This window comes from Leucoraja erinacea, chromosome 7 (assembly GCF_028641065.1).
Source record: "Leucoraja erinacea ecotype New England chromosome 7, Leri_hhj_1, whole genome shotgun sequence".
Lineage (NCBI taxonomy): Eukaryota > Metazoa > Chordata > Chondrichthyes > Rajiformes > Rajidae > Leucoraja > Leucoraja erinaceus.
The window spans coordinates 55,673,869-55,745,957 of NC_073383.1; the positions used below are offsets into that span (position 1 = coordinate 55,673,869).

A 72,089-nucleotide genomic window follows, 5' to 3' on the forward strand; every position below is an offset into this window, starting at 1 on the left:
ACTTACCTGGACTTGTACCTTGTCCTTTTACCATCTGGACGCCCGCAGCAATGGCTGCGGAGGGCTGAGGTCCCGACCACGGAGGAAAATGGAGGACTGACCAAATTGTGTGCCTTCCGCCACAGTGATGAATGCTGTGGTGGATGTTTATGTTAAATCTTTATTGTGTTTTTGTGTGTGTTCTTTATCATTGTACCGCTGCTGACATATTCATTTCACTTGCACTTTATGTGCAATGTGACAAATAAACCGTATTGTATTGTACGGTAATGTACATTGTTCCCGCCTTTCAATCTGAAATCTTACATTTAATCTTTTTTTAAAGTTCATACACAGAATGTTGGCATTATTGCAGGGCCAGCACTGATTCCCATTCTGATTATTGACATTGAGAAAAGGATTGTTGGCTGCCAAAATAAATTGTTGTAGCAATTTTTAATGAAAGTAGCACAACAGTATTATTATGTTGAAAGTTTCAGGATTTTATCCCAAACACTTTATAGAGATGGCAATATATTCCCAAATTGCAATGAAAATGGCACAATTGGAATTCCAATGTCATTTGTTTCATTCAAATTGTCATTCCAGTGTTTAATCTAAAATTTGAGAGGGAGAAGGGTATTACAGTTGAACAAAGAGGACTATGGAGCCATGAGGGAGGAGCTGGCCAAAGTTGACTGGAAAGATATCCTAGCAAGGATTACAGTGGAACAACAATGGCAGTATTTCTGGGAATAATACAGAAGGTGCAGGATCAGTTCATTCCAAAGAGGAAGAAAGATTCCAACGGGAGTAAGGACCGTGGCTGACAAGGGACGTCATGGACAGTAGAAAAATAAAAGAGAAGTACAGCAGAGCAAAGATGAGCAGGAAGCCAGAGGATTGGGTAATGTTTAAAGAGCAACAGAAGATACAAAAAAGTCAATATGGGGAGAAAAGATGAGGTACGAAGGTAAGCTAGCCAAGAATATAAAGGAGGATAGTAAAAGCTTCTTTCAGTATGCGAAGAGGAAAAAATTAGTTACAACCAAAGTTGGATCCTTAAAGACTGAAAAAGGTGAATTTATTATGGGGAACAAGGAAATGGCAGACAAGTTGAACAGGTACTTTGGATCCGTTTTCACTAAGGAGGGCACAAACAATCTTCCTGATGTACTAGTGGCCACAGGATCTGGGATGACGGAGGAACTGAAGGAAATCCACATTACGCAGAAAATGGTGTTGGGTAGGCTAACGGGAATGAATGCTGACAAATCCCCAGGGCCCGATGGTCTGCATCCCAGGCTACTTCAGGAAGTGGCTCTAGAAATCGTGGGTGCATTGGTGATAATTTTCGAATGGTTTATAGATTCAGGATCAGTTCCTGTGGACTGGAGGGTTGCTAATGTTATCCCACTTTTTAGAAAGGCAGGAGAGAGAAAACAGGGAATTATAGACCAGTTAGCCCGGCGTCGGTGGTGGGTGTCAATCATAAAAGTTGAAATTGCTGCATATTTAGATAGCAGTAACAGGATCGGTCTGAGTCAGCATGGATTTACGAAGGGGAAATCATGCTTGACTAATCTTCTGGAATTTTTGGAGGATGCAACTAGGAAAATGGACAAAGGAGAACTAGTGGATGTCGTGTACCTGGACTTTCAGAAAGCATTTGATAAGGTCCCACATAGGAGATTAGTGGGCAAAATTAGGGCACATGGTATTGGGGGTAGAGTGCTGACTTGGATAGAAAATTGGTTGGCAGACAGGAAACAGAGAGTGGGGATTAGCAGGTCCCTTTCAGAATGGCAGGCAGTGACTAGTGGGGTACCGCAAGGCTCGGTGCTGGGACCGTAACTATTTACAATATACATCAATCAATCAATCAACCTTTATTGTCACCTTGCAAGCAACAGTTGTACAGTGCAAAATGAAAAGACATTTCCCAGGGAATACTGGAGCATCGCACATGAAATTTAAAACATTTCACACATAATAACACTAAAATCAGTCCAGTCCCTGATGGAACAGTATAGTTAAATGCAGGTAAAAACAACAACGTTAAAATACAGTAAAACCGATCATAAAAATGTCCGGGGCAGCTGATTTGAGTGGCCAATGCCAGTTATTAAAGTGGCCAGTGCCAGTTATTAAAGTGTCCGTGCCAAGCCGCAGAATCAGGTGAGTACAGAGTGACTGTTCAGCAGCCTCACAGCCTGTGGCAGGAAGCTGTTTAGCAGTCTTGTAGTCCGGGCTTTGATGCTGCGATATCTCTTGCCTGATGGCAGGAGATCCAGGTGTATGTGAAAGGGGTGCAGTTTGTCCTTAGCAATTCTCTTAGAATCCCTTCAATGATTTAGATGAAGGGATTCAAAGTAACAATAGCAAATTTGCAGATGACACAAAGCTGGGTGGGAGTGTGAACTGTGAGGATGCTATGAGAATGCAGGATGACTTGGACAGGTTGCATGAGTGGGTGGATGCATGGGAGATGCAGTTTAATGTGGATAAATGTTATCCACTTTGATAGCAAAAACAGGAAGGCCAATTATTATCTAAATGGTGGTAAGTTGGGAGAAGGTGAAGTACAACGGCATCTGGGGCTCCTTGTTCATCAGTCAATGAAAGTAAGCATGCAGGTACAGCAGGCAGTGAAGAAGCGAATGGCATTTTGGCCTTCATATCAAGAGGAGTTAAGTATAGGAGCAAAGAGGCCCTTCTGCAGTTGTATAGGGCCCTAGTGAGACCACATCTGGAGTATTGTGTGTAGTTTTGGTCCCCAAATTTGAGGAAGGACATTCTTCCTAATGAGGGAGTGCAGCATAGGTTCACAATGTTAATTCCCGGGATGGCAGGTCTGCCATATGCTGAGAGAATGGAGCAGCTGGGCTTGTATACTCTGGAATTTAGAATAAGAGGGGGTCTTATTGAAACATATAAGATTATTAAGGGTTTGGACACGCTAGAGGCAGGAAATATGTCCCAGATGTTACTTATAGAAACTTACAAAATTCTTAAGGGGTTGGACAGGCTAGATGCAGGAAGATAGTTCCCGATGTTAGGGAAGTCCAGGACAAGGGGTCACAGCTTAAGGATAAGGGGGAAATCCTTTAAAACCGAGATGAGAAGAACTTTTTTTCACACAGAGAGTGGTGAATCTCTGGAACTCTCTGCCACAGAGGGTAGTTGAGGCCAGTTCATTGGCTATATTTAAGAGGGAGTTAGATGTGGCCCTTGTGGCTAAGGGGATTAGGGGGTATGGAGAGAAGGCAGGTACGGGATACTGAGTTGGATGATCAGCCATGATCATATTGAATGGCGGTGCAGGCTCGAAGGGCCGAATGGCCTACTCCTGCACCTAATTTCTATGTGTCTATGTTGGGGAAGTCCAGAACCATAGGCCATAGTTTACGAATAAGGGGTAAGCCATTTATAACAGAGATGAGGAAACACTTTTTCACACAGAGAGTTGTGAGTCTGTGGAATTCTTTGCCTCGGAGGGTGGTGGAAGCCGGTTCTCTGGATACTTTCAAGAGAGAACTAGATAGAGCTCTTAAATATAGCAGTCAGGGGATATGGGGAGAAGGCAGGAATGGGGTACTGATTGTGGATGATCATTTAATCTGAACAATGGGAACATGTTTCCTGCTTCCTGCGTGTCCAAACCTTTAATAATCTTATGTGTTTCAATAAGATCCCCTCTCATCCTTCTAAATTCCAGAGTATACAAGCCCAGCAGCTCCATTCTCTCAGCATATAGATAGAAACATAAAAAATAGGTGCAGGAGGAGGCCATTCGGCCCTTCGAGCATATGAATGTTCCACTTATGGTGAAAGTAAGTAATTTTTGGAATGGTGGCCATGCTGTCAAACAACCAAATTGGATTATACGTGATGCTGTTGAGCTTAATTGTTGTTGGAAAGGCACAGATTCAGGCAGGTGGAGAGCATTTTATCATGCTTTAAACTCAAAACAAAATGACTTAACACCTCAGGCAGTCCCTGTGGAGAGAGAGGGAAAAAAAACGATGTTTAAGATTTTCAACATTAAGAAATCAAAACTGTCTTAAAGTTATATATAAGGGAGAATTCAATTCAACTTTAATGTCATCGCACAAATACAAGTATCAGTACAACGAAATGCAGTTTTGCGTCAGACCGTAGTAGTTGTACATAAAGAGAAAAAACAAGAAAAAAAATAGAAAGAGAGAAGATACAGAATAATCAGGAAATACAGAATGATTAAACAAAGGGGGACGGAGGGACCAGAGAAATCTATCGTCGGGACTCCGAGTTTAGCAGTGTGATTGTGTTGTTATAGAAGCTTTTCCTCATCCTGCTGGTACGTGACCTGAGGCTCCTGTACCGCCTCCCTGATGGGAGGAGGGCAAACAGTCCATGGTTGGGGTGTGAGGGGTCTTTGATGATCTTCCCAGCCCGACTCAGACACCGTTTTCGGTGGAGGGCATCCATGGCAGGGAGCGGGGCACCGATGATGTGCTGCGCGGTTTTCACCACCCGTTGTAGTGCTTTCCTGTCCGCAGCAGTGCAGAGAAGAACAGAGAGTGCCTGTGATGTGGCAAAGAGCAGGAGATACTGAATGGTGTATGTGATGTCAGGGCTGGTTAAGAGTGATGTCAGGGCTGGTTAAGAGTGGGTGTTGTAGGCTTGGTAATTCCAGATGATGACAAATAAACATGAACCAGTAAGAAAACAAAATGTAAGAGAGGAGGAAATAGCACAAATTAGAGCAGGAAATCTTTCCTGTGAAAAGATTTGAGAATCGAAAGGCAAATTTTTTTTATTTTTCAAAAAATAATCTTTATTCTTAATAAAAAATATACAAAATAATAACAGTTCAAAGCTTAATACATTCCTTGTGCGCCAATACATTAAATTGTGTATGTTGTATCTAATAAAATTAACACCTTTCTTTATACATAGCACTAAAACCACTCTTGTCATCCCCGAGGCAAAATCCCTTCCCTTGTTTGAGGGATGTCAGCCTCTCCATATCCAACAATAAAAATACCTCAAACTGTGATCCTCCCCCACAGAGTCTTCATGTTGGCCGCTCAGAGATTTGGTGCATTCATCAGACAGTCCTCTTGCAGACTGGAATGCTTCCCCTGGTAACATCCTCTTATGGACATCTCGCACTCCTGGAAAACCAAAACATTTTGGACAGACCAATAAAGGTAACACTATTGGGGTAGAACACAAGCAATATTGAATGAAAAGCACAATATTGAATGAATAGACAATGAATATTGAATGAATAGACATACAGAATGTATCAAGTGCCTTGTAATGTTTTTGTTTTGTACATTTTACTGAATTGATTGCCTTCCATCAACACTTGATGACAGTCTCCACATGTATCCCATGGAATGGCCATAAATCAGAGTCCTCTGTTCTGGAGCTGATCAGGATGAACCATGGCATGGACTCTTGCACCTTTCTCCAGATCCTCTTTGCAAATCCCCACACCGTGAAGAGGTGGGTAACCAACTCCCCTCCATAGCAGTTGTCCAGAGGGTAGCGTGCATTGGGAATGAGACTACAATGCCGCAGGAAGAATCTGACTGGAAGGCGCCTTCTCACCAACAACCAAGTGAGGTCTTGGTGCTTTTTGATGAGTTCTAGTGATGCAATATTCTACAAAACAATCTGAGAAGTCTGCTCAGGGAACCACCCCACCAGAGCATTGTCCCAGGGTGCCTGCTTGACACTCTGTGATGACCACTGCCTAATGGGGTTGTGGTGAAAGGAGCTGGTCCGGAAGACCTTTTCTATGAACAATAGGTAATGCGGCAATGTCGGAGTGACACATTGCACAGGAATGGCACCAGGCCCATCCTCCGTAATACCAGAGGCAAATAGAACCTCAGCATATAGTGACATTTGGTGACCATATATTTTGGTTTTACAGACATAAAGGTGGCCATCAAGATTAGCGTGTTGTTGAATATGCTTTTGCCCTAGTTGCCTATGGATTTCCTCATCTCATTTCGCCTCCAGAAATCAACTACATTATCAATATAAGAAAATACCTGCACCTAGATACCCCATCCCATCCTTTAATAATGCAGTTCAATCATCGTTCTTTGTACTTGTATTTCTCTATTCCAGCAAGTATCCTAGTAAGGTTGCTTTTGATCTTCTCACAAACTCCTACCTTGAATGAGTCAGTTTCTTTTTTTTTTTTTTTAATATATTTTTATTAGAAGCAATGTCCAGTAGTATAGACATATGACAAAATACATTTAATGTACATCTTCTATTTTAAATTTAACAAGAGTAAAATAGAACAAGAGAGAAAGAACGAAAAAGAGAGAGAGTGAAAGAAATAGTGATGTGTAAACCCCTAGACTAGCATAGTGCAGTCCAGGAGTGAACGAGTGGAAGCCTATAGAAGAATAAGAAGACAAAAACCAAAAATAATAAATAAAAAGAGAAGAGAAAAAAAAAAAGACCCTTATATGTTGATATACCTGCTTCATTTCTCACCACACCCATCACCCTGTTTGTGAATCGGGTTAATTCCAGAGTTGTGTTGAACCATACTATACTTGTAATGAATCATTAAAAGGTGACCATATCTTTACAAATTGCTCTGACTTTCCTGCTAAGACGAGTCTGAGAGTCAGTTTCTTATGCTCTAGAAATGCTCTAGTCAGCAGCGGCATCCGACACATTAAGTTAAATTCTTTGTCACTAACCTCAGCAAATGATCCAGTAATTTCTCTATGAGACAAATCTAGACTCTCATGACTTTACAGCATTATCTGATTAACGATCAGCTATTCATTCTGGTTTTATGTTATCTCACTATCTTGTCCATTCATAGAAACATAGAAATTAGGTGCAGGAGTAGGCCATTCGGCCCTTCGAGCCTGCACCGCCATTCAATATGATCATGGCTGATCATCCAACTCAGTATCCCGTACCTGCCTTCTCTCCATACCCTCTGACCCCCTTAGCCACAAGGGCCACATCTAACTCCCTCTTAAATATAGCCAATGAACTGGCCTCAACTACCCTCTGTGGCAGAGAGTTCCAGAGATTCACCACTCTCTGTGTGAAAACAGTTTTTCTCATCTTGGTTTTAAAGGATTCCCCCCTTATCCTTAAGCTGTTACCCCTTGTCCTGGACTTCCCCAACATCGGGAACAATCTTCCTGCATCTAGCCCGTCCAACCCCTTGTTGTAATGTTGTAAGTTTCTATAAGATCCCCTCTCAATCTCCTAAATTCTAGAGAGTATAAACCAAGTCTATCCAGTCTTTCTTCATAAGACAGTCCTGACATCCCAGGAATCAGTCTGGTGAACCTTCTCTGCACTCCCTCTATGGCAATAATGTCCTTCCTCAGATTTGGAGACCAAAACTGTACGCAATACTCCAGGTGTGGTCTCACCAAGACCCTGTACATCTGCAGTAGAACCTCCCTGCTCCTATACTCAAATCCTTTTGCTATGAAAGCTAACATACCATTCACTTTCTTCACTGCCTGCTGCACCTGCATGCCTACTTTCAATGACTGGTGTACCATGACACCCAGGTCTCGCTGCATCTCCCCTTTTCCTAATCGGCCACCATTTAGATAATGGTTACACAGAAAAGCTGGAGAAACTCAGCGGGTGCAGCAGCATCTATGGAGCGAAGGAAATAGGCAACGTTTCGGGCCGAAACCCTTCTTCAGACTGGAGACAGACACCCAGTCTGAAGAAGGGTTTCGGCCCGAAACGTTGTCTATTTCCTTCGCTCCATAGATGCTGCTGCACCCGCTGAGTTTCTCCAGCTTTTCTGTGTCACCTTCGATTCTCCAGCATCTGCAGTTCCCTCTTTAACACCATTTAGATAATAGTCTGCTGTCCTGTTTTTGCCACCAAAATGGATAACCTCACATTTATCCACATTATACTGTATCTGCCAAACGTTTGCCCACTCACCCAGCCTATCCAAGTCACCTTGCAGTCTCCTAGCATCCTCCTCACAGCTAACACTGCCCCCCAGCTTGGTGTCATCCGCAAACTTGGAGATATTGCCTTCAATTCCCTCATCCAGATCATTAATATATATTGTAAATAGCTGGGGTCCCAGCACTGAGCCTTGCGGTACCCCACTAGTCACTGCCCACCATTGCGAAAAGGACCAGTTTACTCCTACTCTTTGCTTCCTGTCTGCCAGCCAGTTCTCTATCCACATCAATACTGAACCCCCAATGCCGTGTGCTTAAATTTGTATACTAATCTCTTATGTAGGACCTTGTCGAAAGCCTTCTGGAAGTCCAGATACACCACATCCACTGGTTCTCCCCTATCCACGCTACTAGTTACATCCTCAAAACATTGTATAAGATTCGTCAGACATGATTTACCTTTCGTAAATCTATGCTGACTTTGTCCAATGATTTACCACTTTCCAAATGTGCTGCTAACCCATCTTTAATAACTGACTCTAGCAGTTTCCCCACTACCGATGTTAGATTCCCTACACATTAGGGGCAATTTTGCAAAGGCCTAATTTTGCAAATTAACCTACAAAACCACAAGCCTTTACGATGTGGGAGGAAACCAGAGCACCCGGAGGAAACCCACGTCATCGGGAGAACATGCAAATTTCACAGACAACATCCAAGGTCAAGATCAAACTAGGCACTTGCTGCCACAAAATCTCCTGTCTCTCCGAACTCTCCTGTTACTATAGTCCTGATTTAATCCTACCCGGCTGTGCCTCAGATCGTTGCCTGGTGTGGCAGACCAGATTGTTGCTGTTACTCTCTCTGAGCGATCAGCCCCCCCCTCCCCAGTATATTTGCTTTGGAGGGAATGGCCACAAGGGATACCTGCGCTCTCTGCTCACTCACTTTCCTAGTGATCACCCATCTACTTTCTGCCTGCATCTTTGGTGTGACCACCTCATTGTAACTCCCATCTATGATGTTTTCATTCTCCCAGATAATCCCAAGGTAATTATACAGCACCAGTTCTCTCACGTGGTCAGTCAGGAGTTACACCTGGACAACACAGTTGCAGTCCTCAGAGACACTGACTTCCCAGATCCTGCAGGGGGGAGCATCAATAGTCAATAGTCTATTTAATTGTCATTTGGACCCCTGGAGGTCCAAATGAAATGCCGTTTCTGCAGCCATACATTACACACAAATAAACCCCAGACACAACATAATTTACATTTTACATAAACATCCATCACATAGCTGTGATGGAAGGCCAAAAAAAAAAACTTATCTCTCCACTGCACTCTCCCCCCCCCCCCCATGTCAGAGTCAAAGTCAAAGCCCCCGGCTGGCGATGGCAATTGTCCCGCGGCCATTAAAGCCACGCCGGGTGGTGCGAGGTCCTTGGCTGGGGTAGGAGGGAGGAAGAATGCAGGTGGGGTTGGAAAAAACAATTACCTACTTGTGCCAAGCAAAAGCATCTGAAAAAGAGAGGTAAAATGAGACAAAAAGAGATATTCTAGGATGTCCAATACCTGGAATTGTAACACGTAGGCTACAAGGATCTATGTGATTGTCAGCTTTATCCTGTGAACGTTGTCATATCCCACACTTCAGATAATTGAGCGCATCGTTCTTTTCAGATTTTTTCCATGGACAGGGATTCTTTTAAATTAGGAAAATATTGAAATATAATAAATGAATAAATTAGTACAAACGAATGTAAAATAAAAAAACAAATATACATATGTAATTAAAACAAAAATAAAGTAAACATTTAAAAAATAAAAATGGATTTAAAAGTATGTATAAAGATAAGCAGGAAACGTGCAGTAAATGGATATTTTTTTGCGTCTAATATTGCAGTATATTTTGCTTTTGATCTCTCTCTCGACCTTTTCATTTCTAACTGCGGCTATCTGCACCAAAGATCCTATAGCAGAGCTCTGCTATAGGATCTTTGATCTGCACCGTCATTGCAGTTTTGTTATCTACCATGTTCCTGTTTACTAATGTAGAAGTGGGGGTGGAGCTATAAACACCCTTTATTGCAGCAAACTCTCAATTAAGATCAATATCAGATCCAGGATTACATGAAACAGTATGCCAATTGTACCCTTACAACAAGTTACTGCATCTACACATAAACACCTTTTTTTTGTAAACCAGTTCCTTATTTCTACACACAAACAGTACTTACATAAAGGATGTTGTAATTTAATTACCAAAGTCAAATAGTCAAAGTGCCCGGTTTACCTTTAGTCGCACAAATAAACGTATGATTGAATTATCAGCCACGGTATCCTTCACAAAGTAACTGATTTGCATCTTGAATTATTGTAGTCTGTTGCATATTTTCTTCTTTTAAAAAAAAAATAGCTATTGACATTGAAAGGCAAATATATATTTTAATCCAACGACAGGTCATGAAACTGAAATATTAACCAGTTAATGAATTCTTCACCGTCGCCGCCACGGTTATGCGGCCTGGTTATTGTCTGGACTTGTGCCGTTCCTGCCCACACGTTTGAACATTTTATTTTGAATTCGTTTGTTCCTTTCCCCGTCGCTTTACATTGACTACAAATCCCATGACCCTACCTCAAAGCGGCCTTCCTGTGATGCAGGGCAGGGCAGGGGGCTTGTGTCGTCACGTCCGGTGATTGTGTACGCGCAGGGCCGGGCGGCGGGGTGCGCGTGCGCGCGGCGACGCTGGGAGTTGGTCCGGGTGTCGGGTAAATGGCAGCTTCAGCCGCATCGTCGAAATGGTACTTCACTCGCGAGCAGCTGGAGAGCACGCCGTCGCGGCGGTGCGGGATCGACACCGACAAGGAGCTGTCGTACCGTCAGCAGGCCGCCAACCTTGTTCAGGACATGGGACAGCGGCTGAATGTGTATCCTTGTCGTTCTTGCCTTTAAACGTTTTCCGGGAAATGTAGCGCGGGGCCAGCGGTCGTGAGGCGAGGCCTGGCCTGTCTGACATGGCGGGCCGGGCCGGGCCGATGCCGGTGACTCGGATAAAGGCGGTCGAGAGGGCAGTTGTCCGGCCCCGTCTGCTGCAGCCCGGGGCTGTTAGGCAGTTAGATCTACAGGGAAACTGTCCTTGCTTTAAGCCGGGACTCGGGCCGCGTCCGGCGCGCTGTAGTCGGCTTCTAATTTTTTTTGGCGGCACCTTTTTTTCTTTGCGGTTTCCTGCTGAAAAGGCGCATCCTTTACCTTGGGTTTATCTTGGCTGATTTAATATCCCATGAAATTTAAATTGTTAGGTGTTTTTTTTTGCCTTTCAAATCGGCAATTGGGGAAAAATACTAGGAGAGGCCTACAGTGTGGATCTGGAACAGGTGGTGCAACAAGGCACAAAAGACAACATGGCTGCCGGGTCAGACCGGCAATAATTATGTTAACGACGCCATTGCTTTAAAGCGATTCAGCCTGATTAGAGAGTAAACTACTCGAGTTCGCTTAGTCTTGAATTTGTAGAATTGTTTAAATGCGTAAAATACTGTTAGACGCCAAGCTTATAATAAAACGAACTGCTGGAAGTTGTAGGTTGGGGGGTGAGGAAGTTAATGTTTCAAGATTGTGGCCTTGTATCTTTACTGCTGATAAACTGTTTCTGATGAAAGTTTAATGATTGCATTTTTAATTCGATTCTCTTCACAGATGCTGCAGGATCTATGCAACACGAATTACGTTTAGTGTTTAGTTTGTGTCCAGCATGTGTGATGTTTTGCTTTATGGTTTATTTGATGAGAAGGTTACTTTTCCCCAAAGAGCTGTTGATTCTGATGGCATAAATTGCAAATCGTTTATACATTTAAGTTTCATGATAATCTACTTAATTTATTTTCAATTTGCTAATGCCAAAGAGTGAATTTGCAGCAAGACCCCGGAGGTCTTTGCGTTAATGACACGCAATGCAGCTTTTTTGATTTGGTGAATTGGAGGGTAACCTTTATTTCCATCTACCTTTTGTATCATTAGGCATGTTATGTCCATTATATTTTGCATATGAAGTAATGTGGAGTGATATAATACAGAAGTAGTCTTACGGACCCATCCCGTCCTGACACTTTTACAGGAAATAATCTTGTACCACTTTCTATTCTGCAAAGCCCTTCATCCAACCAAACATCCAAGTCCAAGAATAAGAAAGCATAATGCTGATTTAGTTTGTGAGCTGTGATTTCTACTAACCATGTTTTATGTAATTGGCCATTATAATTTGGAGGCAAGTCCATGTACATGACTGTCTTTTATCTAAAACAATATACAAACTTTTTTTCAGTGACACATTTATTAACAATTTGGTCCATTTGAAGATTCAGTCCTGACCCAGTTCTTGATAATTCTGCTAGTTTCATGGCTGTCGTTTGTGCTTATGTTCCCTTTTTACTTTAATGCAGCATTTATCTGCATTTCATTTCCACTAATCATTTTTAAACCATTTTGGCTGGCTAGTTTATTTTGCAAGATTTGAATATTCTATTCTATTTCCATTCCTCTATGAAGTTTGCCCAGGAGTCATACAAATGCAAAACAAAATTGACAGGAGTCTGCATTCCTATTGATGTACCACTACAGTGATTTTGTTTTAGTCATGCATTTCATGACCAAATAGCTGAATTCAGGTCTGGCATCTATCCAATTTTTCTTTTTTCTCCATTTTCTTTACTAAAGAAATCCATTTTGGATGTGAATTTCAATGTCGGATGAGCTTTAATATCTAAGTTATTGTAATATCGATTTCTTAACTTTTCAATGTCCAAAAGTATAATATACTGACAAGCATAAATGGGTCCTGCAGTCATGACGTGCAATTTGGACTCGACCAATGATTGTTTTTCTTTTTGGCACAGGCAGTTTCCCAGGGATGTTTCTTTTTGTCATTATGTAATTGCATGCTAAGATCATGCAGATGGGGTTTGGTGATCCATTCCATAAATTATATAAGAAGATGCGAAGCAGTAGTAATTTGAATGGTCTAGGACCTCATAAATGTATTTGAATCTGATTGCACTTCAAAGAAATAGATCAAATCAGTTATATCAAGGTACGTTTAGGATTGTTGGTGACACATTCTCATCACTGAAGTGTAAATTAGATATTCGGGATTTCAAAATATTTTTCTTATAATTGTACCCATTATGTTGAGTTCTGCTAGTCTAAAGATCCATTATCTTTTAATTTCATTATCAATTTTTAAGCAGAATTTTAATGATTTTTATTACAGCACACTTTCCTTGACGCACATTTTAGCTCTCAATTAACCATCAACACTGCAATTGTTTATATGCACAGATTTTATATGCAACATTCTTTCACAAGGTTTCATAGAAATGTAAGTGTTTTTAATTTTCTTTTACTCTTGTACAAATTGTAGTTTTAATTATAGACTGAATGTTCAATGATTTAGTGAAAGCTTGATGCGTTTAATTACATTTAATTTTACAGATCATACGTTGACTGCAATTTGTCAATTTAAAAATTCTTCATGTTGTCCAGCAGCAATATTTAAGTGTGTTTTTAGGTTCTTGTGGCACATATTTTATCCATAGAATAATTTTACGATTTATAGTATATTTTCCAAAAATATTCTTTCAAGCACTTTGAGACAGTTCAGTGTGGTAGGGTGTTGCACAGTCAAACTATTTTGCCCTGGGAAATTAATGTCCAAGATTATTGCTTATGAACAGCTTTGATGTGAACGTATTCGCTGAAATCTGTCAAAAATCAAAAGCTTTCAAGTGAAGATTAGATTTTCCTTGTAAGTTGTAAATCTAAAAATGACCTTTTTTATAAAATGTTGGTTTCCTTTCATTCAGCGATTTACTTGATTGATGCTGGTGTGCTGGTACAAATTCTAGGCAGAGAGCTGGACACAGGTTTCTGCAGAGTACTGTGACAATGTTCCAACATTGCACTGATGTCATGCTGGAATATTTGGCCCAATACTTAATTAAAAGTGGTGGTGCTGTAAATTAAAATCCAGTAGTTTTAGAAGAGTAAAATCTACAGAATCCTTACTTGTCCCCCTCGCTGCATTTCAAACTATCCAAGCAGAATAATCAGTTTTATGCCACTTTATACGTCTCGGTGTATATTGATATATTACACTAATAAAATGGGACCTTGAGTTAAGATTTCCTCGTTTGGAAATTAAAGACCATCAGATGACATACCCCAGATCTATTCTGCATAACACACATGAATTAGGAGTAGGAGTAAGCCACTTGGCTTATTGACCATGCTGCATAATTTAATAAGATCATGGCTAATCTAGTTATTATCTCAGTTCCACATTCTGATCTACCTGTGATGACCTTTCACCCTCTTGGCAAATATGTGTCGTAATATTCAAAGATTCTATTTCTACTGCCCTTTGAGGATGATAGTTCTGAAGCCTCGCAGTTCTCGAAGAAAATGTTATTACCTTCTTAAATGGTTGACCTCTTGTGTTTAAATAATGGCCCCTGATTCAAGATTGTTACCACATTCACCTGATCAAGATCTCACAAACTTGTATTTTATTTAAGTCTCTTTTCATTTAAACTCCAGTGAATACAAGCTTACCATACCAATGTTTCTCCATAAAATAAGCGGTAAATTTTCCGAGCTGCTTCTAATGCATTAGCAACCTTAAATACGTATGACCAGTAGACAAGGTGCAGTTCGTCAAACCCTAAATGACTGAAGCGTAATCTCCCCACCTTTGCTTTCAATTTCCTAGCAATAAACAATGACATTTTGTTAGCTTTCCTAATTACTTGCTATATCTGCGCACTAACTTTTTGCCAATCATAGTTATACGTCACGGAAAAGCTGACCACGATGCCCATCAAAGCTAGTCCTATGTGCTCGTATTCGACTCATTTCCCTCCAAACTTTTTCTATCCATGCATTTATCCAGACGTCTTAAAATATTGTTAGTGTGCCTTCCTCAGCCACTTCATCTGGCAGCTCATTGCATTTACCTGCCACTCACTGTATGGAAACAGTTGCCCCTCGGGTTCTTATTATATCTTTCCCCGCTCACCTTAAACATGGTGCCTAGTTCTTGATTGCGCCATCCCATGGCAATAGAGTGGAAGATTATGAAATCATAATCCCTCTGCAGGTCAGATGTCCGCAGTCTCCTAGCATTCCGTAATGTACATTTTCTTTCCAGAATGGAGATCACATTTCCTGGATCATGCCCACTCAAGTTATTGTTCATTTTGTTGCCGTCTTATATTGTCATCACCAAGGTGGCATCGTTTTTCTCCAGTTATGCACAGATGTTGAACTGCTTTATACTGTAAAGTAGATGTTGCTGTTTCTCAGCCTGCAAATTACTTTTCAGTGTATTTTGAACACATTTGTATGTGGTAGTTTTTCCAAATGATGCAAGTTTCTTTTTATTTCTTCCAAACTGACAGAAATTGAAAGTTAGCTTTAACATTTGAGGTATGCAATTTGTGTTGATCCATCCTGGTATCGTCTTGCCATTTTCCTACCAGTGAATCGGTGCAATGCACTTTCAAGTTTTTCATTTGTAAACTTGACAACAGGGTTTGACATACGATTTGTTCTTGGGGAGACTCTTCGGACCAAATTGGCTTCACTTAATTCATTTTGGGACTGTCTATTCAAATTTATTGAAATATTGTGGCCAAGAAGGAAAATAATCCAGATTGTCGGTTAATTACTTTTTATATCTCACTGGCTCAGTAGGAATTCCTTGAGTTGTGTTTATTGTTGAATTATCCAGTTACAGACTCTATTGGTGCAAAACCAAAGGTTCCAAAGATTCAACCACCAATAGAAATGTTGCTGTTAATATGGATTTTGCTGCATTATATGCAATGCACTCTTTGTAGCCATGGTTTGAGGGAATCTGAATATTTCATGGTCCAATAAACTATGAACAATCACTGCCAAATGAAGAAGCTTTTGTTTAACTCATGGAACTCTACTGTATACCATCTTCTGCTTACGTTGCATTGTCCTTGTGCATGCTTAGTATTTTTCTGAAGAGTCTTGGAATCATGCAGAATGTCGCAAGGACGATTCGGCTGCACGAACAGACAATACTATCAGGAGACAGCTCTGCTCTTTGACAGGTGGGGTTTTCCAGTGATGGAAGTCACTTTTTAAATTAGAGCCTTGTTCAGACGTGGACAGTCGAAGAATGGAAGTTTGTTGGAACACTTCATTTGCTTATCTTGCACCCAAGATAATGTTGGGAGAAATTAGAAGGCAGTTAGCGTAGAATTACATACAGCCAAAAATCTTTGAGTATGGTGATTGCCATTTTACCCTTCCAGTTGGCGCACACAAAATTTGTGATTAAAAAGCTAAATTTGGCTCTTTTTTTTTTGAATGCCGCACTTGCCTTTTGAATGTGAGCCTTCTAATTGTACCAGATATTCATCCTTTGTTATTGGATAATGTAGAATTTGAAAATACTGCTTCAAAAAGCTTGTGACAAATGAGAACGTTTGTTTTAGAATCGTGGCTGGAATATTTGACTTTGTATTCAAACTGGAATTGAAGCTAATTTGTGATATTACGCCTTGACGTTTTAAATGCACGTATAAACAAACATGATAAACACTCAACGCACACACATTTCATTTTGCTCGCAAACTGCAGTTAAATGGCACGTGGAAATTAAGCTAATCCGCAATGATTTTTTTCACCATTTGGCATGGGTTGGGTGCAGCAGAAGTTGGGTTGTGGGGTGGCTTTCTTTTACAAACTACAACTTCCCCCAACGTCCCCCCCCCCCGTTCCCCAATTCCATCAGTCAGAAGGGCCCTGGCCCGAAATGTCAACTGTCCTTTCCTCCATAGATACAGCATTACTGCCGAGTTCCTCCAGCATTTTGTGTTGTGTTCAGGATTCCAGCATCTGTAGTTTCCTGTTTCTACTTTTATTAAGTCTTGACTTGAAGGACTTGCAGTATGTGCTATCACACAGCTTTGCAATGCTTCAAAGTGCTTCAAAACATGAAGGCATGAAGTGAACAGAACAAGAATTCATAGATAAAAATTGAGATTGCAAGATCCTCTGATAGCATATCCAATATTTGAACGCGAAAAGTGTTCTGGTTTGCTGTTCTGGTTATAACTTATTCTATTTGCTAGGTGTTTGTCAAGTTAATTTTGTTTAAATGATATGGGTCAATAAATAACCTGTGTATTAAACTCAATGAACTAGGGCAACATTCAACATCCTTAAAATCTTCGGTAAATAAGACTGAATGGAAGCTAAAGAGTTGCCTAAAGAAAAGGGGCAGTGAATAAGGCCCTTTGACCTACCACAACCATGCTGTTCTTTTGGACCATTTGCACTAATTCCAGTTGGTTGCATTAGTATAGTTCAATTGAAAATGATCAGAAAGCCATATTGTCTAATCTCAGAATAAATGCAAGAAGGAAATCTAGAGATTAATCCTGGTTTCTGTTTAGGTCTCTTTTTTTTGGGTGTGATCGCCGGCTATTCCACTAATATATGCTGCGATGGAATAATTTTAATTTTGATGTAAACATGATTTTTGGATATTGTTTGGCTTTAATGGGGAGGTTTCTGATTTTTTTTTAATTTTTATGTTTTAACTGAGCTGCCAAATTGAATGGTTGGTGGTATTTTCTCCGCTTTTAGGGTATAGGCAGCTACAATTGTTTGATGCATCCTAATCGTTGTTTGATTTTACAGTTGAGCTGCAAGCTACTTTACAGATGTAGCTCTAAAGACCCTTCAGCCTGTTTCTGCACTACTTAGTTTTATTTTTTAATTTATGGAGGTGAAGTCATTGAATACTTTAGCTGGGAAATGCATTTTATTCCTTGCTTGGCTGGAAAAAAAACACACCTTTTTTTCTGGGTAGATTTCGAAATTGACTTTTGGACATGGGTAAGTGTCTGAGCTTCACACTGATGCTCCATTCTCAAAATATTTGTGGTAGGCATTGTGGAATATCTTGATTTTGTTTATCAAAGCATCTAGCATGTGTTTGACAAAACAGTTTAAGTGCTTTGTATTGACCGATTCCAATTCACTCGGGCCTAAATAATGATGTCATCTAGAAAACAAATGCAACAATTATTGCATTATTTTAAATACAGCTAGATGTTGTACGTTATTCAGAACAGTGTGAAACTCCACTAAAAATGTAAACCACCACATTGTGCAACATCTTTATGTTCTGTGTGTTGCCTACCAATCTTTTAGAAGGGTAATGCATTTGGTTAAATGCAGTAATATTTAATGAATATATCACTTCAAATTACATTCTTGCTGATCCATTTAATGTTTTTATTCAAGCATTAACATGTGTTGAAAATTCTTCACAGGTAATTTCACCTGCTGCTTTGTTCTTGGCTGCAAAGGTAGAGGAACAGCCACGTAAACTTGAGCATGTCATAAAAGTAGTGCATGCATGCTTGAACCCTCAAGAGCCACCACTGGATGTTAAGAGTGATGTAAGTTGTAAATAATATGTTAAATGATATTTAGGAATTGTAATTTGACAATAGGTGCAGGAGTAGGCCATTCGGCCCTTCGAACCAGCACCGCCAATCAATGTGGTCATGGCTGATCATCCCCAATCAGTACCCCATGCCTGCCTTCTCCCCATATCCCCTGACCCATACCCATATCCCATATCCCCTGACTGCTATTTTTAAGAGCCCTATCTAGCTCTCTCTTGAAAACATCCAGAGAACCTGCCTCCACTGCCCTCTGAGGCAGAGAATTCCACAGACTCACCACTCTCTGTGAGAAAAAGTGTTTCCTCATCTCTGTTCTAAATGGCCTACTCCTTATTCTTAAACTGTGGCCCCTGGTTCTGGTCTCCCTCAACATCAGGAACACGTTTCCTGCCTCTAGTGTGTCCAAGCCCTTAACAATCTTATATGTTTCAATGAGATACCCTCGCATCCTTCTAAACCCCAGAGTGTAGATCAACAGTTGGGATCTTTTTTTAAATAGTGATAAATTTGTATTTGATCTACAAATGTAATGTATGGGGGATACTTCTACATTTCTGGTAGTACAAATTATCACTGCTTTAGTTCAGTTTTGTAAAATCTAATATCAACTTTGCAAAACAATTGTTCTTTTACTCTGTTCTAATGTAGGTTATTGCTTAAGGATCAATATTCACAGTGAATTTGTTTGCTTAACATGACACTATGAAATCTACTTTTTGATATTTATTTATTCAACTTTAGGCATATCTTCAGCAGGCCCAAGACCTGGTCATACTTGAAAGTATAATATTGCAAACCTTGGGTAAGCTTTGGCTAGATTCTAATAAAATTGTTCAATTCATAAGTGCTAGACCGCATTGGATGGTCTATTGAATTCCTTTTCATTTCATTTAAACGTCTCTTTGAGGGCTATGGATGACACACGAGTTATATCTATTACCCAAGTGTGGTTTTTGAATTACTCCACTATTTAGAGCAAACAGACAACTTTGTGCAGCAGAATTTACAAATGGAACATTTGTGCTAAACCTTTAGCTGTTTTATAAGGTGCAGACAGTTTTCCACATTGCCCAGGATTACGCTCTTGGAAAACTTGTGGGTGGTCTAGCAACACTAAACACGATGCATGAATGTATTGCTGCTGAAAAATTAAAGGTGACTTTGCTTTAAATGCATTTCATTGGGTAGTTTGAGACATCCAAACAAACTGGATAAATGCAATCCTTTTCATTCTTGTAGCAATGGTAGTGGTGAAGGATTATTATTTCTGTGCAGTTGGGATTCCCATAATAGTATTTTGAAATTTAGCCAAGCAGGGATGCAGAAATTGTGATTGATAATCAAGTTGGTATATTTGTTACCATGATGACATTCCCATGATACTGTGTTGGTTGTTCTAGTTGGTAGAAGTCAAGGGATTGAAGTTTTGGCAGCTGATGAGTTGATGTAATCACAAAGAGAACAAGTGTTTGTTCTGGTAGTCAAAAATTCTGGAGAAACTCAGCGGGTGAGGCAGCATCTATGGAGCAAAGGAAATAGGTAACGTTTCCGACTGATGTGATGGGGGGGGGGGGGGGGGGGGTGGGGGGAAGAGGAGAAGCCAGTGAGCTGAGGGAGAGCTGTGAAGGGGAGGAGAAAGTAAGGACTACCTGAAATTAGAGAAGTCAATGTTCATAACGCTGGGGTGTAAACTGCCCAAGAGAAATATGAGGTGCTACTCCTCCAATTTACGGTGGTCCTCACTCTGGTCATGGAGGAGGCCCAGGACAGAAAGGTCGGATTTGGAATGGGAGGGGGAGTTGATGTGCTGAGCCACCGGGAGATCAGGTTGATTATTGCGAACCGAGCAGAGGTGTTCGGCGATCGGCAAGCCTATGCTTGGTCTCACCGATGTAGAGCAGCGGATGCAATAGATGAGGTTGGAGGAGGTGCAGGTGAACCTCTGCCGCACCTGGAAAGACTGCTTGGCTCTTTGAATGGAGTCGAGGAGGGAGGTAAAGCGACAAGTGTAGCATTTCCTGCGGTTGCATGGGAAAGTGCCCAGAGAGGGGGTGGTTCAGGTGGGAAAAGAACAAATTGACCAGGGAGTTACAGAGAGAACGGTCTACGGAAAGCAGACTGGAGGAGATGGGAAGATGTGGCAAGTGGTGGGCTCACGTTGGAAGTGGCGAAAATGTCGGAGGATTATTTGTTGTATGTGACGGCTGGTAATGTGGAAGGTGAAGACAAGGCGGACTGGACTCTGCCCTTGTTATGAGTGGGGAGATGGGGAGTGAGAACAGTGTCACGGGGTATAGAAGAGACCCTGGTGAGAGCCTCATCTATAGTAGAAGAGGGGAAACCCAGTTCCCTGAAGAATGAGGACATCTCCGATGCCCTGGCGTGGAACACCTCATCCTGGGTGCAGATGCAGCATAGACTGAGGAATTTGGGAGTAGGGGATGGAGTCCTTGCAGGAAGCAGAGTGGGAAGAAGTGTAGTCCAGATAGCCATGGGAGTCAGTGGGTTCATAGTGGATGTCGGTCAGTAGTCTATCACCTGCGATGGAGATGGTGAGGTCAAGAAATGGTAGGGAAATGTTGGAAATGGTCCAGGCGTATTTGAGTGCGAGATAGCAGTTAGCTATGGAAGTTAGCAGTGAAATGGATGAAGTCAGTGAGTTGAGTGTGGGTGCAGGAGGTAGCACCAATGCAGTCGTCGGTATAGTGGATGTAGAATTTGGGGATAGGGCCACGGTACGCCTTGAACCAAGGATTGTTTGATGTTTTAGTTAGTCCCTACTTTCTCCTCCCCTTCTCAGCTCTCCCTCGGCCCACTGGCTCCACCTCTTCCTTTCTTCTTTCCCTCCCCACCCCCACATCAGTCTGAAGAAGGGTCTCGACCCGAAATGTTGCCTATTTCCCAATTTCCTTCGCTCCATAGATGCTGCCTCACCCGCTGAGCATTTTTGTCTACCTTCGGTTGTCCAGCATCTGCAGTTCCTTCTCAAACAAGTGTTTGTTCTGTGCCCATTCAAATGATTTCCAATAATATTTCCCAACAATGTTTCATGATTAAATTTCCAGAGTTTGAATAGCTTGGAAGAATTTAAAGGGTGATAATTTCCAGGAATGGCATATTGGAAACTGATTCCTTGTCAGATATCTGAACAGCTGTGCACAGTTGTAGAGAAATCCATGGTTTTATTTATTGTTCTCTGAAGAAATCTTCTGGTAAAGTGAACGTGATTAATGAAAATTACCTCTTTAATACGGCATAGGCAAATTGTTATAACAGAATTTTAGGTTGGTTTTGAAGAAAACTTGGAATATTTCAATAGCTTGTTAATTCAGTTTCTGAAGATAAAGTGGAATTGGTTAGAGATTTTTGCATTGTTATTTTTGCCATAGTCATCTTTTTTCCAAACCTGTTTGTCCTAGTTTATTTTTGTTGGAGATGCTGTTGCATAGAGAAGATTTCCGATCCCAAATAAATTCAAAATGCCAGGAGTATGGTAAATGTCACCTATAGCCAGTAGCTGCTTCCTTTTGTTTAATTGTCAACATCTTACATCCTAGTAAGCCATATTTCTGAAGATTCTAGTGATTATTTTTTCCTCATTATTTTTTATCTCACTGTCCCAATACTATTTACACTCTTAGCTTTTAAACTCATTTCAGTGCATGAATACTCAAATGTTTATCTTCTGTTGGTTATTATCCCAATCTTTGGGGATGGATGGTAAAAGGTGACTTGCTCAAATTGAGTTGCTGCCATGCCCCTGTTATTTTTCCACATTTGCATCTCTTAATCCTTTTACTCTGCTTAGCTTCTTTCCTATATTTATCATCTTGAGTTCTTCATTCTGCCCTTTACTTCATTTCATTCCTTTACTGTGTTGTCCTAATCCAATACTAAATAAGTACCTTAAAATATGCACATTTTTTTCTTTGCAGTGTGCCATTCTGTGGAAAAGAGCATATTGGTGCTATTGAAGAAACATTGAGTTTTATTTTAGAATACTACCTCACAGGTTAACCAGCCATTTGTTTAACAACTTGTAGCAAACATTTGCAGCCAGAAGTCCAGTTGACTACCCTAATTATCCACCAAATGGTATATGGGTGGAAATATGCATTTATATTTTGAGAGGAGGTATATTTCCTTGTTTTTATGCTAAATTTAATTTTTACAGCAATTTATATTTCCTGTTTAACTTGACTCCTATCTTCTAGCTCCTTTCAGACTAGACCATAGCCTCGCATTTTTCCATGGAGCTGATTAAATTATGAATGTAGAGAATCTTTGTGCTCCAAAAGCTGAGATAATACAAACTGGGTGTTTTGAGATTCAAGAGAATTACAGTTCTAACTAGTTATGCAGCTTTTGGAAGTTATATTTTTACTATTGCACTCAGATTGATGAATCGGATATATTTTATCTTGTGAAATGAAAGATGAGATTAAATTCTCAAACTTTTTTTTAACATTTTGTGACCATTGATTATGCTTAGGTGGTACTTCCAGTTTTGTGGAGAATAAATACACCCATTGTCATTTGTATGATAATAGTAAGATGGCTGCATTGGTCTGCATTATTTTAAATAATTGTACGATAATGTAATGTTGTTTACCTTCCCTGGCTCTAGAAGTTCTTGTTTGTGCACAAGATCAAAACTGCTTAGTATTCAGTTTCTTCATTGAATCATAATTAGAATTTTCAGTTCTGAAGTTTGCAGATAAACACCTTATGATCTTGATTTCAGATTTTTAAAGGCCTCAATTTTTATTGACACATAGTCATAAAGTGATACAGTGTGTAAACAGGCCCTTCGGCCCAACTTGCCCACATCGACCAACTTGTTCCAGCTACACTAGTCCCACCTGCCTGCACTTGGTCCATATCCCTCCAAACCTGTCCTATCCATGTACCTGGCTAACTGTTTCTTAAACATTGGGATAGTCCCAGCCTCAACTACTTAATTTGGCTGCTTGTTCCATACACCCACCACTCTTTGTGTTGAAAAAGTTACCCCCCAGATTCCTATTAAATCTTTTCCCCTTCACCTTGAACCTATGTCCTCTGGTCCTCGATTCACCTACTCTGGGCAAAAGACCTGATCTACCTGATCTACTCCCCTCATGATTTTATATGCCTCTATAAGGTTACCCCTCATCCTCCTGCACTCCAGGGAATAGACCCAGCCTTCTCAACCTCTCCCTATAGCTCACACTTTCTAGTCCTGGCACCATCCTCATAAATCTTTTCTGAACCCTTTCAAGCTTGGCTATCTTTTCTATGCATGTTTAAAAACTGTTCTGCCCTCAGCAATGAGGCTTGTTTGCCTCTTAATTCTCCTTACTGTCAAAAGCATTCACGTTTCTTGCATGTACCTCAAGATTTCTGATTCACACTGGGTCATTACTATAAGATCTATTTGTACAGCTGCCAACAATTCCATCTAAACTGGTTATAGTACCAAATTTTCTGAACTATTTAGGGCTACTCTACCTCCTTTTCTACTTTTCTGTCCTCTTCTGAAAGATAAACAATATGGAATATTTAATTCCAGGCTTTGGTTGTTCTGTATTCCTATTATGGTTTTTTAAATTAAATACATATATTTATGTACTTAAATCACCTACCTTGTATCTACATGCATTTGGATCAAGAGCCTTCAGGTTTTGTTCATGCTCTGATTTCAGCAGGGGGTATACCCTCTTATGTTTATATGTGATCTCTTCCATTTTGCTGTTCAGCACTATCACTTTATATTTGCTCCTTAGCTTTTTTAATTTTCTGTTAGTGGAATCTCCACTCCCTATTGATGTGCCTTCACTAGAATTAATTACAGCTGGATCTTCTTTCTCTTCCCCACCCCCCTCCACGGAGTGTCATATAACAGCTACGTTATAGCATTGCTTCTCACTTCTTAAACTTAAATAGTCTTTTGGTCTGGCCATGTGCTCTGCAGTGTTTACTTTCATCCTTAAAGGCTGCATTAGCCTTGTACCTACGGAGGGGAAAGGTAGATGACATTTTGGGTCAGGATCCTTCAGTCCCAAATTGAAATATTCTCTACAAATGCTGCCTGACCCTCTGCGTTCCGCTAGCACTTTGTTTTTGCTCAAGAATTCAGCCACTCTTGTGTCTCCACTGAACTTGGCACCATGTGAACGTGAAAGAATTGAGGTTCCTGCAATGCTTCTGTCTGAATCTACATGCCTTCCTCATTTGTGGTCCCATCTTCCTGATGCTCTTGGCTAGTTTTACTGTTCTTAATCTAATCTAATCTAATCTAAAGGATATGACGGTGTAAAAGGTGCAGATAACTTTTGCTGCTGCTTTGCCTTGTCCAAACTTTGCCCTCCAGTTAAATAATTCTGAGCTGGAGTTTCCCGAGCTGAAAATACTTGCTGCCATGACTCATTAACAAAACAATTGCAATGATTTTTGGGACTTGCCAATTGGCATATCTTTTGCAAATAGGACTAACATGGGGCACCTTGGTCCACATTGATGACTTGAGCCAAATAACCTGTTTCTGTCCTGTACGGCTCTTATGAAATCGCCATGGATCTCAATGGTGTCATCTGCTCCCAATATAGTTGCAATAAGAACACCTAGTCTTGAGCCAAACCACCTCAAAAATGTTAAGCATGCTAGTTCATCTGGAATTGAAAGATGTCCCTTTATGAATATGACAATGTGACTGGTCCAACAAAGCCATTATGCAATGCAGATGACTATCAGTTCCTTTTGGAACTTCCACAATAATTTTCTGAAAAAAGGCTTTCATGGCACAATTTAACCTAGCATTGTAAATTAAGTGGGTTAGCTTCTTGAATATTAAAACTAATCTTTGCTATCATCAGTATGTCTGAATAGATGCCTTATTGTATAGTTGATTTACTCGCCAAAATAAGTCTCTTCCTGTTATTTGGAAAACTAGATTGTGTATGTCGACTAGTTGTTTTGATCATTATGGCTGTGGTCTGCAAAACAATATCTTGCAAAGGGCCCTCAGCAGTCAAATGTTGGAACTACATGATGGTTGGAAAAGTAAGATAAAGGCCTCAAGTCAGAAAAAGGGTCTCTACCCAAAACGTCACCCATTCCTTCTGTCCAGAGATGTTACCAGTCCTGCTGAGTTACTCCAGCTTTTTGTGTCAATCAAAAAAGTTTGAAATTGATAACAGGCGCTTTCTTGTTTCAAAGGTTATCTTAATGCATGACAGTTTTAATAGGTTGCCAACCCATAGAAATATATTGTCATCTCTAGGTATAACCCAATTAATTAATTCTGCAATTTGATTAAAATCTGTTGAAAACCTTTGGAAGATTCTCTTCATTCAAATAACAGTTAAATTGTTTTATGGCTCTGAAGGTACAAGTAAGATTGTACGATGTGCCAATTTGCAAAACAATTCGTGTTTTTAATTGATTTACCTTAGTATCGAACACTTTTGAAATATTAGAGTGCCAAAAAAAAATGTTGTAGTTCAATTATGTTAACGTAGCCCCCAAAACACTTTTTAAAATATCGCCCCATATTTACATTCCTCGAAATAAATTCCTAGTGTGGTGTATGAAACATTGGGATTGATTTAAATTACTTATGTTTTCAGGTTTTGAGATTACAATTGAACACCCTCATACTGATGTGGTGAAATGCACCCAATTAGTGAGAGGTAAGTTTTTCTTGTAATATAATCAGTGATTGTCCAGAACTCTCTAATAAGATTCATATTACATTGATTACACCTACAGAATGTAATGAGTGAATATACAGAAGTACTTTATAATTTACGAACCTATCTCCAATGATGTATTAGTAAATTATTCCATTCTTCTTTATCATGCCTTTTTTTCTCTTATTCTCTATCTGTGAAAAAAAAAACTAGAAGCAGAATAAATACACAACTGATAGTATTATTAATGTACGACTGATATACATGAAATGTTTTTATTATGATATGTGCTTGCTTCTAATAAAAATATATTTAAAAATTTTTTTAAATCAAATGATAAATGAGATATAATTTCGGGTTTGGTACAAGAGCACAGTAAAATATGTAAAGTTACTAATAGTTGGAGATTAATCAGCAGCCTAAGTGGAGCTCGGATATGGAGCAGGATATATAAAAAAAATTATTGCTGCTTCACATATTCCTCTGCAGCACCCCATCTCTCCCCCCACCCCTCCTTCCAGAACCAGGGATCACAGTTTAAGAATAAGGGCTAGGCCATTTAGGACTGAGATGTTTTCAAGAGAGATTTAGCTCTTGGGGCTAAAGGAATCAAGGGATATAGGGAAAAGCAGGAATGGAATACTGATTTTAGATGATATGCCATGATCATATTAAATGGAGATGCTGGCACGAAGGGCCAAATGGCCTACTCCTGCGCCTATTTTTCTACGTTTCTTATCTGTTTCTATTGCAACCCATTGCCTATTGTACCATTGTCAACTGATATCAGGAGGGCACAGCAGAGGAGATGTAAGGACTTCTCTATTCCCCTGACATAGTGCATGAAATCCCTGCTGAGATCTGTAGAGGTGTGGGTCAACAACAGCAAGCCATTGAAGGAGATGATTAAGGAATACGGCAGGGGAGGGATCGTCTTACCATCTCGTTTGCTCCAATAATTGTGGATCAGTCAAAACCTTGTGGTGACCACAATCCCACTGTGCATTTGTTCCACTAATTATGAAGGCCAACATGCCATTTAATTCTTCACATGTTTAAATTATAATGTTTAATTTGTAATTGTCTACTGTATATCGTGTGGTTACTTGCGAGCAAAGCAAGGCTAATTCCTTGTATGTATACATACTTGGCTAATAAAATGTATTCAATTCAATTCAAAATATATATATAATGAGAGGTGACTAATATATTTATTTTTTTCCTTTATTTTTCTTTCAGCTAATTCTGCTTTATTTTTTTTCAGCAAGCAAGGATTTGGCACAGACATCCTATTTCATGGCTACCAACAGGTTGTTATCCTGACCCTCTTTGTTGCACAGTTTCAGGCACACTATTTCTTCCCTTACTGCAGGGCCCCCTTATCAGTGTCTCAAGCCCTTGTTGCAACAGAGAAATGTCCCTTCATCTATAATGATGGAACCTCTCTGTTTGCAGTGCGGTGTACTGTGCAAGGGTGTTTTGGACACGAAGGGGTTAAATGCACAATGAGAAGTGTAGTGGTGCTCTCTGATTACATTAACTCGATTCTGAGTGCATAACTCTAAAAATTGGTAGCCTGAATAGCAACTAAAGATTGCAAAGAGATAAACTTAACCTAGAATTCACAAGCATCATGGTAAGTATAAAAGTATTTAACATTTTTACACTTCTCGTTGAATTGCAGAATTAAATTTTTCCATTATTGACAATATTTTGATGTTTTCAGATTAAAGCATTACAATTCATTTAATGAGCTGCAAGTTGTTGGGTTGTACTTCCAGTTTGAGTGGAAATTATCCAGTGGTCCCTAAAATTGACTGGAGAAACTAAAAGTAGGTAAAAAACTAGCATTGCTGGAGGTACCACTGTTACCAAAATGTGCACTTTTAAATAACTGCTGCTGCTGTTGGCAAAATAAACTTTAAAATAAATCAGCTTGATCATTGAAAGAAGATGCTCTTGTTATATAATTTGAAGTTATATTGTTGAGCCCATGTGCCCTGTATAACATGGTAAGCACGTGGGTAAAACTGGATTTTTTTTTTTTTTTAATGTTAAAAGTACAATTGATCCCTTTTCTTTGCTGCTGATTGTAGGGGCTAGATTTTACCCATGTACTTTCAGAATGCTCAAGCAAGTTGTTTTTATTAAAATCTAATCTCAAATGAATGAATGAATAAACTTATCATAGTTATAGCAATATCTGAATTTCTGGGAACAGGTCTGTTAGGCAAAGAAGGTTTTGAATGTAAAACAAAATGTTAGGTTTATTGTAATTATCAGACATTAATACTTTGTCTTCCTTATGGGCTAGTCTTTTGCCGTGCAAACATTCTGAAAACTGTTTAGAAAAGAACATGGATAGTGATGAGAATTTTTAATTTCACCAATGTATAATATATTCTCCCATTTATGGACATGTCTATTTGAAACGTGTTCTTCAGTGCTCAATCTAAAGTAGCCCCATGTTCAGATTTGAACTGGAAGTGTGACCCACCTTCTGCAGATCTTAATGTATGTCTTTTCACAGCAATTAAATAGCTTCCTGTTTTTTGTCTCTTGTATTTTTTCCATGATCCACCAATCTTCAATATTCTCCACTTCAGTTTGCACCTGACAACATTTTGCTTGCAGTACAAACCTACCGTGATAGCATGCGTGTGTATTCATCTGGCTTGCAAGTGGTCCAACTGGGAGATACCTGTATCCACAGATGGGAAACACTGGTGGGAATATGTGGATCCATCTGTGACTCTGGAATTACTTGATGGTTAGTTGTAAATTGAAGGGAATTTGATGCAGACGTTATTTTGAAGAATTTATTTTGTAACGGATTCTCGTAATGATACAGCGTAGCAATATAATGTAAATTTCTAACGTAATGTGATTTTAAGAAGTATACTGAGTTGTAAAAACGATTGATAATACTGCTTGTCTCCCTTCGCCACATCAACGATTGTGATTGGGAATCTGTATTCTATAACAATAAAGCTGGTTCATAAGGAAAACCAGAGACAGAGTAAAAATGCTGAAGGAATGTGGCTGACCTACTAGAATCTGTGGAGGGAAATGGACAGATGATGTTTCACGTTGGGCCCTTCATACTAAAGAAAGGTTCCAACCCAGAAATATCTGTCGGTTTCACTCCACAGTTGCTACTGCCATGCTGAGTTCCTGTAACACTTTGTTTTATTCGTGGACAGAAGACCACTTTACTTTGGTGATGCTGCATTTTGTGCAGAATAAATCCTTTTTTATCACTGTTATATATCCTCACGTTTCTAGCACATCCATGGAGAGAGGAACTAAAATATTAAACGCGACGTTTGTGGAGTTTTAGGAAGTTATCCAAATTTCATAGTTATCGGTATATGGAATTGTGCCATTTGAACTTCATCTAATGGATTATGCACAGTTGCATGATAACTATTGGCACTTGTAAGAAACAGTACTATTTGAAGCAATTGCCAAAATAGTCTTCCCCTAAATTTCTTTCTGTTGTTCGTGTTATAGTCCCATTTTAAAATACGCTGTTCATGGAAAGATTGACACCATACTTGCCTAGTTTGCTATTACTTCGCAATTTACCTGAAAATTTAAGATTAGAAATGTTGGTTGAAAAGTTTGTAAAAGAAACAGCATTCCCTGGAAAACTTAAATGTGATTGTGGTAAGTTTGCAGTGATTTATGTTTATAGGTATATAATTTGTTGTCAGATGTTTACATTAACTGACCATTTTTACATTTTGTTTGCAGAGTTAACACATGAATTTCTACAAATACTAGAAAAAACTCCAAGCAGATTGAAAAGGATACGAAACTGGCGGGTAAAACATAATTTGGTTTAACAACATTTGGGAATCTCATTTCTAATACTATTGTCAATACTAGTTTCCATTTTGATTTTCCTTTTATAGGCTAATCAAGCTGCAAAGAAACCAAAAGCAGATGGTCAACTAGCTGATAATGTTCTTCCTGGTTCATCTGGGCCTCATGAATCGACATGTTCTGTTGGTGTTGATCCTGCTTCAAGTTCAAGCTTTCCTAAATCAAATTCCACAACTGCTCTACCTGCATCATTGAACTCTGGTGGTATTTCAATTCCGCATGTCCCTGAAATGATGGCTACCACATCATTCAGTTCTACCTCCCAACAAGATTGGCCCCAACATCCACACCAGCATATGGATCAAGCTCAGTCTCATAAACAAGAATTGTCTGTATCTGTTCACAAAAATGACATGGTCTGCATGCAGCAGTCAACTTCTGGACAGTTAACTCAAAGTCATCATCGATCAGAAAAGGGATCAGGGCATTCATCAAGTAAACATGAACATATTAAATCGGGTAATGGCAAACATCATGGTTTTCCTCTTCCAACTGTACCAGCACCTCAAAAATTAGCTTTGGACAGATATAGAGAAAAATTTGCTGCAGAGCTTGCAGTACAAAAACGCAAACTCGAAACACTGGAATCTGATGTGAAAGAGCAATATGCCTCTGCTGCTCAAGCCCTGGTGGAGCAACAGAAAAAGCGTGTGCCCACACAGCAGCAAATTCAACATAATAGCAATGCTGTGACTTCTCCAATTAAAATGAAAATTCCAATTTCCACAGAAAAATCAGAGAGGCACGCAGCAGATAAAAAGGAAAAGGGTTTACTTAAATTACGGATCCCCATCCCACCTACAGAAAAGACTAAGGACGAACTAAAAATGAAAATTAAAGTTCCTTCTGAAAGACACAGCTCCTCAGATGAAAGCAGCGGTAAGAGCAAGCACACAAGTCCACATGCAGTGAAGGAGCACAAGGAGAAACGCAAGGACCATTCTTCTCACCATCATCATAGTAGCAGCCACAAACATTCGCATAGCAGCAGTAGTGGGAGTAGTAGACACGGTACTGAAGGGTCGAAAGGAGGAACTTTGCGGAGTCCCGTAGGTCTGAGCGGTGATGGCAGTTCCACTGGCTCCAGCTCTTCACGCAAGAGGGCGCACGCCAGTGATGCTTCTCACAACCACCATCCCAAAATGAGCAAAACCTCCAAGACTGCAGGTACTTCATCTAGCTCTTCTTCCTCTTCCTCTTCTTCTTCCTCCTCTGTGAAGCAGTATATATACCCTTACAACTTAATTCTTAACCTTCCCTCCTCCCCTCCTCCCACTGTCACATACCAGGTGGGCTATGGACAACTCAGCACCCTCATGAAACTGGATAGGAAACCTACAGAGGCCAACGGTCACAACGCCAATCCAGAATACAATGCAAACACCCAGCACAAGGACTACAAAGATACTTACGATATGCTGGAGTCACTCTTAAGTGCCCAAGGAGTGAACATGTAGCCGTAACTCGCAGCCTGTGTTTGAAGCTGGAATTCTTCATCTTTATCCAGCTGTGACGCATGTCATTGTTGCCACTGCTTCCATCGGATCTGAGCATTGCTTCCCATTCTTCACTTTCAAAAGGAGATTAGCGTAAGCATAATCAGAGGTGAATGTTGAAAGAGTTGTGCTCTACACATAGTATTATAATTACAAATAATGTAACTTCTAGCATGAGATGTGCATATTTAATTTTGCCGATATTTCAGCAATTGGAAATTAAAGATGGCAGACTGCTGCTTGTGAAGGTTTAATGCCTAATGTGTTGTGCGCACCAATGATGTGGCAACTTATTGGTTTTGCGGTTGTCAAAGCCCTTGTTCATATTGCCACATGTTTCAAAGGAGTGCAATTTTTTCAAATTTCATTTTTGTCCTTTTATTGTATGGTGATTTTGCATGTTTTTAGGACAAAAGGGATGTAAAATTAACATTAGAAACAACTGTATTAGTTTACCAGAAAGTGGAGAAAAATGTACATACGTTTTTGTATGTTTAGATGTACTATGAATACTCAGGTTTGGAGCTGCTTGTAAGTATAAAAGTTTTTTTTTTTTTTTAAAAAGAGGTTTACATATGACTGACTTTGCTATAAAGTGCATTTAACAATTTTCATGGCTTGTTGAAGTAATTTACCCAGACAGCGTGTTGTTTCTTGATTACATGGAGTTATTAATGTAACATTTGAAAATATTGTTCAGGCTCGGGTAGGAGAGAAGTCAAGCCACGTGTGTGTGATAGCTGTTTTTTTTTTAGGTTAGCTTTCTATAAATATTACTTAAAATCTACAGGGATCAAAGTATCAATTGGCAACAAACTTTCCAGCTTTGTTTGGATTATAAACTAAAAGGAACAAGTTACTGTTAATGCAATATTTTTTCTTTTTCAGGCATATATAAGTTTGCAGTCAACCACACACGTAAGCATCTTAAAAAGATATTATCTGACCTCTATAGCCATTATAAGCTCCAATATAATATTGAAAATTGTATATCTCAATTGCAGGAGTTACCAAAAAAAAGCGGATTATTTTGTCTTTGTATGATGTGTGGAGGAAAATGCGAAGATAAAGTGCAAGATAATTTAGTGCTTCTAATGATAGTGGTTTGGGTCTTAAATGTTTGAGACTAAAATATTCTTCAAACTATTAATGTGTTAAAAAAAAAAAAAAATGCTGTCATTGGTCAGATATTATCTTTTTAACAGTGAAAAATTCTTAGTTGAATTCATCAATAAATGTGATAGTTATTCACATTGTTTCTTGTAGTTTTTCTTTGCTCTGGCATGTAAAGTACTGCTGTGCTACATCTTTCAAATAATAGAACCTATAGAAATTGAAGAATTATTTTAAGAATGGTTGAGTGGTTAGCAAAATAGTGGCTTTTTCTTTACTTAAACATTTAGTTAAAAATTCACTAGTAAATTTCTATACAGTTTAAAATGTTCCCACTTCTATATCCAAGTCCGTTGGAAATATTTCTGATTTATAGACTTGGGGAGATATCTGCTATTACTGCTATTTGACTACTATACAAGTAGTGTGCGTGCCACATTCCTCTCTGGATTGGGGAAGCACTTTTAAAATTATTTAATATTTTCATTGAGATCTGTGGCTCACTGCATACTGTACCGCAATGAAATTAGCCTGGGATGAAGTAAATATTTTAAAAATTAAGGTTTCATTGTTTCCTGCTATTGTATTTAGCATCAGTACGTTTAAGCTTTATAGTACTGAGGCACCCTTTTCCCTTTTCAAATTGTTTTGCTTTGTTACATAGTTTGATAATGCAGTATATATCTTAGCAGTGATTGATACAAAGATTCTCTCTATAATTTGTTTTGACTTCACAAACCATGTTACAGAATTGTTGCATTACTCTTACTCCTTTCTCCTTTGCAGGCACTAGTGTGCTTTTGCTTGTCTTGGTATATAATGTATTAAATTCAGAAACACAGACAAATGTAATGCAAAACTTTTGCTGTCTTCAAATTAAATAATATTTGAACTTTTAAAATTGTTTTAAAGTTACATCTTACTGGCTGTATTCTATTAGTCAACAAAGTCTGCACTTGCATTTAAATGTTCACAGGATATTTTAACCTTGATATTGCCTGTTATTGGGTGCATCTGATGCTCCCCAATGTCAAAACAACTTTACCAATTTTTTAGATCATCGTCTGAATGGAATGCCTTCTCAGAAAATGAACACAATGTAAAAAGTAGGTCTGATACTGCAGCAGTCTCAAGAATACCTAAAATGGTTCATGGACTAATGAGTCAATCATGTTATGTCAAGATGCATTACATTTTGTCTTCCCATTAAGATATTTGCATAGAACAGTATGCAAGAATTTGCAGCTTCCATCTTGATTGGGTGGTAGTTTAAGTTAAGTTTAAGATTTTTACACTGATTTCAATTACTTATTCCCATATTTGTGCCAGTTTGGATGCAGTGTAAAATCCTGCATTCTGCTTATTGGAGATCTTTTTGAAACTTGGTGTTGCATTACACTTGATTTGTGCATCATTCATTTCATTAAAACTTTGAAGCCTATCAAGAATCAATACTTACAAGTTAGCACACAACTGCATGGTCAATTAAATGAAAGGATCATCCAAATAAAACTTCTAATTATGACCTATTGTCCAATGGAGGGATTAGTGCTCAAGATGATTATAAAATTGCTATCTGAAGTTGCAGTTCTATTAATGATTAGAAAATAAAAGTACTTTCTATAGTTCTATACAATAAGTGCATGTTCGTATATTTCTTCAGCACCATCATACTTTGAGGGTTGCTTGCTGAGAGGGTACATAATACAACTATTTGCCGTTTTTATAGCCTTTAGGCATTCTTAATTTACATTGAGCTATGTTTTCGTATCAACAATCTCGCAGAAACTCGCAATCTGCAGTAAAACATGCTGCAATACTTAATTGTGCTTTATCCCTATCGTAAATGTCCTGAGGGTGTATGCTTTATTTACAAATGAATGAGTGGATTTCAGGCTGCCAAACTTTTGTTTTCTGATTACGGATCGTAAAATTGTTGAAACGTTTTGACATCCAGCATGGAAGCATTAAATGTTTTGAATTCTAAAACATTCAAATTGTACAAATACGGTTCTTATGCCACATTTTTTCCGTACGGTGAAATTAGTGCAAAGAGTTCATCTCCAATTTCATATGATACTGGAGCCATTCATTCGACAATTTTTTTTTTAATAATTATCTTAATTAACATTTTCTTTAGTTAGTTTTCTCATGCTGGTCTAATTTCAACTGTATTGAGATTTTTTTGAACAGTTAGATACGAATGCAAGCATTTATAGCTGAAGCGTGCCAAATTAACCACACTTGTGTGATTTATTGGAAATGGACATTAAGGGTCTAATTCTAGGAAGCAGGGTTACTTTTTTGTAACCCTGCTTAATACGTAGCGTTGTTGTTCCATTGAGTGCTCTTAAGTTATTTTAAAAATCCAATACAATTTAAGGCTTGAAACAATATTTAATGCCAACTAAATGGATGATTTATATATTTTTAATGCATGGGCTTTTCGAAAGAATGTCTGTCACCTTCCTAGCTTCTAATAACAATCCATAGATCAAGGTATGTTACATTAATTTGATTATTGTAGGTAACATTAAATCCTATACAAAAACTCTGCATAATTCAAAAATAGGATGAATAATATAAAATGATATATACTTTTTTAATTGAAAATTCTTCAAGCTCATGTTTCATTGTCCATAAAAATATCCGTTAGTGCTTGAATGTGTGATCAAAGAATGTGTGATCAAATTTATGGCAGTCCCTGGAGATTGTAAACATTCTTCCGATCTGCCATTTACACTTCTATGTGCCACAATTTAATTTTATTTGTCCCCTTGATATCATTCCTTGTCAAAAAAAGAATACATTTTTAAAGCGTTTGTCAGTGCCCTGACCACCTGAAGGCAATGTAATTATATTTTAGCTAAATTTATATGGAAGTACTGATGGTCAAAAGTAAAAGGAAACTCTTGTTTAAAGATTTAATTTTGTGGAGATAATCAAACTTCAATGATCTGCTCAAAAACTGTACATTGCGTAACTAGATTTTTATTTAGTACCTTGGTAATTAATCCTAAACATATATATATAAATCAATAAACTTGCAGATATCTTGGTGACGACAGACTTTCCAGTGTTACCTTGTTCTTTTAACCAATAGAGCGGAATTATTTATGAGGCATTTTTTTCCATCGAGAAGTCTCTTTTTTTACACACTATTTTGAGTTGGTACTGAATTGTGATATTTTTTCATTTTATTTTGTCTCTTAGGTGTGCTGATTGAGGAAAAGCACTGAAGTTGTCAGTCATTTGAAATTGGCCTTTGTGATAACCACTCCTAGTTGTGCATTTCAGTGATACAATCTTGCTACTAGCTAAAATTTCTACATGTTGTCTAAAATTGTTTCAGTTCTATGTTAGCTTCCTGGGTAATTTCATTTCATCAGAAAATATATGGTAGTGTTAGATATTTTCATCTTTTTCTTAAACTGTTTTTAACACGGGTCCATTTAAATGTGAAAATAAAAGCAGGGTGTAGGAACCCTGGATAATGAGATATTGAGGTTCTGGGCACTAAAGAGGCATGGATCAGTTACAGATAGCTGGAGGAGTAAAGGGGATGCAGAAAGGCAAAAAGCTGCATGTCAACTTTGGCAGAGAAAATTAGAGAGGGAGATTTATGTGTATTAAGGGACAGAGTAACCAGAGAGAATATAGGGGCCCCACAAAGACCAAAGTGTATGGAGGTAGGTGAGGTCCTCTGAATATTTCACTTAACCATTGGGGGGAAAAAAAGTCAAAGCTAAGGAATTTTAATTGGGTTGTCCTCATTACAGTAGAGGAGGTGCTTGACATCTAAAATATATGACGGTAGTTAAATCTCCAGAGCCTGATCAGGTATATCTCCAGGAATGCCAGAAAACTTGAAGACATTGCAGGACCCTGGACAAGATATAAGCATGAATGTTAGCCATGGGTGAGATTCTGGAAAACTGAAGGGTGGCTAATGTTTAAAATGGGCTGCAAAAAAAAATCCTGGGAAATCTAAACTAGGCCGCCTAACATCTGTGTTGGTAAGCTATTGGAGGGGAATCTGAAGGATTTATTTATGTGTGTGTGTGTGTAGTTGGAAAGGCATTATTTAGGGATAGTTCTTTGAAGAAGTAACCAAGGTTGATGATGGTAGGGCTGTAAACTTAGGACTTCAGCTAGGCCTTTAGGGTTCCATGTGGTAGGCTGCTGTGGAAGATGAATTGCATGGGATCTAGGGAGAGCTAGCTAATTAGATCCATAATTGACTTGTTGCCAGGATGGAGGAAGATTATTTCTCAGATTGGAAGTCTGACTAGTGTGCTCCAGGATTCAGTACTGGGCCCACTGTCATCAATATCAACAATTTGTATGAATGTGCATGGTGTGGCAAGTAAGTTTGCAGTAAAAAAACATGACATAATAAAGTTTATGAAGAATTAGAACAGAGATGAGGAAACAATTTTTCACAGAGTTGTGAGTCTGTGGAATTCTCTGCCTCGGTGGCGGCCGGTTTTCTGGATACTTTCAAGAGAGCTAGATAGGGCTCAGTCGGAGTCAGGGGATATGGGGAGAAAAGGGGTACTGATTGTGGATGATCATATTGAATGGCCGAATGCCCTACTCCTGCACCTATTGTCTATTGTGTAATTACAGTGGCGGCATCTTTAGCAGAATGCAATTTAGCAGATGTTGCATTCTGTAAATTCCAACTAGGGTAGGACCTTGACAGTAAATGATGGGCTTTGGGATTGTTGTAGAACAGAGGGACCGAGGGGTACATGTTTATAGTATCCTGAATGTTGTGCACCAGGTAGACAGGGTGGTGAATTATGTTGGCATGCTGGCCATTCATGGCATTGAGTATTGGATGTTATGGTGAGGTTGTACAAGATGTTGGCGAGGCTGCACTTGAAATCTTGTGGTGTTTTTGTCACACTGCTCCAGAAACCGTGCAGAAAAGGTTTATGGGTACTTCCCAAACTCAAAAGATTGAGTAATAGACATTGCGAAGTCAAACATTTTATTTCTCTGACTATAGGGGACTGAGGGATAATTTTATTCAGATGTATAAAACTATGAGGGGTATAGATGAGCTGAATGCAGAGCCTTTTTCCAAGGAAAGGAAATCCAGAGGGCACACATTTTAGGTGAGGAGAAAGATTTAATAGGAATCTGGGAGACACCCTTTTCACACACAGGCTGGTATATACAGTGCCCTCCATAATGTTTGGGACAAAGACCCGTCATTTATTTATTTGCCTCTGCTCCACGATTTGAGATTTGTAATAGGAAAAAAAATCACATGTGGTTAAAGTGCACATTGTCAGATTTTAATAAAGGCTATTTTTACACATTTTTGTTTCACTATGTAGAAATCACAGCAATGTTTATAGTCTTCCTCTCCTTCCCCCCACGCGCACACACACACACATTTCAGAGCAACATAATGTTTGGGACACAGCAATGTCATGTAAATTAAAGTAGTCATGTTTAGTATTTTGTTGCATATCCTTTGCATGCAATGGCTGCTTGAAGTCTGCAATTCATGAACATCACCAGTTGCTGGGTGTCTTCTCTGGTGATGCTCTGCCATCTCATTTTAGCCATCTTTAGCTTATGCTTGTTTTGGGGGCAAGTACCCTTCAGTTTTCTCTTCCGCATATAAAAGGCATGCTCAATTGGGTTCAAATCGGGTGATTGACTTGGCCACTCAAGAATTGACCATTTTTTAGCTTTGAAAAACGGAAACCTGGCTATTCTATTTTTGCGGCTAACCAGTGGTTTGCATCTTGCAGTGTTGCCTCTGTATTTCTGTTCATTAAGTCTTCTGTGGACAGTGGGCATTGACAATTGCACACCTGACACCTGAAGAGTGTTTCTGATTTGTCTGACAGGTGTTTGGGGATTTTTTTTAATTATAGAGAGAATTCTTCTGTCATCAGCTGTGGAGGTCTTCCTTGGCCTGCCAGTTCCTTTGCGTTTAGTAAGCTCACCAGTGCTCTCTTTCTTCTTAATGATGTTCCAAACAGTTGATTTTGGTAAGCCTACGGTTTGGCTGATATCTCTGGCAGTTTTATTCTTGCTTCTCAGTCTCATAATGGCTTCTTTGACTTTCATTGGCACAATGGTCCTCGTTGATAAACACCAATAAAAGTTTCCAAAGGTGATGGAAAGATTAGGTGCTGAGAGCTCTCTTATATCTGCATTAAGGAGGCAATTAAACACACTTGACCAATTATATATGCCCGTGAAGCCATGTGTCCCAAACATTATGGAGCCCTGAAATGGCGGGATTATATAAATACAGCTGTAATTTCTACATGGTGAAACCAAAATGTATAGAAAAAATACCCTTTAATAGATTCTGACAATGTGCACTTTAACCACGTTTTTTTTTTTTCCCCCTCTATTACAAATTTAAAATTGTGGAGTACAGAGGCAAATAAATAAATGATGGGTCTTTGTCCCAAACATTATGGAGGGCACTATGTGGGCCAATATGTCAGAAGAAATGAAGTACAATAACATTTCAGAGACATTTGGACTGATATGGGGATATGATTGGGTCTAAAGTGGACAAATGGAACTAGCATCTTAGTTGGCATGGACGAATTAGGCCGAAGTGTCTATTTCCATGCTCTATGACGCAGCATTTTGTACCATCAAAGCTGCTCTGCATTAGAGGCAGTGAGTAAAGGCACAATTACGTTTTCCTCCACCCTACTCAAATTTTCTAAAGGAGGATTTGTCTAGGTTAGTTGACCATTCCGACCAACCATACTTTTTAAATGTTATCTCGAATAAAGGGCACAAAGTTCTGGAGTAATTCAGTGGGTCAGGCAGCATTTGGAGAATCTGGATAGGTGACGTTTCTGGACAAAACTTTACTTCAGATGATACTGTTTTGTCCCATTCCTTCTCTCCCGAGATGCTGCCTGTCCCGCTGTGTTACTCCAGCTTTTTGTGTCTATCGACTGTTTTGTATAGATGGATCATTCTGGATTGAATTATCAGCACATTTTTTTTCATCTTTTTTCTGTGTGTTTTCATTTTTTTTTTATGCTTCTTGGATTCTCATCCAGCATTAGATGCTGTTAGGTACTCCTTTGTTTTCCAATATATTTGACCATTTCACATTGCCTGAAAAAATGCACCTTTCTTGCAACACTCGGATTACTCTGCATTGGTGACTGAATGGTTCTGGCAATTTTTGTTTTTAAATATCTTGCAGAAAAATTGATTGATTAAATATAGCATGTTTAAGTCTTAGTTTGTTGTCAATATTTTGGATATTGACTCTTTTCAGTAAAGATCTCGAGAGTCCAGAGTGTTTAATTGTCATATGTACAGACAACAGAACATGAAATTCTTATAGCAGCATAATAGACCTGTGAACTCAACACATAAATGGAATAAACACAAACCTGTAATTTCTTTAATTTTATCCTGTTCAATGTTGGACTCCAATTCTTAATCGTATGAACTCTGCTACAGATCATCTTATTTTTACTTGGATTGAGCAAATGAGTGAGGTACAGTTTTTAATGACTAAATGTGAAGGCACTACACCCATTTTCTGCTGTCAGAATCATAATGTCAAGGAACAACTTTCCCATAGGTGACAATGCATGCCTAAATTATTACATCATACTTTGTTTTATTGACAATATGTAATGCATGTGTAAATAACTAGATTTGTTTCTAGTGAGCATATAGAATTTATCCAACATAATAAATTATATTGTAAATATAATGTTAGTTTAATCATGTTGCTAAAATATAACTAATCTGCTGCACTCTGGACAGTAGTATTAGTTGTGGATTTTCCATATTATTGGGTGTATTTCTGTTTATACCTCTACATTTTTAACATTGTTGTAGACTTACACATTCAAGCAGCTGGGTTTTAAGATACCAGGCAAATGAGACCAAAGCATTCACATTCAATCATGTTACTCTTCCCAGTGTTAATATCCTGGCCGGTAACCTGTGAATCAAAAATGTGGCTGCATGGTCATGTCAACATAAAAATGGAAACTTCTGGGAAATACTCTACAGGTAAAGCAGCATCTGTGAAGAGGGATCCATTAACATTTAGGCTGATGAGTTATCTTCGGCTCTACAAAAACTTGTGATGAAAAGTAATTGACATAAGTTTCCCTCAGTAAGACAATGGATGTGATATTTCCAGCATGTGTTCATTTCAGACAGCTGGAGTTTTCAGTTCTTGGGTTGGAGGGAAACCAGCAGTGAAGTTCATTGGGTGTTGGAAATAGGTCCTTTGTTATTTGCATACATAAATGACTAGGTGACACCCAAGTTTCCATATTTGCAGTTTATACAACATTTAGTATTGTACATTTTGTTGTTAATAGACTTCAAAGGGGTGGTGAAATAATTTGGTACATATACATTTGGAGAAAAGTGCGTTTTTACATATTAGCAAGAAATTAGAAGCTTCTATATAAACTTGAATGCTCATCTAAAAAGCTTTAAAAGTGAAGAGATCTGAATATGTATAATTTGTGGAACGTGGCAAAACAGGTTGAGAAACCGGTTTAAAGAAATGCAAGCAATCTTGGTTTTTATATCAAACCCAAGAACAGGAAAGTCATGATAAATTCTTAGTACTGCATTGATTTAACCACCATTGGAGTATTGTGCACAATTTTAACCGCCACACAAATACAGGAAGAGATTTATTACAATGGTTCCTGGAAAGAATCAAGGAGCTGGTATTTTTCTCATTGTTTCAGGTGCTCATGATAGAAATATTTAAATACATGAATGGTGTAGCTAATAGATTAGAAATACTTTCCATTGATAGGGGTGTTGGGAAATGGGACTTTATATGAAGGTCATCTGTGAAAGGACCAGAAGTAACAAGCTGTTATGGTCTAGAAAGTACTGCCTGAGATAGCAGTAGTGGCAGTTTCCGTTGTAGCATATGCAAGGGAGCTGGATCGATATCTGAAAGAAGAGTGTTTATAGGGCCATGAATGATTGTAGAAGATTGCAGGAGGAACTACTGGTCAGGCAGCATCTGCGGAGGGATAGGAATAGTCTACACCTTGGGTTGACACCCTGTGTTCGGACTGAAAATGTAGAGGGAGGATAAAACCAGTATAAGGGAGATTAGGTTGAACTATAAGTGGACTGAGGTGCAGAGAGATGAGCAGGCTCAGCCGGGTGAGAGGGATGGGGTGGAGTCGTCATGCTGGAAAGGTTGCAGATGGTGAATAAAACCTATGACATAGATGAATGGTCAGAGTCTTTTTCCGAGGGTGGGGGAGTCTAAAATGGGAGAGCATGCATTTAAGGTTGGGGGGGGGGGAGGGTATAAATTGGTCCTTCAGGACAAATCTTTCGCACAGGGTGGTGGGTATGTAGAATGGGCTGCCTAAGGTGGTAGAGGTGGGCACCATTACAACATTTAAAAAACATTAGAGCCACTATGGATAGGAAATGTTAGAGCAATTATGGGCCAAACAAATGCAAATGGAACTATCTCGTAAACAGCTTGGTCGACTTGGACCAAAGTGCCATTTGCATGCTGTTCAAATATTTTGAACAGCATGCAATACTTCAAATATTTTCTTATTACTGATAAGGCCTTGATTTGTCCTTAAAGGAACAATGTTGGCAGTTCTCCATTCATCTGAGACATTGCAACTGGCCAAGGAAGATACAAAGTTCTCTGCCAAGGTCCTACTACAGCCCGAGATAAATTCTACCAAGCCCTGGGGACTTGATGTCCACTTCAATGTTCCTCAAAAGCTGAAACACCTGGAGAGTATTTCAAACCAGTAGGTTCAGTAACAGGAAGGTTTAAGAGTGTTTTTCTTTGGTTGGCTAACAGAGATGCGCAATAGGAAGTGAATCTATAGTGGAGTAATCTACTTGGAGCAGCTGTTTTCAGAGAAGCTGCATTTTGTGAGTGCTAAGACTTCAGCTATGACATTGAGCAGAGGGGAATGGCAAGATAAATTAAAGTCTTGTAACTAAGTGCAGTTGGGATGGCAATTAGGGTAGTGGTATGCTCCTGTAGGATGCGAGCAATCATGGGACCATGTCTGAATGATCTGACTTGTGGGAAATGTGTCTGGCTGCATCTCCTGACCAAAGATACTAGAGGAATCTTTTCTCCTGACTAACTGCGTGAGGCAACTGGAGCAGGACGATCTCCGAGTCATCTGGGAGACTGAGACTCGTAGAGGTTTTAGAAAGATGGTCACACCTACTGTGCAGGCAGAAAAGATGGGTTACCACTAGGAAGGTAAAGATAATAGGTACAGAGTGCAGGAATCCCCTGTGGCCATTCTCCTAAAAGAAAACAACTTTTTTTCAATACTATTGGGGAATTACTTCAGGAGAAGGCAGTAACAGCAGTCAGATCTGTGGTGCCAAGACTGGCTCTGATGTGCAGCAAGGCAAGGTGAAGTTGGAAGGAGCTATAGTGATCAAATTTCAGAATGATCTGCGTTGGAATGGTCCGACTGATCATGCAACGGTGAAAGCAACAGGTGTCCTAAATTTTCTGAGGCGCAACTTTCATCATTGTTCAACTTCTGTCAAGGAGAAGCTGTACTTCACCCTCGTTAGACCTCATTTGGACTACGCAGTTGCAGCATGGGACCCATACACAAATAAAAACATTTATTTCATTGAATGTGTCCAAAGACAGGCTGCTCGATTTGTTACTAACACCTATGAGAGAGAAGCGAGTGTTACCAAACTTCTGAATTCTCGGGTGGAACCATCTCCAAGACAGACGTGAAGCTCACCGTTTGACCTGTTTTTACAAAATGTGAAATGGTCAGCTCGACATAGATTACAAGACCTACACCAAACCCAAACCAATTAGGAGCAGACGAGGGCATTTGATCCAATTTGTGATTCCATCTATCAAGTCAGATGTGTACAGCAATTCGTTCTTCCCCCGCACAATTAAAGCATGGAATAATCTCCACCCTACCACAGTTACCCAACCAGATGCAACTAAATTTAAGGTAGCTCTTCCCAAAAACCCTTTCTGGCTTCAGTCCTCCCTCAACCACCTCCAGTTTAAATTCCATTTGGAATATTTTGGAGGACCAAGAAACCAAGATAGGAAACTTGATCAAGGGACCGACAGGAGATTCTGCACTGTAACTATACTTAAAGATGATGTGTTGTCTCCCTAGTGCCAGGGTTCTTTCTTGTATCTTCCTAAACGGCTGCAAGGCATGTGGAACTGCTGAGGTGAATAAAGAGTTAGCAGGACCTAGAGGGTGGTAATCTCTGGATTACTACCAATGCCACATGTTAGTGGAGGTAGGAATCTAAGGTTACTTCAGATGAATGTGCAGCTAAGCAGATGGTGCAGGAGATGGGTTCAGGTTTTGGTCCATTGGGATCTCTTCCAGGGCAAAGGTTACCTGTACAAGGACAGGTTGCACCTGAACTGGAGGGGACCAATATCCTGGGAGGGAGATTTGTTGATGCTACTTGGGTGGGTTCATATGATATTGGCAAGGGAAGGGTCTCTGAGCAGTAAGGACGATGACGAAGCTAGGGTCAAATACTGAAGTCAGACCAAGATTAACAGGCAGGAGCATGGCAAAGAGAGGAAAGACTAATGGTTTAAACTGCATTTATTTCAAAGCTATAGGCTTAATGGGCAAGGCAGATGTGGATTGGCTAGCAGAGTGGATTGGCTCAAGGATTGGGGCATTGCAGCCTTAACAGAAACACGGCTGAGTGAAGGGCAGGACTGGCAGCTCATTGGTACAGGGTGCAGAAGCTGGTAAGAGAGAAGGGTGGTTTGCCTTTTTGATCAGAGAGGACATGACTACAGTGCTTGGTGAGGATATTCTTGGAGTATCATTCAGTGAGGCTATACGAGTATAACTTAGAAACAGGAATGGACCGATCACTTTAATGGGGCAGTATTATGGGTCACCCAAATAATGAAAATTAGAGGACCAGATGTGAAGGGAGATTACAGACAGCTGTAAGAATAATGGGAGACTTCAACTTCCCTAATATTGACTGGATCTCGCATAGTGTGAAGGGCTAATCCAGTGAAGCCATATGGGTAGAGCACAGGGGTAAGAAAGATGCAATCACTATGGAAATAAGGAACTGCAGATGCGGATGTACCAAAAACGATTAAGTGCTGGAGTAATTCAGCGGGTCAGGCAGCATCTCTGAGAACATGGATAGGTGACATTTTGGGTTGGGACCCTTCTTCAGACTGATTGGGGTGGGGGAGAGAAGAGAAGCGAGGAGGGGCTGGACAGGGCTGGATGCAGATGAGGGTTTTTTTTTTTAAAAAATAAGCAAATGGTTGGGCAAAGGCCAGAGATGAAAAGAGACAAGGTGAGATGCAAAAGGATTGAGGAGTTGCAATATCAGAATTGTCTAAACCCTGGAACTAGTCCTGTTCTTTTGATTAACCAAGTCTCTGTAATGGAAGCGACAATGTCGTTCCATGCACTTCAGGCTCTATGTTCAGCTATTTTATCCGTAATATTCATCGCATTTAAATAAATACATTCACCCCATCAGTCCTGTCCTGTTCATTAACCTGGTCCTCCTTTTTCTTCCTTTTAGACTAGCTTGACCTAACCTCCATCTTCCCCTCAATCCCTCCTTGCTGGATGCCTTCTCGGGTTTCCACCCCAGCCATGTTAGTTTAAACCCTCCCATCAAGCACTAGCAAACCTTCCTGCAATGAAATTGCTGGGCTCCAGTTTGGATACACGGTGTGAGTTTTTTCCACGTTCAAATAATTAAACCTTTTTAAAGGTATTGTGGCAATCAGACATCCTGGAATGGGATCCTTTGGTCCACTGAGTCCAAGCTGACCATCATGCACCTATTTACACTCATCCCTGAAGCCCCATCAGCTTTCCCAAGATGCAACCACTCCCAATTTGCCCACCAACTTGCATGTCCCCTGAATGGAGGAGGAAACTCATGTATACCGAAGTGGTCAACATAAATTTTGTATGGGAAAGAAAGAAATGAATATGTTCTCAATTCAAATACTACCAAAGGGATTAAATAATTCTACATTGCAAATTAACTCAAAATTCATTTAAAAATAAAAAGGCTAATATGTATGAATTCAAAAGCCTTACATTTATTCTTAACCTACATTTACAAAATGTATCAAACCACTTGCAGTACATAAAGCAGCGGAGCAGTTGGATATGAATCTACATAGAAATATTGTTTCATTCCCATTACTTCTGATAAAGTTCTGTGATGCCCAGTGATCCTTTCTTTGAAACAATTGTTGCTTGTGCTTCTGTTTTGGCCACAGTCTTACTTTCCTGGAATGGCTGTTTCGTTAGTTTCTTTATGATAAATGCATGCTTCAATAGCTGTTTTGCTGAAGGACGCTTGCATTGGTCCCTAGGTGAAAGAAAGAAATAAGTAAAATAGTCGTCTTGCAGTTACACTACAAATGTTTTGAATCTGCAGTGTCTGAATTTCAGAGTCTTATCCCCCTGTCCCACTTAGGAAACCTGAACGGCAACCTCTGGAGACTTTGCGCCCCACCCAAGGTTTCCGAGCAGTTCCCGGAGGTTGCAGGTAGTGGAAGCAGGTAGGGAGACTGACAAAAACCTTTGGGAACCGCATGGAAACCTTGGGTGGGGCGCAAAGTCTCCAGAGGTTTCTGTTCAGGTTTCCCAAGTGGGACGGGCATAAGGAACGAGTTTGTCTTCTGTACACATCCCTTGTGTGAACAAGGAATTTCATTGCACCCTGGTGTAAATGCCAATGAATTAATCTGAATTAGACAACTAAAATGTTAGGTGTAATTAATCTGGTGGCCTACTGTGAGTTATCCCATCTAAAATTGACTTGAGGATAAGGTGCAGTTTAATCTATCAGTGAAGAAAGGAGTAAACTTGGTCAAGGATGGGCAAGGGTGAAAAGATCCACTAAGCTTGATGACTGCTAACCCTTCTACCCATTGTCCAGTCTGTAATGTGAGATTGTTAACTCTGCTTGAACAGTTCGAAGCAAATAATGATTTCAGCTCTCGTTTTCTGGAAGCACACCTGTGTCTGGAATCGGATTGGCAGTGATGTTTATTCGGTCTTGGCTCAAAGACAGGAAGTAGAATAAGATGGGGTGGAGCCAAGAAATGCAAAGAGCAGACAACATTATTGGGAGTTGTATATAACAAATCACACACACACACACACACACACACACACACACACACACACACACTCACACACACACACACACACACACACACAGAGCGAGGGCAGCATTTTCCGCTTTAATTTCAAGAATCTTATTTCCATCTGGTCAATATGGGACCTTAGTGATCATTATATGTATACTGATTGAAAGTAATCTAGTTCAATCTGAAACCAGGATCTTGAATATAAATAAACCTAACGTCAATGACAGGAACCCTACTATCTAGGGAGGGAAACGGACCAGGAGATCACTAGTATGGAAACTGTAAGAATCTACCATTAAATAATTGATAACAGAGTGCATGGAAAACAATTCGAAATGTATTTCGACAAATCTTTTGGAATATTCGTCAACATTCACAAGGAGGAGGGTGAGCAGCCAGAAGTCATTGTGTATGTTAGCACAAATGACATAAGTAGGAAAAGCGAAGAGATACTGCAAAATGAATATAGGGAGTTTTGCAATAGATTTTGCAGAATCTCCAGGGTCTCTGGATTACTCCCGGTGCAATGTGCTAGTGAGGGTAGGAACAGAGAGATAGCACAGATGATTGCTTGGCTGAGGAGTTGGTGCAGGCGGCTGAGATTCAGATACAGTATTTGGATCTTTGGGATCTCTTAATAATGGGGAAAAAAGCTTATACTTAAATTCTGGAAAAATGCGCCGACACCAACAATAAAAATGTGGATATCAAATATGTTTGAAACATTACATCTGGAAGAGATGAGATTCCTCCTAGCAGGTAAAGCAGACCAATTCCAAAATGTTTCTGGACCTATTACAAGTATGAGGTGCAATAGTAATCTAAAAAAAACAAATATATAAATAAGCGGAATCAGGACCTGGTAACGGGAGGTAAAATAACAAAAACAGACTTGGTTGGTAGTCCCCTTCCTGCGGAGTTTAATGTTATAATAGAGCGATTGTTTCTATTTTCTCTTTCTTTTCTAGGGTCTATTTTCTCACTTTACTTCCTTCTCTAACTTCTTTCCTAAGGGGCTTTCTTTTCCTTACACTCTTGCACTGCACGACTCTCTTGCACTTTCTTTACTTTCCTTACTTCTACCATTTTCTAAAAGCACAAAAAAAAATGAAGCGGTACAAAAAATGTATTAAGATATACATATACATGTGTTGTGTAGAATTGTAATTTACCGTACTTCTAATAAAAATAAAATAAAAAAAAATAATAATAATAAATAAGGGATCTCTTCTGGGGCAGAGGTAACCTGTACAAGTGAGGACGGATTACACCTGAACTGTGCCAGAACCAAAATCCTAGCATGAAGATTTGCTAGTTCTATTCTGGTGGGTTAATACCAGATTGACAGGAGGGCAGGATCTAAAGCAGGAGAGAGGCTGGAAGTTGGTATGGAAGGTGATGAACGAAAGTTCAGTAGGCAGGATAGGCAGGAGAACAGCAGGGAATGAGGAAAGAACGCTAGATTGAATTGCATTCATTATAATATGAGAGGCCTGACAGATAAAGCAGATGATCTCAGCACATGGATAGGTACATGGTTCTGGGACATTGTAGCCATTACGGAAACCCAGTTAAGAGATGGACAGAACTGGCAACTTAACGTTTCAGGGTACAAATGCTGCAGGTGGGGTTAACAGAGGAGGGGTTGTTGCTTTATTGATTGAGGAGAATGTCAAAGCAGTAGTCCATTTCTGATGGTTTGCCCAATGAGACTTTATGGGTATGGCTGAGGAATAAAAGAGGGGTGATCACCTTGTTGGGAGTGTACTGTAAGCCCCATAATAGAAAAATATGCCAGGATTGTGCCGGCAGCTGCAAGATGGAATAGGGGGTTGTCATAGTAAGTGATTTTAACTTTCCCAGTATATACAGGGATTGCCATAGTGTAAAGTGCTTAGACTGTGTAGAATCTGTCAAATGTGTTCAGGAAAGTTTACTCGGGCAATATATAGAGGGTCCAACAAGGGAGAGGGCAAAGCTTGATATGCAGCACAAGTACAGGCACTTTGGCCCACAATGTCTGTGCCAAACATGATGCCAAGACCATCACTTATATACCTGTGAATAACCCATATCCGTCTATTCCCTGGATATTCATATACCTATCTAAAATACTTTTAAATGTCACTAACATATCTGCTACAACCACTGCGTTCCAGGCACTTAAAAAAACTTGCCTTGCACGTTTCCTTTAAATGTTGCCTATATCACCTTAAATTTATGCCCTGTAGTATTTTATATTTCCGGCCTGGGAAAACCAGTCGATCCTATCCATGCTTCTCATAATTTTAAATACTTTGATCAGGTCGCCCTGCAACCTCTGGTGTCGCAGAGAAAACAATCCAAGTCTGTGCAACTTCTCCCTGCAGCTAACATCCTCAAATCCTGGCATAATTTTGGTAAACCATCTCTGCACAGTTTCCAAAGCCTCCTCGTCCTTCCTGTAATGGGGTGGCTAGAACTGCACATAATACTCCAAATGTGATTACAAGAAACATAGAAAATACGTTCAGGAGTAGGCCATTCGGCCCTTCGAGCCAGCACTGCCATTCAAAATGATCATCCAAAATCAGTACCCTGTTTCTGCTTTCTCCCCATATCCCCCGATCTGTTAGCCCTAAGAGCTATATCTAACTCTTGCTTGAATACATCCAGAGAAGTAGCCTCCACTGCCTTCTGTGGCAGAGAATTCCACGGATTCACAACTCCCTGGATGAAATTTAATTATTTTTTTTACCAGAAGCCGTTTGCAGCACACATCTAGCATTTGAACTCCTATTCCGAATTGGAAGCGCTGCAAAAAGTTCAAGAGCTATCACTTTGTCAACATAACTCTTGATCGTCCATGTCTATAAATTTATCAAAGTCCGTAGAATGTAGTGAGAAACATTGCGAGTTGTTTCCACTTCAGAGAGTGAGCTAGATCTTGAAGCACCAGGCCAGCCCAGCCTTAACAATCAGAAACATTTCCCTTTGTCCTATCTATCCCTCCCCAACCTCCCTGCGATTAAATACTTAATTATTTTCTATCCTTCCCAGTTGACAAAAGGTCTTCCACTTGAACCATTAATTCTGTTTCTTTTTTCACAGATGCAGCTTGTCCTGTTGAGTGATTCCAAACAATTTCTTTATTTAACTCCATATGAAAGCTTGGCCAATACTTACAATAGCAGCATTAATATACATCCAATTCATGTACTCGAGTTAATTTATAACATCCTGTACTTTGCAGCTTATGCTGAACAGTGCCCACCAATCATTAAGCTCACAGATTTTTAAAACTTCTAAGCAACATCTTTTAGTGAGCTGACTTTCTGAAAAAAATGCACTACCTCTTGCAATGGATCTAAGATCTGTATGGTGGGTGTCTCCTTGCCTTTATTGAGGCAAGGAAAATAGGAAAAGTGACTTAAAATATTGTTCACTATCTAATTAGTTACAGAAAGAAAATATGAGAATTAGAAGATTGCTGAAAGAGAAGTCAAAAGTAAAATAAACTTTACTTTTTATAAATGTCCAATGGTTAAATTTCTACATAAAAGTAAAATTAAAAGTTTGTTTTATGGTAATTCCATATCCTAGCTCTGTTTTGTAATAAGCCCATGACTCCCTTACTAAATTGCTGTAGGTTTAATTATTTAATTATGTGCATTAAATAGTAATGTGATCGGGTATGATTTTGAATTGAGATTGAATTACATCTACATTCCCCATATTTCTCTGCTTCAGTGAAATAAAAATGAGGGAAATTATTAACAATTTAGCAAGCTAGTGAATTAAAAACATTACATCATGTATTGTAATTCCACAAGAAACTGATTTTGAAATAAATATTTTAACATTCACTTACCTTATCAGACAAATCTGTATAAAATCTTGAGCATTCTCAGAAAACCGATCAGGAAGGTTAGGCATCATACCCTGATGTGCTCCAATGTAAAACATGGCTGCCATTTTGTCCATGTGTGCCAAAGGTGGTTTTCCAGATGCCATTTCAAACACAGTGCAGCCTATACTCCAAATATCAGATTTTTTACCATGTCCAGTCTCATTAATCACTTCGGGTGCCATCCAATAAGGAGATCCATGCATTGATTTTAACATTTCACTGTGTGTATCTTTCACACACGTCATGCGTTTGGCACATCCAAAGTCGATGAGTTTTATCACACCATTAGGCATCAGCATGACATTGTTTCCTTTTATATCTCTGTGAATCACTTTGTTATCATGTAAATAGTCCACTCCTTTTAAAACTTGTTTCGTATATCCACAAAAGACAGGCTCTGGTAATGGCCCGAAACATCGTATAATACCAGCCATGGATCCACCAGGAACAAATTCCATAAAAATGCTGACAACATTGGCCTCTAGGTTTGTACCTAGGAAACGCACAATGTTTACATGATTCAGATCTTTAAGTAGCTCAATTTCCTCTTCCAGTTTCTGATATTCCTTTTTTGCTATAGTTTGATTGGTTGCATTTAAGACAACCTGTTTAACAGCGATTAATTGACCTTGACTGGTGAGACCACAGTACACCTAAACAAAATGAAATGAGAAAAGTTCGTATTCGTTTTTCATGGTCTGGGCATCACTAGAAGGGCCAGCACTTATTGCCCTTTCCTAATTGGTGTTCCCATCCACTGATGGCTTGTACGTCTTGATGATAGAGTTCATCTGCTCTATGTTCTGTAGATAGAATACACCACAGCCACTATGCATGTGTGAAGGGAATGAATATGTAAAGTGGAGGGGACAAGCCCTCGACCTTATCCAGTGGAAGGCAATTTTTTCTCTGTCTGTGATTTTTAAATGGTGGGAATGCTTTGGGATGTGTGTAGGTGAGTCGCATGCCAAATGATACTCAATCTCGAATGCCCATTATTTATGTGTCGGGTCCAGTTAAGTTTCTGGTTAGTGATAATCCTCAGATTGTTGATGACGGGGGTCTCAAAACTGGTAATGCCAAACTCCTAACCTCAATACCCTGACTGATGAAGGCAAGCTGCCAAATGCTTCTTCATCCTATTTATCTGTGTCATCACTTTCATGGGGTTGTGTATCTGTATCCCTAGGTCTCTCTGTTCTCCAACATTCCACAGAGCCCTACCACTTACTGTGTAAGCCCGACACTGATGTTTCCTACCAAACTGTAACACCTTGCATTTTTCTGAATTAGACGCCATCTACTATTCCTCAGCCCTTTGGCCCAGTTGATCAAGTACTTAAAGTAAACCTGGGTAATTTTCTTCATTGCCCACTATGCCACCCCTTTTAGCAACACCCAAAAAATTACTAATTACATTCACATCAAAGTCATTAATATAAATAACAAATAATTGTGGATCCTGTGGTACACCGCGTTGCAGGCCTCCAGAATGGAAAACAACCCTCTATCACCACTCTGTGCCCTTCAAGCCAATTTTGTATCCAGTTGGTTAGCTTCACCTGGATCAATATGGTCTAACTTTCTGTACCAGTCAACCATGCAGTACTTTGTTAAAAGTCTTACTCATATAGATAATGTCTAGGTGAAATTTCTTCTCTTTTCTGAATAATGTCTAATCACTTATTTTGAGAATATGGCCCCTGGTTCTAGATACCCCAGCCAGGGACAATATCATCCCTGCATCTACTCTGTCAGATCCCAAAATGCTTAATGCAATCATCTTATTCCTCTATCTGTAAAGATTATTGCTGCTTAATGTCTCCTCAATTGGAAAATCCCTCCCATCCAGAAATCAATCGGATGAGTTTTATTGCAAGAACATCCTTCCTTAGATAGGAAGACCAAATATGTACACAACATTTCAGGTGCAGTCTTAGCAAACCTCTTTAGTCCATTTCTGACAAAAACAAATTGGGCATTGCTGAGCAATTACAGGTGCATAAGAACTGCTTGAAAGCATTGCTGACAGTATGTTTCATCCCCTTGGCTGAGATTTGTCCTGCATTTTGTGGACAGGCCATAGTTTTTTACATTGCCATTGTTAACACTGTACTGGAGTAGCTTAGATAAAAAGCAGGATAATTCTGAAGCACAACCATATAACCATATAACAATTACAGCACGGAAACGGGCCATCTCGGCCCTACAAGTCCGTGCCGAACAAATGTTTTTTCCCCTTAGTCCCACCTGCCTGCACTCATACCATAACCCTCCATTCCCTTCTGATCCATATGCCTATCCAATTTATTTTTAAATGATACCAATGAACCTCCCTCCACCACTTCCACTGGAAGCTCATTCCACACCGCTACCACTCTCTGAGTAAAGTAGTTCCCCCTCATATTACCCCTAAACTTCTGTCCCTTAATTCTGAAGTCATGTCCTCTTGTCTGAATCTTCCCTATTCTCAAAGGGAAAAGCTTGTCCACATCAACTCTGTCTATCCCTCTCATCATTTTAAAGACCTCTATCAAGTCCCCCCTTAACCTTCTGCGCTCCAGAGAATAAAGACCTAACTTATTCAACCTATCTCTGTAACTTAGTTGTTGAAACCCAGGCAACATTCTAGTAATTAGTAATTCTAGTAACACAAGTTTAAGAATTACATCTAAACTGATTTCAGGGCCTTGGCAATATCCATTACTTGGTCATTTCTTGAAATTACATAGAGTGAATGAAATTTGCTGACGAGATGGAGGAATCAAAGATAAATCATTTACTCAGCATTTCTGTCTGAACAGTTGCAATTGTTTGCATGATCTTAGGTACTCATCTGCTGTATCCTGCCATCATTGTTTGTTGCCGCCGCCTGTTGCAGAGACACCAAACGTCGTTTCTTTATTCAGGCATTATAGGTTAGATATACATGCATGTTTAATCCTCTAACACAAATATCATTGTTGCTGCTGCGAGGCTGTTGCTTCGTGAGCTCGAGCTGAGCTACTGCTGAGGTGGCAGGACACTCACGCAAAGAGAGAAGAAGATGAAGATAGAGGGAAGGTTGACCCGGGGTTCGTTATATACCCCATGACAACTCCTTCCCGCCATTGCCCGGTCACGTGACCCTACCCCCGACTGCCGAGGGTTCGCATAGCAAGTGGCCTAACCACTGGTGCCGCCACACTGTTGCCTTTTTAATAGTTTGCTACCAATTCACAACCAAATGCAGCAGGACTGCCGAACTTTGCTTACAAATATGCATCTCAAATAAGCAAAGTAATTTATTTAATCAAAATCAACATGTTTTTTTTATTACATTTTTCTTCCTTAGCTATTTTGGGTTTGTTTATCATGCAAAAAGAAAATAATATAATTTATTTGACCTTATTTGATCTTTTTCAGCAGGAAGTTTTAGGTACTTACTGTGCCATAGGCTCCTTTTCCAAGCACATTGCCTTTAGTCCATATAATGACATCCTCGCAACTGGAACTACAATCAGACTTTATGGTACTACAAAGTGAACTGCCGGGTCTGCTAGAACTCTTGAACAGTTTTGCAACTGTAAATTCAGCACTCTGTTAAAAACAAATAATTGTATTTCACTTCAATGTAGTTTAAATATTTGTAAATGTATTATTCTCATGATCTATTACATAGAACATAATCCATAGCCCTCAATTCCTTTAATATCCACATGCTTACCCTAAAGTCTCTTAAATGTCATTATCCATCTGCCTCCACCACCACACCCGGCAGCACATTCCACGCACCCACCTGGGTAAGAAAATGTCTTCTTTAAGCTTTGCCCCTCTGATCTTAAAGCTATTTCCATCCTGGGAAAAGGTTCTGACTGTCTATCTTTGCCTCATCATTTTATATACTTCTATCATGACTTCCCTCTACCTCTGGCATTCCAGAGAAACCAATCCGTCCAACCGCTCCCTCCACAAACCGAGAATATAAAAGCAGGGATATAATGCTGAGGCTTTATAGGGGACTGGTCAGGCCGCATTTAGAACATTGTGAGCCGTTTGGGCCCCATAAATGAGGAAGGATGTGCTAGTGTTGGAGAGTGTCCAGAGGAGGTTGATGGGAATGACATTGGGGAAGATTGGGTTATCGTATGATGAGTGTTTGATGACTATGGACCTGGACTCACTAGAGTTTAGAAGGATGAGGGGAAATCTCATTGATGCCTACTGGATAATCAAAGACTTAGATAGAATGAATGTGGAGAGGATGTTTCCACTAGTGGGAGAGTCTAGGACCAAATGGCACAGCTGCAGAATAAAATACATTTCTAGAAAGATGATGAGGAATTTCTTTAGCCAGGAGGTATTGAATCTGTGGAATTCGTTGCCACAGATGGCTGTGGAGGACACGTCTTCGGGAATTTTTAAAGTTGATATTAATCTTTGATTAGTAAGAGTGTCAAAGGTTAGCGTGAGAAAGCAGGAAGAATAGGGTTGAGAGGGAAAGTTAGATCAGCCATAATTGAATGGCCGAGTAGACTTCATCGGCCAAATGGTGTAATTCTGCTCCTGTGTCTTCTGCACATCCTTCCTGTATTGGGGCAAACAGAACTGCACCCAAAACTCCAAATATGGCCTAATCAATGTCCTATAAAGCTGCATCATGACTTCTTGACTCTTATAGTCAATGCTCTGACCAGTGAAGACAAGCACACCATATGCCTTCTTTACCAATCTATCTTGCCACTTTCAGGGAGTTATGGCCTTGGACCCAAGATCCCTCTGTGCATCAATGCTGTTAAGGATCTTGCCATTAATTGCTCATTTTTCCTGTGCATTTAACCTTCAAAGTGCAACACATTTGCTTGGATTCACATTCTATCTGCCATTTCTCCACCCATTTCTGACCTTCCCTCCGTAACTCCCTGGTCAATTCGTCCCTTCCCACCCAAACCACCCTCTCCCTGGGTACTTTCCCTTGCAACCGCAGGAAATGCTACACTTGTTGCCTTGCCTCCATCCAAGGAATCCTCCCCTTCCTGCTTTCCGCAGAGTCCGTTCCCTCCATAACCCCCTGGTCAATTTGTCTCTTCCCACCCAAAACAGCCCCTCCCCGGGTATTTCCCTTGCAACCGCAGGAAATGCTACACTTGTTGCTTTACCTCCCCCCTCGACTCCATCCAAGGACCCAAGCAGTCTTTCCAAGTGAGGCAGAGGTTCACCTGCACCTCCTCCAACCTTATCTACGGTATCTGCTGTTCCAGGTGCCAACTTCTCCATATCGGCGAGACCAAGTGCAGACTTGGCGATCGCTTCGTCGAACACCTCTGCTCAGTTTGCACTAACCATCCTGATATCCCAGTGGCTCAGCACTTCAACTCCCCCTCCCATTCTGAATCCAACCTTTCTTTCCTGAGCCTTCTCCATTGCCAGTGAGGCCCAGCACAAATTGGAGGAGCAGCACTTCATATTTTGCTTGGGTAGTTTACACTCCAGCAGTATGAACATTGAATTTTTCCCAGCTCCCACAAGCCTACTGTCTCCGCCTCTTCCTTTCTTTTTCTCCCCCCCCCCCCCCCCGACATCAGTCTGAAAAGGGTCTCGACCCGAAACGTCACCTATTCCTTCTCTCCATAGATGCTGCCACACCCGCTGAGTTTCTCCAGCATTTTTTGTATACCTTTTTTTTTTTTTTAAAACCAGTATCTGCAGTTCTTTCACTTCAGCCTGAATATTATCCTTCACCCACATCCCTCTGTCCTCTATCAGTCAAGTGGTTATGAATCCACATGACCAACTCACTATTAATCATGTGCATCTTAATCTTCTGGATCTGCATATCATGGTTGTTCACATCAATAACATCCACTGCCTTACCCTCATCAATCACCTCCGTCAGCTCCTCAAAATAGTTCAATCATTATAGAAGACTCAATCATTATGGAAGACTATTATGCTAAAGATCAATGCAAAACTTTCAGAAATCATTTACCTGAAAAGATTTTTCATATGGCATTTTCACATTTGTATTTTCAGACACGTTGTCTATCTTGTCATGACATTCCTTTGCTTGAACATTTGTGGCGATTAATGTTGTGCTATCATCAGTATTATTTTCTTCTAACAACAATGCTGATGTCAGACAATGAAGCAGCTCATCTGCAAGGTTGTCCTCCTTAACACTTTCAAACTGAAATAATGGACTCGTCTTTTCCACGGTCCATATATTAATCAATGGTTGAACTGCAAAACTTGTTTGATCTGAATATGAATGTGAAGCAGCTTTTGATCCACAATAAGTGGTATTATCCTGGTCTTCAGTACATAAGACATTATGTTCTGCTTCATTGCCAACTAGATATGAACCAGGTCCATTGGATAAAACAGCTGTAGACTCTTGTGCAACAGTGGTCCCTACCAAATCTTCTATTGCTGATTTTACATCCGCTTCATCTTTCTTATTCAGAGACTGTTCCAACTCAAATAAATTAATGCCACTGTAATCTGTATTCTTGATGTTTGGGAGCATTGATGTCCTACTGTGATCTGCTGGATTTCCTCCATCAACACTACCACCAAATTGATCCTTGAGTGCATTTTCATGACCCTCTGAATAGACAGGCTTGACTGAAGTTTGTTCAAACACGTCTTCCACAATGATTGACAAACACTGGTCATCTAGGTGAACCTCATAAACTGGTAATGGAATACACAACTCCGAACTATCTGAAAGATGGCCAGAACCTGAAACTTCCTGGCTTTCTATATTGTGGATTAACACCTCATTTCTGGAGGTTCTTGTATGGCAATCATGTGCAGAAATCTGTTCGTTTTTTTGTCCTTTATCACTCTTGAACAAAAATTTAATTTCCTCTGCATTTTTTTTCTTTTTTTTCACATCTATGTCAAGGTTTTCGCGTTTGGAATTCATTTTGTCTTTTATATTCATTACATTATTTTTCTTGGCTGCTTGATTTGTTTTTGAAAGCTTACATGTCAGTCCTTTTCTCTGTGGCACAGTGAGAACAGTTTGATCACTAGTTTCACATGTTGCGAACTTTCGCATTGCACGATACAATGGGCTACTAAACATTTCATAAATTCCTGGCCCTTTATCAATTGGATTTATTTCCTGAAACATATCACTATACTTTAATGCTGAGAAATCATTTGTGGAATTTGATCTTGAATCCAGTGGAATTGGTGAATAATTTATATTGCTGATATATGAATGAGATTTTGCATTAGAAGTTAATCTGTTTTTTATGATATCTCCTTGTACTTTTGATGAAATTTGGTGTTGAGAATTATTTAGACAAGGTGAGCCTGGAGCTTTGTTACATTGTAGAATCTGAGCTGCTGCGGGCATAAGCTTACCTTTCCTCAACCAACTTTGTGCTGAAATGGGAAGGCACTGCAGTGATTTGGGATTAGATTTGTTTCTTTCTATACAAGAGTGACTCCTTTTACTGAAGCAGCTAATCTTGTTTATTTTCCTTTTAACTTCCCTTTCTTTCTGTGTTAAAATATTAAAGCTGGAATTGGCATCGTGAGATGGGTCAAAACTGGCATCTTTCATTTTAACGGAAGTCTTTTTTGAAATAAGCAGGGTTGTAGTGGGTGTTTGTTTTGCCATTGTAACACTTTCAACAGTATTGCACTTTGTATTTGTATCCTCAGGAACTACGATTTCTTCTTTCACAGAAGAATCGTGTCTTGTTCTGACAATCTGTTTTGGCATCGGTATACATTGTCCAAAATAGTCTGCTAACTTTGGAAGAATTTCTCCAGAGGTTATACTTTCTCTTGGTTTGTCATCGTGAAGGAATACAGCTTAAACAGGTCAGCAATTTTGCTTCAATCCCAGATGGATGAGTTAACAAGAGTCGCATCTTCATATACATCTGTTGTAGTAAATGGACCAAGAATATAAAAACGAAGGTGAGAGAAAAAAATTCTGGCATTTTTGACACTGTTGATGCCAATAACATTGTTAAAAACATAGTAATAAACAACCTAAGAGAAATGTGTGCATCCCGGAGTACGGCTTGTGGCATGGGTAGGAGAGAGGGAGGAAGGTTAATTACTTGAAATTATAGCATTCAATGTTCAAACCATTGGGTTGAGAGTTTCTCAAGCAGATTATGAGATGCTATTCCTCCAGTTTGCATGTGGCCTCATTCTGATCCCCGCCCCCACCCCAGGATGCACACATTTCTCCACTTATTTCCCACCCACTGCCAAGTCACCCTGCTCCCCTCCCCTCTTTCCTACACTCACATCCATCCCTGCGGCTTTCATTTCCCTTTTATCCACCCCTCCCCTCCCCTCTTTTCACCCCTCATCCTGTTCCCTTTCACCTGTATTTCTGCCTCTGGCTTTACATTTCGCTCCTCCTCTTCTCTCCTCATCTGTCATGCTTTTGTCTCCTTTGCACCTCTAGCCTTTGTCACGTATTCCACCCATCTGTCAATCAATTCCCCTCAACTCTTTCCATCTAACACTTGCCAGACCTTGTCCCACTCCCACTTCTCTCACCTAATCCAATCAAGCTGAAAATAAACCCTGGCTTGATACATCGCCTGTCCATTCCCTGCTCAGATGCTGCTTGACGATGAGTTCCTCCAACACTTGGTGTTTTGCCCAAGATTCAAACATCTGCAATTTCTTGTGTCTCGGCTCTACCTGGTGTAACCATCCTGCTGCCTTCCTCCTGACTGCAATTAGTTGTTGGCTTTAAGCAGCAACCGGCATTTAACAGGGTATTAGAAAGTACATTTTGCAAGCATAGCAATTTAAGGGGGGGGGGGGGGGGGGGGGGGGGGGGGGGGGGGGGGGGGGGGCTGCTAGGTGCCAAAAAGAGAAAACATTTGATCTACAAATATGAAACAAAAACAAAATCACTTAGCTGGCAATTTCTTCCAGCATATTATCTTTTTGAATAATTGTGCAGCTCTACATGTTGGAGACTGGCTTGCACAGAGGATACAACTTTCCCTATTGCCATATCCTGGAGTTTAAACCCAAACCCAAACGTGTCAACAGCATAAAATTTCCCAAATCTTCCATGCATCATTAACTCTATTACCATATCAATGAACTTGGTCCATAACAAAGCAGAAAACAGGTTGGCCATGCAAAAAGTTTTTATTTTCAGTATTAATTTGCATTATCTTATGTAGCGACTCCAACATTTTAATAGCTGCTTTGGGATTCAGGAATCCTGTTTTGGAGCAAATGAGCTCCTAGGGGTAGCCCATCAGGCAAGAGATATATAGCATAACCAAAATTGAGGTAAGAACAGTTATGATGTGTAATACGTCTATTGATTATAATTTTTGTCCTGGGATTGCAAGAATTTGTTGATCTTCAAACTATGATATTCCTGAATCTTCATAAGGGTTGGATGACCTTAATGGTGCTTTCCATTCTGTTTGTAAAATGATCACATCATTCTACTTAAATTCTCACTAGTTAGGAATTACAAGATAATCCTATGATCTTGGGGTCTTATAATAGCTATCAGATAGTTATTTTAAGTATCAAGAGTCAAGAGTCAATTTAATTGTCATTTGGACCCCTGGGGGTCCAAACGAAATGCCGTTTCTGCAGCCATACATTACACACAAATAGACCCCAGACACAACATAATTACATTTAACATAAACATCCACCACATAACTGTGATGGAAGGCCAAAAAAACGTATCTCTCCACTGCACTCTCCCCCCCCCCCGATGTCACAGTCAAAGTCAAAGCCCCCGGCTGGCGATGGCGATTGTCCCGCGGCCATTGAAGGCACGCCGGGTGGTGCGAGGTCGCACACCGGGTCTTGGTGTTGGAGCCCCCGGTGTGCGCTCGCAAAGTCCCGCAGCCGTTCCAGCCGCGCGGGGCAATGGTGTTAGGCCCCGCTCCAGGAGCTCTTCGACCCCGCAACACGGGCGGGAGAAGTCGCCGTTGCAGCAGCCCGAAAAGCGGTCTCCCTCCAGGGAGCCGCGCGGGGTCGTCCGAGCCGTCCGCAGACCCGCAGTAGCAGCCTCCGACTCAGCAGCAGCAGCGGCATCGGCAGCAGCAGCAGCAGCAGCAGCAGCAGCAGCAGCGCTCCTCCACCGCTCCACCCGCTCCGGTCTCGGCCAGCTCCGCGACGGCAACGGTGAGTCGGCACCAGAGTCCCCGGCTTCTTCCCGTTGGAGGCCGCTCCTCGTTGCGGCCTCAACGACACCTGAGACCCGACGAGAAAAGGTTGGGTCTCCAGTGCAGGGAGAGATTCAAAAGTTTCCCACCCCACCCGCATCCCCCCACACCCACCCCCCAACATAAAATAACAAAAACTACACAGAAACACAGACAAAAAAAAACAAAAACGCGGACAGGCTGCAGAGGCCGCTGCTGGCCAGAGCCGCGCCGCCTACCGGATGAAGTATCGGATAGCTGTTGAAGATCAGTCTCAACAAGGCTGTTTTACGTGCCCTTGCCACTTTCCTCAAAGTTTGAAACTGCAGTGTTGTGCATCACCTCCAACAGACGTGGGAGTGAATTAATCTTCAGTACCGGAAACTAGTTCAACCCGTGGTGACTATATTCCAGAACCAAGATTACCTGTACTTCAGTATTAAAGCTGTAGTATGCAAATAAGACCTCTGTTTGCCCATGCCTGTGCCAAGTTCTATGACATCACTGACATGTTCATCAAATCAAACAAGAGGATGAGGCATACACTCAACATCCACAAGACTAAAATTTTCTGCTAACCTATCTGTGCTGCACCACACACCTCGTACAACACAGATTCACACGCAGCGTAGATCAATGCCAATAATAAGCATTACTTTTGCCAATGCTGCCATGTCAAAACCAAAGTAGAAATCAAGGGAACAACCATATCCTTATTACTGTGGAAGTACAACAAACTTGAAGATTACATTGAATTATCAACTGTTAAATTTAACTGAAAAATTGAAACATTTCACAATTTCAATTTTCAGGAGGCCAGCCCAAGACAATGCTTTGAGGATTTGTAAATTTACAATTTACCAGTGAATCCCAGTGACAATTTTTGAATGTATTGGAACCAAAGAAAGGTTTTCAGCAAATAGATGTAACAATTTAGCATCTTAAAATTAAGCGTCTTCAAACTCCTGGTATGGTTCATTAAAATTGTTGACATTCTATTGTACATTGCTGATCATCAAGACATAGAGAAAAGACCCATCACCTGCCAGCCTCCCTCTCACCCCTTCCCCGTCATTTAGTTAACATAAACCTATCATAAACATTGATAATAAATTAAAGTCTCGAGTTTGTGATAGGATTTCCTGAATGAAGGATTTCCAATATTCCTTATGTTAATTTAGTGCCAGATTATTCTGACTACACTCTGGGGTAATCCTGTAAAATATGCAATTATAACAAACTGCCTGCAAGCAATTACAAACAATACGTTCTCGACTTCTCCGAAATTAATTTATAGTCTGAGGATCAATTAAAATGGCCAATTCCATTAATTTCCATTATAAAACATTACAATTCACATCAGATAAAATGTTAAAAATAAGCAATATTCTAAAGCTATATCCCTTGATTATTACGTACTTTAATGACTGCCAAAAGTTGTGTTATTCGATTGGACTGAAAAATACATTAATAATTGCAGGTTCTTGGCAACACCCTTCTGGCAAACCAGTGGAATTTCATTTGCATTACCCGCTTGTTTGTTTTTTGCCACTTCTAAGTTGTGATGACTTTCAAATAAATATTTTTATTTTATTCAGATTAACACGAATAATATAATATATAAAATAATATAATAACCATAACCGATCAAATCTTGTAAAGCTTAAGAGGGAACTGCAGATGCTGGAAAATCAAAGGTAGACAAAAATGTTGGAGAAACTCAGTGGTGAAGCAGCATCTATGGAGCGAAGAAAATAGGCAACGTTTTGGGTCGAGACCCTTCTTCAGACTGATGTGAGGGTGGGGGGGATGGGAAGATGAAAGGAAGAGGCGGAAACAGTGGACTGAGGGAGAGCTGGGAAGGGAAGGAGAAAGCCGGGACCACCTGAAATTAGAGAGGTTAGTGTTCATACCGCTGAGGTGTAAACTGCCCAAGAGAAATATGAGGTGCTGCTCTTCCAATTTACGGTGGGCCTCACTCTGGTCATGGAGGAGGCCCAGGACAGAAAGGTCGGATTCGGAATGGGAGGGGGAGTTGAAGTGTTGAACCACTGGGAGATCAAGTTGGTTATTGCGAACCGAGCGGAGGTGTTGGGCGAAGCGATCACCAAGCCTACGCTTGGTCTCACCGATGTAGAGCAGCTGACTCCTAGAGCAGCGGATGCAATAGATGAGGTTGGAGGAGGTGCAGGTGAACCTCTGCCTGGAAAGACGGCTTGGGTCCTTGAGTGGAGTCAAGGGGGGAGGAGGTAAAGCGACAAGTGGAGCATTTCCTGCGGTTGCAAGGGAAAGTGCCAGGAGAGGGGGTGGTTTGAGTGGGAAGGGACGAATTGACCAGGGAGTTATGGAGAGAGCGGTCTCTGCGGAAAGCAGACAGGAGAGGAGATGGGAAGATGAGGCCAGTGGTGGGATCCCGTTGGAGATGGCGAAAATGTCGGAGGATTATCTTGTAAAGCAATCAGTGAGTCCTGATGTACGTCAGAGTAGACCTACCTTTGTCAATGCTGCCAAGTTAAAACCAAAGTAGAACCAGCTGACCACCGCATCATGATTACTGTCGGATTTGTAAATTACTGTAAATTGAAAGATCAGCTAAGAGATTGAATCATCGTAGTTGGATTTACTGAAGTGTTTATACTGATCCACTTCAATACCCGGAAGTTGAGATGCAGCTCTGCGATCTGTCGACAGGTTTAGTTTACTGCTTGGTTGCCAGTAGCAACTTTTGAACTGGCTGAAACCAAAGAAGCCCTTTCACATACCAACAGGACAAAAACAACGTTTCAAGTCATTTTGTGGAACTTCACAAAGGTACACACATTAGTGGACGATGTAGTATTTAAGCATTAAGTTAAGTGTAAACACGATGTTTTAAGTAAGCGGACACTACCATTTAATTCAGACCTGCCACATTGTAGCTGATCAGCAGTTTCTATTTTCCAAATGAATTGCTTCAACGGAAAATCCTGTTAATTCGTGATGAAACGTAATTTGTTGGAGATAATTGCACTTGCAGAACGATTTAGCGTCTTAAAACTCCTGGTATGGTTCTTTAAAAGTGTTGGCATTGTATTGTACGTTGCTAATCGTCAAAAAAACATAGAGAAAACACCTATCACCTGCCAACCTCCTCCTTACCCCTCCCCCGTGGACTCTTTCCCCCCCCCCCCCCCCCCCCCCCCCCCCTCCCCACACTATCTGTCCTGATACAGGGTCTCATCCCAAAACGTCGACCGCCCCTTTGCCTCCAAAGATCCTGCTTGACCCGCTGAATTCGTCAAACGTTTAATTTTGTGCCTCAAATGCCAGCATCTGCAGTTATTTCTGTGTTTATTAGAAAATAGCATTTGATATATTACGAAAGTTGCCATCATATCATCTTGGGAAATTTTATATCATGCAATGATAGTTATTTTATGACATTTCATGCCATTTTATTTTGAATATTTCAATTACTCTCAGTCGTTTCCTTGGGTGAACTTTAAGTTTATCCATGCTATTGGAATAATATTCATGACATGCTTTAAGATGGAGATTATATATTGTCCCAAGACTTGCCTAATTGGTAGAATATCACAAGATCTCGTTTTCTATTTCATAGAAACAGAAAATAGGTGCAGGAGTAGGCCAATCGGCCCTTCGAGCCAGCACCGGCATTCACTATGATCATGGCTGATCATCCAAAATCAGTAATCCGTTCCAGCTTTTCCCCCACATCCCTTGATTCCCTTAGCTCTAAGACCTAAATCTAACTCTATCTTGAAAACATCCAGTGAATTGGCCTCCACAGCCTTCTGTGGCAGAGAATTCACAGATTCATAACTGTCTGGGTGGAAATGTTTTTCCTCATCTCAGTCCTAAATGGCCAACCCCTTATTCTTGAACTGTGACCCCTGGTTCTGGAATGCCCCAACATGGGGAACATTTTTCCTGCATCTACCCTGTCCAATCCTCTAAGAATTTTATATGTTTCTATAAGATCCCCGCTCATCTTTCTAAATTCCAGCGAATACAAGCCCAGTCGACCCATTCTTTCATCATATGTCAGTCCCGCCTTCCCGGGAATTAACCTGGTAATCCTACGCTGCACTTCCTCAATAGAAATAATGTCCTTCCTCAAATTAGGAGACTAAAATTGCACACAATACTCCAGGTGCAATCTCACCAGGGCCCTGTACAACTGCAGTAGGACCTCCTTGCTCCTAAACTCAAATCCTCTCGCAATGAAGGCCAACATGCCATTAGCTTTCTTCACTTTCTGCTGTACCTGCATGCTTACTTTCAGTAACAGATGTACAAGCACACCCAGTTCTTCTTGCATCTCCCCTTCTCCTAATCTGACACCATTCAGATAATAATCTGCCTTCCTGTTCATGCCACCAAAGTGGTAACCTCACATTTGTCCACATTTTACTGCATCCGCCATACTTCCGCCCACTCGCTCAACCTATCCAAGTCACCCTGCAGCCTCATAGCATTCTCCTCGCAGCTCACACTGCCACCCAGCTTTGTGTCATCTGCAAACTTAGAGCTGTAACATTCCCTCATCTAAATCGTTAATATATATTGTAAACAACTGGGGTCCCAGCACCAAGCCTTGGGGCACCCAACTAATCGCTGCCTGCCATTCTGAAAAGGACCCGTTGATTCCTACTCTTTGCTTCCTGTCTGTGAACCAGTTCTCTATCCATGTCAATACCCTACCCCCAATACCATGTGCAATAATTCTGCACACTAATCTCTTGTGTGGGACCTTGCCAAAGGCTTTTTGAAAGTCCAGATACACCACATCCACTGGCTGAGCCTAAAAAAAATTCCAAAAGATTAATCAAGCATGATTTCCCCTTCATAAATCAATGCTGACTTTGACCGATCCCATCACTGCTTTCCAAATGGGCTGCTATAATATATTTAATAATCGACTCCAGCATCTTCCCCACTACCGATGTAAGACGAACTGGTCTATAATTCACCATTTTCTCTATCCCTCCTTTCTTAAAAAGTGGAGTTACATTGGCTACCCTCCAGTCCACAGGAACTGATCCAGAGTCAAGAGAACATTGGAAAATGATCACCAATGCATCCACGATTTCCAGGGCCACCTCCTTGAGATCTCTGGGATGCAGACCATCAGGCCCTGGGGATTTATCTGCCTTCAGTCCCAACAGTTTACCTAACACCATTTTCTGACTAATGTGGATTCCCTTCAGTTCCTCCCTCAGATCCTCGGTCCCCTAGTATTTCCGGGAGATTGTTTGTGTCTTCCTTAGAACCAAAGTACTCGTTTAACTGTTCTGCCGTTTCCTTGTTTCCCATTATAAATTCCCAATTGGCAAATGAATTTTTTGAACAAAAATAAACTTGCTAACACAATAAAAGTTTTAATTACATCTTTAGAATATCTAAATATTAAAATATAAGTAAAGTAATTTTTTTCCCCTTGGTATTCACAGTAGACATTTTGGGTTCACTGGATGAATGGATGTGAAGATTACATGTTTTTTTATTGATGCAAAAACAAATTGCTGGAAGAAGTCAGCAAGTTAAGCAGCATTTGTGGAGACTGAGAGATATCCCTGTCTCCTTAGATGCTATTTTTGCCTTAATCTTTATTGTAGACACCGGGACCTTGATTATTCATATATTATATCAGTTTGAAAAAACAGCCCTTACAATACAATGTTTCTTCAATGCTGCAGTGAAATGCCTGTCTAAATTTTGTGCTTACGAATGTTTTAAACTCAAAACCTTCTGACACCAATGTTATAGGTGTTAAATATGTTATATATACAATACATAACAATGCTATATATACCTTACAACTTGATTTTTCAAATATGTATTAGATTATACTAAATACTTGTATTAGGAAAATAATAAATGGTTCAGAAACTTCAAGATTCAAGATAGATTTAATTGTCACATGTGCCAGATGGCACAGTGAAATGAATTCCCATACAGCCATACAATAAAAATAAACAGGACTCAACACACTATAGAATTTAACACAAAACATCCCCACACAGCAGAATCAAAGTTTCCCACTGTGTGGGAAGGCACCAAAGTCAGTCTCTTCCTCCACTGTTCTCCGTGGTCAGGGCCTCCCCAAGCCCTCCGCAGTTGCAGCTACGGGCGGCCCGATGTCCAGGACCGCTCGCCGGGGTGATACAAGTCCGACGTTGGGGCTGCGGGACGTCCTCAGCCGCGTGGACACCAGAGTCGGCCCCCTCCTACCGGAGTCGGCGGCTTCCAATATTCGCAGGCTGCACCGGGTGGATACTGCTGCTGTAGGCCCTCTGCAAGGTGCCCCAGGACTCCACGATGTTGTTCAGCGCCGCCCGCGTTGGAAGCTCTCTGCACCAGAGCTCCACGATGTTGGAGCAACGGCCCAATGCTCCGGAGCTGCAAACAGCGACCCAGGTAGGCATCGCCCGCTCCGCGGTGACTCCAGCGCTGCGCCGCCGCTGTAGCAGCCCTGGTCCGGTTCCTGTTCCCCGGCAGGAAAGGCCGCTCCGATCTAGCTGGTAGGCCGCGAGGTGGGGGGGCGAGGACGCGACTCGGAGAAATATTCGCGTCCCCGCCAGGAAGAGACTGGGAGACTGTTTCCCCCTTACCCTGCCCCCCTCCCCCACATAGAAAAGTACACGTCCAATAATAGATTTATATGTACTATATATTGGTTACTATTATCTAAGGGTGGTAAGTAAAGTGGCACAGCTAGTAGAGCTGCTGCCTTCACACCTTTAATGACCCAAGTTAATCCTGCCCTCCAACGCTGTGTGTGTGCACAGTTTTAACATTCTTTCTGTGAGCACGCAGGCTTCCTCTGGGTGCTCTGGTTTCCTCCCACATCCCAAAGACTGTAATTTAGCAACTGGCAATTGTAATTTGCCCCTAGCGTGTGTGTGGGTGAGTGGCAGAATTCAGGGGCAAGCTGGTGGCAATTTAAGGAAAATTAAAAAAAATTGTGTATAATTAGTATAAATGGATGCTTGAAGATTGGCACAGACTGGTGAGCCAAAGGTATGTTTTCATGCTAATGGCCCCAGGGCTTTCACTATTCTTTATCAACCATTAAGGCTAATTTGTTTAATTATCTATATCATGTCAAGTTGGGAAAAGGGGAAGTACAACGGAATCTGGGGGTCCTTGTTCATCAGTCAATGAAAGTAAACAATCAGGCATAGCAGGCAGTGAAGAATGCGAATGGCATGTTGGCCTTCATAACAAGAAGAGGTTAGTATAGGAGCAAAGAGGTCCTTCTGCAGTTGTATAGGGCACTAGTGAGACCACACCTGGAGTATTGTGAGCTGTTTTGGTCCCCTAATTTTTTTTTTTGGAAGACATTCAAAAGATCCACCATTGTACCAGTGCCTAAGAATGCCTCTCCAGCTTGCTTGAATGACTACGACTGGTGGCCCTCACCTCGGTAGTCATGAAATGTTTCGAGAGGCTGATCAAGAACCACATCTACGTCTTCCTCCCTCGTTCCATGGACTTGCTGCAGTTCGCATACCATCCGAACAGATCCACGGATGATGCGGTCTCCCAGGCTCTGCACATCACTCTCTCTCACCTTGACAGCCAGAAGGGGGGCTATGTGAGGATGCTGTTCATTGATTTCAGTTCAGCTTTCAATACCATAGTCCCCACCAGACTTGCTGATAAGCTGCTGAACCTGGGGCTGAACACTCCCCTGTGTGCCTGGGTCCTGGACATTCTCACCGCCAGGCCCCAGGTGGTCAAGATGGGGAGACATACCTCCAACCCCCTCACCCTGAACACAGGATCCCCCCAGGGTTGCGTCCTTAGCCCCCTACTGTACTCCCTGTACACACATGACTTTGTGGCCAGGTTCAGCTCCAACTCAATCATCAAGTTTGCTGATGACACTGTGGTGGTGGGCCTGATCTCCAATAACGATGAGAAGGCCTACCGGGAGGAGATGGCTGATCTGGCACTCTGGTCTCAGGACAACAGCCTCCTCTTGAATGTCACAAAAACTAAGGAGCTGATTGTGGACTTTAGAAAGACTCAACATCTGAGGAAGTACATGCCACTGGAGATAAATGGGACTGCTGTGGATAGGGTGAGCAGCTTACAATACCTGGGAATCCACATCACGGAGGATCTGACATTGACAACACACACTGCTGCACTGGTGAGTAAGGCAAATGCAGCGCCTTTACCACCTCAGGCAACTGAGGAAATTCAGAGTCTCTCTGAGGATCCTCGAGTGCTTCTACCAGGGCCGGATTTACCTAAAAGCTAGAGGCTTAAGCTTAGGGCCTCGAGGTCTAGGGGGGGCTCCGACCAAGATAGGACACCTACCGTTCAACTCTGGGCGGGCCCCCCTCTCTATCTCTCTATCTCCATCTCCCCCCGCTATCCGTGTCCGGGCCGCTGGGCTCCGCTTGCTCCTCATCCGCCGGCACGGCAGGCCGCCTTGCACATGCGCATTGCTGCGGCCTGCACGTCCTCCCCCCTTCACAGGCCCACAACCACGGCCAGCACATCGTCGGCCGCCCTGCGCATGCGCACTGCAACGGCAATTGGTCGGCGCTGGGCACTTTCTCCCTCGCTTTGAATTGTGGGAGATTTGGCCGCCATGGCTGTCCAGTTGCTGCCTCGCCGCCAGCGCTGAAAACCAATGCGGAGGGGGCCTCACAAGTGGAACAGCTTAGGGCCTCTCTTCATCTAAATCCGGCCCTGGCTTCTACTCTGGGGCTGTAGAAAGCATCTTGTCCGGTAACATTTCAATCTGGTTTGGGAACAGCTCTGGTCAGGACAGGAAGGCTCTGCAGAGAGTAGTGCGTTCGGCCGAACGCACTATGGGAACTACACTTACCCCCCCCTGCAAGACCTATACACCAGGAAGTGCAGATCCAGAGCCAGCAACATAATGAAGGATCCCTACTGTCAAAGTTTGTTTCTTAAACAAGGACCCTAAACCATTATCAGGATGGTTGTCAATTAAGTCGCAGGTGCTTCCCCCCCTCTCTGCTCGTGGTGGGGTTCACCACCTTGATCTAGACGCTAGCGTATCCATGGGTTTGGACAGCTTCTCCTCCCAGTAGGTTTGGGTGGGCTGCTTCCACATAACCACGTAGAAGCGGCTGCTGGACTGGAAGCCAAAGATAAAGCCTCCATAGATTGTGGTCTGTGTTGACGTAGAAGGTGCCACTGAAGTTGATGATGTTGAACTCCTCAAATCCGACAGCAAGGCCAGGGTCAGAGTTGGCGGTCTGTAGTAATCCCCTGCCTTTGTTGCGCATTATGCAGTTAGGAACGATCTGCACCGTCCCCTTTGGAACTTCCTCAGGTCAGTCTCACTGATGGCGCTGTTCTCGGTGCACATGTCATTGATATCTGGGATTTTGTTGTCAAAGTTGTCCTTGCAGTTGTGTCCTCTGCTGTTACCATCACATCGATCTGGTCAGGGTTGGGAACAAAATGGCAATTGTCCTTCTTATCAGAAACGTCATCATTGCCATCCTCATCAATGTCCTGATTGTCATTACACTGATTACTCACCAGGCCTGAGACATTGTCTTCCTGGATAGGGTTATGCATAATCTCTTTCAAGATGTCTATCTGTTTCAAAATGTTCAGCTTCTCTCTCTCTAAATCCTTGGTCATACGATAGAGCTCAAAATGCTTCAAGATTGTTGATCAAATGTGCTTTGTCTTTCCGAAGTTGTGACCAAAGCCTTTGCACTTCCTCCTGATCTGTAAAGATTAGCAATGTTACAAAATTTTGAGATTTAAAAAATCAAGTTTGCAATTTATCCCATCAGATAAAGCATAAAAAGAAATTTAATTTGACACCTAATTCACGTTCATATCTTCAGTATTAAAAATGTTATGGCCATTTTCATACTTGGAAATTAGCATCTTGTTCCCTATTGCTTTTCCATTGACAACACAAAAGCTGTGATCAAGGACAGTCAAATGGCCATAACTTTATTAAAAATTAAGAGAACTGAAATACATTTTCAGTTATTATAGATTGAAGCATTCTGAAACAAATATGAAACAATCTTACTTGGATGACCTGAAATTAAAGCATATAATTAGTTAGTTACCCAATTGCAGCTAATTCCAAAATTTAATTACTAGATCTAAACATCTATCCATTTCTTAAGAAAAGATTTACATTTTTAAATAGCCTAAATGTCCAAATAACATTCACACAAGAATTTACAATATAACATGATTTTAAAATCTCATTGTCATAAATTTATAGGCCAAATGGAAGAAATTTAGTGTTTAATTGCTGTAAATGAATGGCCATTTAAATCATCTTGCGAGTGGGATTTTGTGGAACGCGCTGGTTTGGAACGTTGCGGTTACAGTGAATTTGAAGCCCATGTCGGCATGAAAAATACTGCCAGTTCGGATGGGCTCCAAGTCACCTTCTCGCAACTTAAAAATTTGATTAAAGGCATCTTAAGAAGTACTTTTTAATGTAAAAATAAACAGCCTACCTTGCCTTGTCCCCTACGTGAGATCCGGCACGTTGATGGCGTTCACGGCTTTAGCCGATGATTTTTAATTTACTCTAACAATTAAATTATCCAGCGCTAATTTTAATTAACTTAATAAAACGGCAGTCAAAGCGATTTTTCTTTAGCAACTAAACTGCCTAACAGAGATCGATTTGAATAGGCTGCAGAAAAATCGCATTTTAAACCCACCCCCCTCTCAAAGGCGCCAAAGTTGTGCACACGGGCAGCGGCAGAACTGCAGCGCCGCTGAAGGTAAGTTTTGTAACATACCTATAAAGATGTTCTTTCTTCTGTATGGATCAGCTTTACATGGCACTGCAGGTAGCAATCAATCAGAAACACCGAGAACATCCTGGGTGGGGGCAAGGTCTTTCACGCACCTCTTCATGCTGCTCTTTTATGTGTTTCTTAAGTCCCTCAACTCCTCTGTAAACAGCACAGCAACCCTTATACTGACATCGATACATGGTGGGGAAATCTTCCCTTTCCAAGTTTGACTTTGGTTTCCGGTCATGGTTTTGTCCAGATTGTTTCTTCACATCCTTAATATTGCACTTCTTCACTGGTAACTTACTCTTCTTCTTCCAATATGGTTGAAAGGACTCATCTGAAGATACAAATGCAGGAGAAGACCATCAGACTCTCACAAGCTTCAACAAAACTTGGTCTTACACCCAATACAGCAAAGACACAGGTGATGAGGATCCACTCCAAAACCAGCAACCCTATCCTTATGCACAGCACTGCTCTAGAGGAGGTAGAAACATTCACATACCTAAGCAGTGTTGTGGACATCACCGG

The 72,089-nt window shown here is 40.6% G+C and overlaps 2 protein-coding genes and 2 long non-coding RNA genes across 8 annotated transcripts in view; 1 reads left to right on the forward strand and 3 right to left on the reverse strand.

Annotated features, from left to right (window-relative positions):
• Window positions 1–1,853: 1,853 nt before the first annotated feature.
• On the reverse strand, window positions 1,854–10,487 carry LOC129699032 (uncharacterized). The gene is made up of 4 exons (XR_008723762.1): window positions 10,194–10,487; window positions 9,473–9,602; window positions 5,009–5,138; window positions 1,854–3,978 (listed from the first exon to the last, which is right to left on the reverse strand). It is a non-coding gene; the product is annotated as an uncharacterized LOC129699032 (long non-coding RNA).
• A 106-nt stretch (window positions 10,488–10,593) lies between these two features.
• On the forward strand, window positions 10,594–32,076 carry ccnt2a (cyclin T2a). 5 transcript variants are annotated; one of them, XM_055638623.1, is made up of 10 exons: window positions 10,595–10,831; window positions 13,197–13,278; window positions 18,275–18,403; window positions 19,154–19,214; window positions 26,020–26,082; window positions 27,347–27,392; window positions 28,689–28,852; window positions 29,839–29,909; window positions 30,000–31,137; window positions 31,260–32,076. In XM_055638623.1, the coding sequence occupies exons 1-10, from the start codon at window positions 10,677–10,679 to the stop codon at window positions 31,298–31,300; spliced, it is 1,950 nt and encodes a 649-aa protein (XP_055494598.1). In that variant the 5' UTR covers window positions 10,595–10,676; the 3' UTR covers window positions 31,301–32,076. The 5 variants fall into 5 exon arrangements, 3 of the variants coding, with proteins under 3 accessions (XP_055494597.1, XP_055494598.1, XP_055494599.1); XM_055638622.1 differs by having other exon boundaries at window positions 10,594–10,831; window positions 30,000–32,076; XM_055638624.1 differs by lacking the exons at window positions 10,595–10,831; window positions 13,197–13,278 and adding an exon at window positions 22,348–22,424 and having other exon boundaries at window positions 18,325–18,403; window positions 30,000–32,076.
• A 12,769-nt stretch (window positions 32,077–44,845) lies between these two features.
• On the reverse strand, window positions 44,846–58,221 carry map3k19 (mitogen-activated protein kinase kinase kinase 19). The gene is made up of 4 exons (XM_055638626.1): window positions 56,601–58,221; window positions 54,059–54,211; window positions 50,594–51,285; window positions 44,846–45,956 (listed from the first exon to the last, which is right to left on the reverse strand). The coding sequence occupies exons 1-4, from the start codon at window positions 58,185–58,187 to the stop codon at window positions 45,785–45,787; spliced, it is 2,604 nt and encodes an 867-aa protein (XP_055494601.1). The 5' UTR covers window positions 58,188–58,221; the 3' UTR covers window positions 44,846–45,784.
• An 8,451-nt stretch (window positions 58,222–66,672) lies between these two features.
• The window catches only part of LOC129699034 (uncharacterized), a 12,423-nt gene continuing 7,006 nt past the window's right edge, over window positions 66,673–72,089 (reverse strand). The window contains exons 2-3 of the long non-coding RNA XR_008723763.1: window positions 71,559–71,895; window positions 66,673–70,509 (exon numbers count right to left, since the gene is read on the reverse strand). This is a non-coding gene — a long non-coding RNA (uncharacterized LOC129699034). The remainder of the gene's footprint in view (window positions 70,510–71,558; window positions 71,896–72,089) is intronic.

Bases quoted from the DNA above. Each gene is read 5' to 3' on its own strand.
- map3k19 (XM_055638626.1), bottom strand. From the start codon at position 58,187: ATGAAAGATGCCAGTTTTGACCCATCTCACGATGCCAATTCCAGCTTT. The intron at 51,286-54,058 runs GTAAGTACCTAA...CATTTTGTTTAG, and splicing joins GAAAAGGAGCCTATGGCACA to GTGTACTGTGGTCTCACCAG. The intron at 45,957-50,593 runs GTAAGTGAATGT...TCTTTCACCTAG, and splicing joins ATACAGATTTGTCTGATAAG to GGACCAATGCAAGCGTCCTT.
- ccnt2a (XM_055638622.1), top strand. From the start codon at position 10,677: ATGGCAGCTTCAGCCGCATCGTCGAAATGGTACTTCACTCGCGAGCAG. The intron at 19,215-26,019 runs GTAAGCTTTGGC...TTATGTTTTCAG, and splicing joins TATAATATTGCAAACCTTGG to GTTTTGAGATTACAATTGAA. The intron at 29,910-29,999 runs GTAAAACATAAT...TTCCTTTTATAG, and splicing joins AAAGGATACGAAACTGGCGG to GCTAATCAAGCTGCAAAGAA.